Source organism: Sorex araneus, chromosome 9 (genome assembly GCF_027595985.1).
Source record: "Sorex araneus isolate mSorAra2 chromosome 9, mSorAra2.pri, whole genome shotgun sequence".
Lineage (NCBI taxonomy): Eukaryota > Metazoa > Chordata > Mammalia > Eulipotyphla > Soricidae > Sorex > Sorex araneus.
In genome coordinates this window covers 49,621,694-49,693,782 of record NC_073310.1, presented here as the reverse complement: position 1 = coordinate 49,693,782, position 72,089 = coordinate 49,621,694, and the positions used below count along the sequence as shown (strand labels likewise).

Here is a 72,089-nt window from a genome sequence, read left to right as displayed (position 1 = left end):
GAGTCAGGAGTCAGCAACAGAGCATGACTCGCTGTGGCCCCCAAACAAAAGTTGACACAAACAAAAAAACAGAGTTATCTGGGGGGACATGAATACAAGCAGCCAAAACTCCCTTTAGGGTATTATACTCCAAATGGGCAGCTGTATCTTTATAGATCATATCTCTTTAGCAAGAAATCTAGAAACTACTTGAGTGACTTCAAAACATCCAGTGAAGATGCTAAATCACATTAAAATGTTAAAAGAGACTAAGAAACCAATTGCTTTAAAACCCACACTTAGTATAGTGGCACATAACCTGAGGTAACTCAGAACTCCTAACTTCTTGAGTGCAGAAGGATTTGGACACTGTAGCAACCTGCACCCCAACTTTTGTAAGCTCCACCAGAGATAAGTCCCTAAAATATTTATCTATGAAAGTCAACAGAGCTTGTATTCACTGGACCCACAATGAAATAAAAAACATGAAAATAGTTTTAATTTATTTTTTTATTTTTCATTTTTTTGGGCCACAGCCAGTGATGCTCAGGGGTTAATCCTGTCTCTGCACTCAGGAATTACTCCTGGCAGTGCTGAGGGGACTATATGAAATGCCGGGGGTTAAACCCTGGTTGGCTGCGTGCAAGGCAAACATCCTACCCACTGTACCATCTCTCTGGTCCTTACACAGAAAATTCTTAAGCAGCAATTCTCTCACCACCAGGTGCAGAGGCAAAAGACTTGATGCTAGTCTCTCAGTGAAAAAGGTCTATGTATAGATCTTTAAAAAGAAGTTGGTTGTCGAACTGAAGCGGCAATGCAGAGTGTTAGGTGCTTGTCTTGCATGGGACCAAACCAGATTCAATCACTGAAATCCCACAGATGCAGGTCCCCAGAGCACATCCAGAGCCAGGAGTAACCCCGGAGCGATCTTGGTGTGGCTCAAAAAGAAAAGCTAGAACCAGCAAAAAAGAATTTGATTGAGGATCAGATTTCTAAATTAATGCACATCTTAAAAACAACTGAGGTCTCCAGAGACAGGGAAGATCTGTTTGGATATAAGATGAAGCATGGTCAGTCTAGTTAACAATAGCATACTTGGTTTTTTTCTTTTTCAAAATTTTATTTTACAAAACTGCCACAAATTGCAAAGTTGGGTTTTTGACATACAGTATTCCATCACCAGTCCAACCACCAGCGTCTACTTCCCTCCAATGGGTTCCCTCTCCCACCCCAACAATACTGTATCTCCATGTTAAAATTATATTTCTATGTGGAAAAATTTAAAAAGCAAAATTACATAGAGATTAAACATTCTCATAATCACAAAAGAACCGTATTGCGATAGATGCTAACGAAACTGATTTTATTCTTATGTGTGAATAACAGTTTCGCTAGGTTTAAAAGTATTGGCTGTGAATTTTTGTCTTGAGGACTTTGCATATGTCATCCCACTTCTTTCTGTTCTTCACTGTTTGTGAGTGTCAATTTTCTTAAACGATCTGGGAATGCAATGTCAACTTAATTTTTTAAATTATCTTAATGTTTCCCTTTTCCTCCCTCTGCTGATGTGATTATGGTGATTAGAGAGGTGTTCTTTTTTTTTTTTTTTTTGGCTTTTTTGGGTCACACCCAGCAATGCTCAGGGCTGACTCCTGGCTCTGCACTCAGGAATGACTCCTAGCAGTGCTCAGGGGGGACCATATGGGATGCTGGGAATCAAACCCCAGTCGGCCCCGCGCAAGGCAAATGCACAACCCACTGTACTATTGCTCTGGCCCCCAGCCACATGCTCCTGGCTGTGGTATGCAAACATATACTTGGGCTGCTCCACAGGGTCACACTGTATTCACTGGAGTACTTGCACATGTGTTTACTGGCATAGTGGTTGTTAGTTGTGGTGCTCAAACACGTGTTAGTAGAGGGGACATCTGCTCACATGCTTATCCATCTCTCCAGTTGCTGTACTCCTCTGCAATAACAGTCCTTAGCTGAGGTACATACACAAACCTGAGTGCTGTGAAGCCAACAATTGCTTGAGGATCACAGATAGAAGAAATTTCAGACATGAAACGGCAGAGCTGCCAGATAGCACATGATGTGTATGGCAGTACCAGGGATCCAACTCCAGGCTTCTCTCTTGCAAGGACTGAACCATCTCCAGATCACCTTAAGAGATTTATTGATATATAATTCACCTAGCATACAATTCAGTCATTAAAAATTTACAGTCTAGTGGGTTTTGTTATACTCATAGAGCTTTGTTTGCATTACCACATTTGATTTTAGAATTTTTGAATGTGGAAATGGTTGACCTGTGTTAGTTAGCCGCCTGCTTTCCTTTCTTCTTTCATTCCCAGCCATAGGCAACTCTTAGTCTAATATCTATTTCCTTAAAATTGTTGAACTGGATAGTTCACACAAATGGAATTTTATAACATCTGGCCTTTTGTGACTTGCTTCTTTTGCCGTTGTCTAATCTTTAAAACTCCCCTCCTTTTCCCTATATATGAGTATAACATAATTTTAACAAATGCCCTTAAATTTATCTTATTTCATTTTGGTTAGCATATCATTTACTGTGTGAATATTTAAATATATGTAAATGTGATTTATCTAGTGGATAATATGTTTACTGATAATTTTTTAGCAGAATATGATGTCCCTGAGTCACACTTAGAGAATCCATATTCATTTGTACCTCCTAAAATATTCAATATTGGAGCAAGTTTTTATCAAGGCACCCAGCTTCCTCCATTGAATAAAAAAAATAAAACACATGAAGGTAAGTTTAATGTTTCTAGTATAATATTGTAATTTTTAATTACTATGACTTTAGAGAAATAAATTTGGAAATAGCTGTTAACAAAATTACGAAAATAACCAGGGTGATAGCTTAGCGTGGTCACATTGTACGTGCCCTGCATGTGTGTGACCCCGTGTTCAGCCTCCAGCACTGAGTGCTCCTAATTAAGTGCCACTAAATGTATCTTCTGCAACAAGGATAACAGCATATGGCAAGTATGGGAGCGCATAAGTGAGGGCAAACACTAAAGTAATCTCATTTATGAGAATACAGCCTCAAAGCACGAAGTTCTCATGCAGTTCCTGCCACAACTCTCCTTCCTCATCACTACAAAATGGGCACTGCATGTTTGGAGGCCTCAGCCTCCTTTCTTCCTCACTCTTACATATCCTTCACATGACTAAAGCAAGATGATTATTTATGATCTTCTTCTTATATATTTATATAATCTTCTTTTGTCTAAGACCTTGCGAACTTTGAACAGCAAGGCTCAAAATTAGGATATGTGTGAAGGAAAATAAACATCATATTCATTTTTTTCTCATTCTCTTTCCCTTTATTTTCATCGCCACAATTTTCTAGTGCAATGCTAAGTATCTAAAAACTAGCATAGACCCTATTGCTCTAGAGATAGTACATAATTATTACCCTTAGACATTTCCTACGGATATTGACTTTGAAATTTTAAGTCAGATAAGTTTTCTTTGATTTACTATGTTCTCCAGAAGTCCATTTATATATGCTACCAATATATATGTGACCAGTTTGTCATTACAATATGGGATCATTATTATCTCTTACTGTCATATCCATTTGTACTATCCTGTGGATACAGAAATCAGAGTGAAGTAAGTTTGATGAGTAAGATACCTAGGCAAACAAACCTTCTTTAAAATTAAAAATCAATTCTAACGTATCATCTATGTTCAGATAGAGTATCTGCCAAAAGTAGTGAAGCCAATCCTCCTTCTGGCTCTTTTAGACGTATGTAGTTGGCTAGATCCACCTATTACTCTATGTCAACTTCAGTTGTGCTTTTTCATTTATATAGTTCTAGTTTCAATTATAATTTGTATTTCTTATTCTAAACCAAATATTTCTCCTTGATGGAAGAATTGATTATGAGCATTTACGTCCCTAAAGAAACTACCAAGCAGAGAAGAGTACTAACTAACCCATTCTATAATTTTCCCCTTCAAAGTTAGGAAATAGAATGGTAATTTGTGGCTAGAAGACAAATGGTGTATCACAGATATTTGTATTTTCCAACAAGCCACTTTTAAATTCTTTCTAATCCAAAAAAAAGATGGCAAACATATTCTTAGGCAAACTCTTGTCTTAAGGAATGTGCCATATCTAAACAAGAATACATAGCAGAAATTCAGTGCATTAATGTAAGAGAGTCTCTGGCCCGCTCGTCTGGCTGTCGTCCCCGGTGCCTCTTGGAGGGGATGGGCTCCAGCTTCCCTTCCCACCCCAAGCAGAGTTCCCATTGTCGAAGACCTCTGGAGCCTTAGCCACAGCCATGCTCAAGGCCCCTCTCCACACATTCAGACAAGCCTCACGCATGAAGGTACTGGCAGAGGAACCCAGGTGTGTGGGACCCGGGGCAGAGACCTCCAAGCCTGCTCGGATTGGGACTGGGCCTCTTCTGCCCAGATTTCCCATTTTCCAGAAGCTAGGCAGTCACACCCAGGGACTGCCCCTGGAGCTGTGTAATTCCACCAAGGGCCAACATCCAGAGACTTAAAAGCAAGCTCCTGGAAGTGACATCTTATAGCCTACTTCTCCCTCTGGGAGAACGAGCAGGTTGCCGAGAGTTTCCTGCCCAGATGGGAGAGGCTCGAAAACTCCCTGTGGCGTATTCATATGCCAAAACCAGTAACAATGCTGGGTCTCATTCCCCTGACCCTGAAAGAGCATCCAGTGGGGCATCATTGGGAAGGACAAGTAAGGAGAGGCTTCTAAAATCTCAGGGCTAGGACGAATGGAGACGTTACTGAGATTGCTTGAGAAATTTGACGATCAACAGGATGATGATGATGATGATGATGAATGTAAGATTTGACCCACTACCTGATAAAGTGTCATATAAGTGTCCTGCATTGTGCTCCTTTTTAAGCAAATTTTCTTCAAAACACCATATTGGAACTATTTGCACTATTACATTTTTTTAGCAGTGCTCAAAATGCATAACTTAATTATAGCATTTCTGGGCAGCTGTTTCTCCATCTAGCACTTAGATTTTTTTCATTGTGTGCATATAAACATTTTTAAATAAAGATAAGATATATAAAGATAAAACCATATCTGAAATATCTGTTAGTTGCCTGAGTATTTATGTCCAACTGTAAAGTTTGTTCATTGAGGAACAATATAATTAAAAGGCAAACCACAGAAAGGGTGAAATCTTTGCAAGAAATATATGATAAGCAGTTAATACTGACATGTATATATATATATATATACTCTTAAAACTCAACAATTAAATGTAGGTTTTTTTAAAATGAGAAAGTTTTAAAGGGTACTTTTCCAGAGAAGATATACAGAAAGCCAAGATGCTCATGAAGTGTGATCAGTATCACTATTTATCCGTAATATTCCAATTACAACAACATAAGATGATGCTGTTATAGAGAAAAGAAAAAGAAAAAACAGTGTTAGGAAGATCCTGGAGGAATGGAAACTGCATGAACTGCTGATAGGGATGTGAAATGATACAGCTGCAAGGGAAAACTATATGGCAGTTCCTTAAAACATTGAAAATGTAAGATAAATGAAAGTAATAAATAAGACAATGCAGCAAATTTCTATCCACTCCAGATAGAAATCCAATAAAGTTGAAAGCAAAGTTATGATTAGATGGCTGTATCTCCATTGGCTATAGCGCAGAAATACTGCTCATAATTGCCCAAGGAGCAACCCAAGGGTCTAACAGCAGATGACTGGATGAAAAAATGTGGCATGTATTTCTCTGTCTCTATAAAAATGTATAGTAATTTTTAATATTTGTTTTAAAAACCATCTCCAGTGAACCTTGGTTAATTATATCATTGTCTTTATTAGAGATTTGGTATAAAGTTTCATTAATATAATTCCTCCCTCCCAAAGTGGTGTATACATAGAGTAGAATATTATTTGGCCCAAAAAGAAATGCTGAGCCAGGCTGCATGGTTGATCCCAGAAGACACTGGGATGAGTGGAATAAGCTCCAAATCACAAGCTCCATATGCTACACTTACCTGAGGCTCTAATGCTCTCAGAATCACAAAGACACATGAGGACGTGGTTTCCAGAGATGTTGGGAAATAAAGTGAGAATTATTGTATAACAGATAAGAATTTGAGTTATCCAGGATGAAAAATTCTGGATATATGGATAGTGGTGATAGTGGCACAGCAAAGTGATTGAAGTGATTGAATAAGGACCACTAATGCTTAAAATGATTGAAATGCACATTTTAAATGGTTAAAATGGTGAATGTCTGTTATGTACACTTTTCCACTTTTTAAACTTTTAAAAAGTTTGAATTAAAATCAATGTTTATCCTTATTGATAATGATTTTCATTAATAAACATTTTAATACTGGATATTTTTCTCTGTGAATTACCTATTTTCCCTTATATATGCATATATTAATATATTTCAAACCATTAAGCACTTTCCCATAGTACAAACACTTAAATATATATTAGTTTATTGTTTAATGTATAATTCATATTCTAATTGCATTTGTCACAGTAATGCTCTCTGGGTTTTTTTTTCTTGAAAAAGTTAAATTTAGGATTATGCACCGAATTTGTCATTCTTTACTCTCTTTCTCATTTAATGGCGGCGGGTGAGGGGTGGGGAGACACCCGACGTGCTCAGGGCTCACTCCTGGCTCTACCCTCAGGAATCCTTCTGGCAGGCTCGGGGGAGTATATATGATATAAGTCCTATTAATCAACATACATGTGTGTATATGTACATATACATGTATATATATTTCCCTCTAGAAATTGCTTATTATTATTATTATTCTCATTATTATTATTATTGTCATATTATTCTTTAGTCTCTCATTTTTTATGTATTTTAATATATTTTCTGGCTGGAGCTATAGCACAGCGGGTAGGGCGTCTGCCTTGCACATGGCTGACCCAGGTTCGATTCCTCCATCCCTCTCGGAGAGCCCGGCAAGCTACCAAGAGTATCCTGCCGACACGGAAGAGCCTGGCAAGCTACCCCTGGCGTATTCGACATGCCAAAAACAGTAACAACAAGTCTCACAATGGAGACATTACTAATGCCTGCCCGAGCAAATCAATGAGCAACAGGATGACAGTGATACAGTATTATATTTCTTGCATATTTCATTATGTTTGTGTTGGTGTCTAATGTACGTAATACCATGATAGATGTAATGCCTTATGTAGCTCCAGTTTTCTGGAAGTCAGTCATTTAGGAATTGTTTTTTAGATCTTCAAGAAATGTTTTTAATTAAATTAAATGTTTTATAATCCAGTCTTAGTTTCCACCTGTCCAAAGATGAATCCACTAACCTAAAATAAACTTGCTACGATTTCCTTTCTGCTTTATTTTCATTTATTCCTTTTGCAGTTCAAAAATCGGTCTAATTTGAGGTCCAGAGCAATAGCACAGCAGATAGAGCACTTGCATGTGGCCTACCTGGATTCTGTCCCTGCATCCATTATGGTTCCCTGAGCATCACCAGGATTAATTCTGAGTGCAGAGCTCGGTGTGCGCCTCACAAACAACAACACAACAACAAAATTGGTCTAATTTAAAGCTGATTTTTTTTGAAGAATCATTGATCTATTCGTCATAAACATTTCACTTATTTCAAAACTGTGCTATATTGAACTTAAATGTTCTGATTTAAATTTTATTTTTACTGATTCATCACAGGGTAACTATGGTATAATTCTAGTTATCTAGCTTCCTACCTCTCTCTGACTCACTGCAGCCATCTAGCCCTAGCGCCTTTCCCCGCTCCCATTCCCTTTCCCTCTGATACCCATTGTGTATGGAATTCTATATTGGTGCTTCTCAAAGTGCGATGTTTGCATTAGCAATCTTGGTATCACCTGACAATCTGGTAGAAGTGCAAATTCTTGAGTCCTACCCCGACCTACTGAATTAGAAACTCAGGGATTCAAATCCAGTAATTGTCAATTTAGCAAGTCCTCTTGGCGATTCTGCTGCTGCAGGCTTAAATAGGAAGCTACTGCACATTATCCTTCTCTAATTTAAGGGCATCCCTGTATCATTACAATAAAAACATAATTTTATTTCCAGTTATTCATATGATATTGTTTCCCTGTCATAGGTAATAAAAATGTTATGACTTTTCTTTTTTTTTTTTTTAAGAACAACCTGCTACTGCCCCAAAACCTACATTTGGTTTGCATTTTAAGAAGTGACTTCAGAAAAAATAATGAAAACTTTTATAATGAGAGCAATGAAAAATTTTATGAAGAGAGCAAGTTTTCTGAAACAGTATTTATTTGAGTGGTTGGTACTTACTGGACAATTGTGAAAAATACACTAAATGAACAGGGTAGACCCAAATAATTGTGGTATCAAATAGGTGAGTTTGATGTGTTAGACCATATTTTGTAACATTATAATGGCACAAAATCAAAATACTAAGAATTTTTAAAGCATTACTATTGTTAGTCAAATATAAATGATAAAATAATACTTTCAATCGCATTTTCATTGTGTCCTGTATGAGGACAGATAGCATATGAAATTGTCTTAAATGTAATCTGTATTATCACTGACATAGGTGTTTATTGAACATATGTAATACCTTTTGTATTCAAAGTGATGCCAAATTTGTTCAACAAAAATTAGAGCAATTAGGGGCTGGAGGGGGTACAGTGGGTAAGGTGCTTGCAGGAGGCCAACCCAGTTTCAATCCCTGGCACCAGATATGGACACCAAACTCTGCCAAAAGTGACCCCCCCCCCCGTCCTCGGGCATAGATCCAGACTGGGTATATCCCCCAAACAAAATAATAATATTAGAACAATGCACAAATATCTATTTTAATTGCTTGTGTCCAAAATTAAGGAAATTGTATTTCATCAACAATATAAAGTAGAATAAAATTAATGAAGTAATGGGTTATCCCTTATGACATTTTAAAGATACTATTTTCAGGCTGGAGCAACAGTACGGAAGGGAGGGCATTTGCCTTACACGAGGCCTACCTGGGTTCGATCCCCGGCATCCCATATGGTTCCCCAAGTACTGCCAGAAGTAATTCCTGAGTGCAGAGCCAGCAGTAACCCTGAGCTTCGCTGGGTATGACCCCTCCAAAAATAAAAAAAGGCAAAATAAAAAAGATATATTTATTTTATATAGTATATTTTATATGGTAAAATGTATACTTCATATGGTAATAAATCATTAAGCATAAGTAAAATATCAGTTAAAAAATAAATTCTTACTATGCAATTCTTATTAATGTCTGATTATTTATTCCCAATTATTATTTATTTCATAATTTCAATTGTGAAAGATTCCAGAAGTAACATGAAGTGTATCAGTCACTTTGTTGAAGGTTTTGGAGAAAATACTTGCAGAAATGAATAGGATAAACTATTTGCAAGTTGCTAATAATTATATTGTGAGCAAGAAGAATTTTATGCTTCTATCATAGTTCTATTTTCGATATGTTTTCTATCAGTGTAGCAACCTGTCACCAATGCTGGGCATTGGGTCTAGTCTAAAGTAGGTCCAATCAAGCTTTTTTGTGCTCTGCACAGATAATACATCATCTACATGTGAATTTTATGATCAATTAAATGAAGAAAATGTGTCCTAAATCAGTGTGGTAAAGCCTATTTGCAACTAGGATTCACAGGGATGCTTTCTTTCTTTTGCTTGTTTTGGGGGCCACACGCAGATGTACTCAGGGATCTCTCCACTGTGCTCAGGTACCATTCCTGGCAGTGCTTGCGGGACCATACGCAGTGCCTGAGACCCAAATGGGTCGGCTGTGATCAGGGCAAGCACTGTACCCATGTACTATATCTCCAGCCCCATCATCTGATATGCTTTTATTTTTAATTTCTTTTTTCTGTCTTGGGGGCTGTTCTCAGGGCTTACTCCTGGGAAGCACAGGACCCGGGGATCAAACCCAGGTCAGCCACATGTGAGGCAAGTGCCCTACCCACTACGCTGTCTCTCCAGCCCCATCTGGGATGCTTTTAAAATACCCGTCTGTGCCCTCATCCCAGACAAATTCAGCCAAATTGTTTCTAGGTGATTTTAAGTGCAACCAGAATTGAGACCTATAGTGTTCGTTATTTGATAATATAGAAAGAAATCAACTAATATATAAATCTTACAAGTAGCTGTAGCTGAGATTTTTCTTGTAGCTGAGGCAGAGGAAACTCAGTGAACAGATTCAGTCTATAATGGTTCCATTTAAATGTTCCTTCTCCCAGAAGACCCTCTTTTAAGGCAATTATGACTTTTATAGAGCACTCCCTAACAGAGTTTCCAGTGATAATGGAAGTGTTTTATATCTGCACCTGTTATGTGGGAACTACATACAATATGAAGTTCTTAAGCATTTGAAATATGACTAACATAATGGAGAAACTAAACTTAAAAATTTTAATTAGCTTAAATGTAAATAATCATGTAGTTTGTGGACTCCCTTATTGGACAGCACAGCTCAAGATTTATCAGGGGTCCCATAACCAGGATCTGCAAAGGCAGTGAAAAAGTAGATAAAGGATTTCTTTTTCTCTTTTTCTTTCTTTCTTTTTTCCTTTCTTTTTCTTTTTTTCTTTTTTCCCTTCCTTCCTTTCTCTTTCTTTTTTTTCCTTTTTTTATTTTTTTCTTTCTTCCTTTCTCCCTTCCTCTTTATCCTTCCTTCCTCCCTTCCTTCCTTCCTTCCTTCCTTCCTTCCTTCCTTCCTTCCTTCCTTCCTTCCTTCCTTCCTTTCTCTTTCTCCTTCCTTCCTTCCTCTTTCTCCTTCTCTTTCTTTTTCTTTCTTTCTTTCTTTCTTTCTTTCTTTCTTTCTTTCTTTCTTTCTTTCTTTCTTTCTTTCTTTCTTTCTTTCTTTTTCTTTCTTTCTTTCCTTTTTCCTTTCTTTCTTTCTTTCTTTCTTTCTTTCTTTCTTTCTTTCTTTCTTTCTTTCTTTCTTTCTTTCTTTCTTTCTTTCTTTTTTTCTTTCTTTCTCTCTTTCTCTTTCTTCTTTTCTTTTTGGTTAGTTACTGGTACAGTTAAAAGTTTCAATTGCTTGGTTCATTTTCAGAACTCTTCTTTACCTTCTGGAACAAATTTGAAAAATTAAGAATGGAAGCTACTCAAATGGTTAATAGCTCTCTTCTGGTGAAGTTTCAGTAAGGTTCTACTTACTAATCCCTGAAGCTCCTTCTGGTATGGTATAAAAAGAATTAAAGCTATATTGTGTATTATTTTGACATGGTATAAGAATTAAAGTGATATTGTGTATAATTTTGACAATGTCCTGGCTTCTTGTCATTTTATTTGTGAATCTATTCTGTATGTGATATAGAGAAGAGGCATCACCATACATTTCATACACTTTCAGGTAAAGAAATCAAGCTTAGGGGAAAAAAGTCGTACTTTAGATTTTATTCATATTAAAACCGAAAATACAATATGACAGAATAAAGTATAAGGGGTATTATTTATATATGACCTTAGTCTAAAAATGATTTGACTGGGTCTAGATAAGCAGTAAAGATTTTTTAAACTCAGCATATATTTGGTCTGAGAATATTGTTAGTGACTTTCACGTTCAAATGATACTAGTGTTAAGAGAGACATTGGAAAGGGTTAGAGAAAAAACTTGCAAATATTGATTTAGTAGTCCAGAGTCTTTATAGTGTTCCCTCTTTTGGTCCTGAAGTTGATAGATTTTCATTGTCCTCTAATCATATGCCTCCCTTTGAGTGAATATTATTTTGTTTTTAGAAATCTTGTGTCTGCTATTTTTATTTGTTTATTTCTTTTTGGGTCACACCCGGTGATGCACAGGGATTACTCCTGGCTTTGCACTCAAGAATTGTTCCTGGCGGTGCTCAGGTAACCATATGGGATGCTGGAAATCGAACCCGGGTTGGCCGCATGCAAGGCAAACACCCTACCCGTTATACTATCGCTCCAGCCCATTTAAAAATGTCTACTATTTTTAAATGTTGATATTTTGGTGTCATTTCATCATCATACAATCTTATATAGAAGCAAGAAATGAAGTTGGGAGCTTATAGTGGTACTTTTCAATGCTGTAACTGAATGGGGAAATGATACTTATCATTTAATATTTTGCACCTGATAATCGTTTATAAAATTTACATTTTGTTGTTGTTGGTGGTGATGGTAGTGGTTTTTGTTTTGTTTTGGTTTTTGAGCCAGACTTCGTATGCTCAGTGGTTACTCCTGGCTTTGTGCTCAAGAATTACTACTGGTGAGGCTCAGGGACCCTAAGGGATTCTGGGGATTGAACCTAGGTCGGCTGTGTGAAAGGCAAGTGCCCTAGCCTCTGTACTATCCTTCCAGTTCCAGATTTACATTGGTTTTGAAGAGATTGGCAAAGCCAGGCAGGAAACTTGAGGTTCTTGTTCTCTGAGAGAAGCAAATTGACTGACTAAAGTAAAATCATGAACTCTAGAAGCTAGCCCATAGCAACATAGGCAACACCCAGTGAAAACAATCCACAATCAAAATTGAAAATGTCATGGCATTTTTACTTGCTTGTCCCTTTTCTATGGGTGAAAGAGCAGAGTAGAAGTTACTTGCAACATTCTAATGTCTGTGGGCTCCCAAAGAAGCTGGATGATATTCTCTTCCATTCTGAGCTCTAAGTTGAAGACCCCAGAAGTTGAGGGCAGTGGTGGCAGGCACCACAGCACCTGGGTATTGCAAGAGCAAGAGCTGGTAAGTGGATGGAGTGAAACATCTCATTTCCTGTAAGGCCTAGACTCAGAACTTCGCTTTGAGCTGTTTTGTTCAGTGGTTGGAGGGTGGCTGGGGCCGCACCCTCTGAGGATCAGGGTTAACTCCTGGCTGTGCTCCTGGTGGTGCTTAGGGAGTCACATGTGGTGACGGGACTGAATCCAGGTCAGCTGCATCCAAGGCAAACGCCTGACCTACTGTACCATCTCTGCTATCATCGTTTTATAAAAACATGACTGTGAACCATGTTTTAACATGTCCAGTGGTGGTCAGGGGTCACTGGGGGGGGTTCCATGCAGTCCTAGGCCGTAAACCCAGGCCTTCCCACACGCAGTCACACACAGGTCCTTAAACTATCGAGTTGCTCATTAGTCAAATACTTCCTAGGATCCTCCTTTATCAGTTTACTGATTTTAATTTATAGTCACTAAACTTTTGAAAAAAGCATGCATTCTTGTAATAAAAGCTATGATGATAAAAAGTGAACCTATTGATGTTGATTTAATTTACTAAATTTTTGAATCATCTCTTCATCTCCAATTTTCTTAATTTTTAGAATTCTTAATTTTTCCTTAAATACTTGGTTGATTTCTCTACTGAAGCTGTCTGAGCCTAAAATATTAGTGAGGTGGTTTTACCCTTGAAATTTAATAAAAGGTGATTAATTTATGCTTTCTCAATTTTGGTAGCGTTGGGGACATATCATTGAAGAAATTCTGTCCATTACAATATGTTCCAATTGTTACTACATGTCATACTGTTGATATATTCTGCACAATATTTCATCATATATATGGATAATAATACATATTATTATACTACATATTTACTATCTATGGAACCTATGATAACCCCTTTCATTCTTTCCTTTTCAACAGTCTAACTATAAGATCACAGGTTTATTAGTCTTTGAAGAAATTATTTTATTTTCTCATATTTTTGTGTAATTTCACTTCCATTTTTGTTGCTTCTTTTAATGTGATTGTACTGAGTCTACCTTCTTATAAAGGTAGAACTGAGCTCTTTCACTTGAGTAAAATGACAAGCATTCACTTTCACTTGCTTCCTTCCAGGTTAGTAAGTTCTGTAGCATCCCATAAATTTGGTAACATACCACGAGGTGCAATCCTGGAGACACTGCTGCTGTGATCCCTGTCGTGATGTGTGTTTGTGATGCACCACACCCCAGTATGTGGGATCCTCAGCCAGCACCTCAACAAGTGTGTGAGTGCTGGAGCCAAGTATGGGACTTCTGGCAAGAACAGCCTAGTGTGTGACCCCTTGACAATGCAGTAACAAAGGAACAGGAAAGAAAAATGTTTAAAGATTAAAAAGTTTTTATTGTATAAAACAATACACAAGAATCATAATGTGTTTTTTGTTCACTGAATAAGGTAATTCAATGGTCTGGTGCAAGACAGTAATATAGGCAAATCCTGAAGTCCCTTCATTTCAGAGACTAAATGCATAGTTAGGCTTGAATTAGAACTAAATATCCTGAAAACCAACTGAGTAACTGTTGTCAAATGAGAAGAAACAAATGTTATGCACAAAAGACTGAGATATAATCATACCATAAACTTATCTATAAGTTTATAAGTGATCGATTCATTACTTTTATTTATTCTTTACTAGTAAGGTTTTTACTTTGATATTTTCTTGTTATCATTTTCTGCCTCCCCTTTTATTGAGCTTAAATCTTTTCTATATTTTTTCTTTTCTCTTAATGAAAATAAAATAGTTTTTATTGAATGAAACTTACTTAGAAAGATATGGGAGGAGAATGTTTGGGAGGAGAAAGTGGGGAAATGTTTTCAAAGTAGTGTTCAAGGAAGAACACGAGTTTAAGGAGCAAGCTCCTCTACATATTCCTAAAAGACCATTTTAGTAAGGAATTGTTAGCTTTTGCTTTTCTGAAAAGCCCAGCCCTTCAATCTGAATTGAAAGTTGGTCAGTGAGTTCTGTCAGACATCATTCTAAAGATGCAGTAATGAATCAAACACTCAGATTCGGGGGCAAGGGGGTGGCTCAGTAGTAGAGCACTTTGCCTTCCATGTGTGATGCCCTCCGTTTGATTCCTGGCACTGCCAACACAGAACAAACCCGTCCTCCCCCCAGTTCCTATAAGCACAGAGCTATCAAATCTAGGGGCACTGAGAACAAAGTATGTGTGTGGAAAGCTTGAAGATCTGAAAAAAGAACTGGGAGTGTTGAGGCAGTATGATTAAGTCGTTTTTTAAAGGGTTGCTAAGAAGGCAATTAGCTAGCTATTGAAAGAGACATAAGTGTTGATAATAACCCATCAGTAAGTTCATTAATATAACATTGTTATCAGTAAGTCAACAACACTGATTTCTGCACACTGCCTTCTAAACTATTACAAATAATGAATTATCATTTAAATATGTTGAACAATGTTTCCACTAACAATGGATTCTTAGTTAACACTGTCTAATATATGAGTACTTTATAATTACTTTTTTTGTGGTGTTGGTGGTGGTTTGGGGGCACAGCCAACAGTGCTCAGAGCTCACTCCTGAGACCATCTATTGGGGATTAAGCCAGGTCTGCTTCCTACAAGGTGAGAGCCCTGCCGACTGTACACTCTCCCAGCCCTTAGAATGACAGTTGACTAGGACATCAGCCTAAAAAGTAATTTACTTCAGTGAAAGTTAAGTAAAATTAAATACCACTAATAACCTTTTATGGAAATTTTATACTTTTGAAAATTTCCTATCAGATATTAAATAAAATCCAGTGAAGTCTTAGGGAAATCAACGAAGGAAATAAATATCAAAACTGTCATTATTAGTGGATTATTTATTTGTCTCATGTCTCACCCTATTAGTAGTTCTGGTTTAGATGAGGGCTCCTGAAACTTCCATTTACAACCCCTTTTTCCACAAGAAATTTTATGACTTGGATATAAAGATGTATGAAAAGGGTATACAAATCATATCAGTAAAAAATACAGAATTTAAAAAAATTAAAGGTACATGGATCCCATCTCGGGTCACAATCCACAACTTAAGAAGCTAGAGTTTAGCTAACATACTACCCTCACAGTTGCAGAGGCTGAATGAGCTAATCTTGCTCTACTCCAATTGAAAAAAAATGACAACTCAAAAGCCAATTCTATGGAGCCCTCAATTCAAAGAATCCTGAAATATGAGAATAGTCTAACTAGCCAGTGAAGTCTCTTTATAAGGTAAGAAGAATCTTGGGAGTCACTTTTTTTCTTTTTTGGTCTTTGGGACACAGCCAGCAGTGCTCAGAGCTTACTCCTAGTTCTGTGCTAAGGGACCACACCTGGTGGGTACTGGGGACTAAACCTGGATCAGCCAAAGGCTAGACCAGCACCCTGCCCACTGTCCTATCTCTCCAGCTCTACAGAGTCACTGTTTCTGAAGAACTTAGGGTCCAGGTAAGAAATACCCAAGTCTCCAAGAAGAAGGGCCATAAACTATAGGCAAGCAGCCTCTCTTAAGGGTTACATCTCCGGGGGACAACAAAGAAGAAAATGCCAACTCCAGGTTAAAATAAACTTGACCTTAGTGATTTCTTTTTTAAAGATTTATGATTAACTGTTCTTGCAGTTAAAATCTTACATATTTGGGCATCTTTATTGAAAAAATTCACAATTATACACTGAGAAAGCATAAGAAAATTCTGTAACATATCAGGGAATCTTCAAAATATGCCACTACTGATATTTGAAGTGACATATGAACAAAATATGATACTTTGTAAATTTTTTCTAGTAGAAAATCTGAATAAACTGTTAACAGTTTACTTCCAGGAGTCTCCATTTTGGGGGGAAGAGTTTCACTAGATGTCAAAATAAACTGTTTAGAAAAATAAAATACATTTTAATGACAAAGTTCCACAGCTTCAACAACTTTAACTGTAAATCTAGTCATATTTTGAAATTTCCAATTTTAAGTCTAAAAATTATTCAAATGCCGCTGACGCTTACAGTGACCATCAGAAAAAGCCCTCCACAATTCTTCCAGTTTTCAAATAGAAGGATTTCTATAGTTAGATAGCCTGTTTGAAAAATTATTATAAAATCTAAAAATTTACCACATTTCATTTCTCAAGGACACAGTGTCAGGAAAACAAACTATACATAGAAAATATTTTGTTCTTATAGTATTGAAAAAAAACATAAAAGCCAGCTTTTAGAGCAGAATATGTAGTTCAATTCAGTTAATTTTATCTACTAAGGCATGTAAATGAGTCATAGAAACTTAGGACTAATGAGTAACAGGAAATAGAAAATGAAGGATTAGGATTCAATACATGCACAAGATCATTTTTCTCAAAGAACTTACAAACTAGTTGAAATGTTTACCTTAACTAAAGGGTAGTTATTCTAAACTAGGAAAGATACTTAAATGAAATAAATCAAATGGATACTGATTTTTAAAACTGTAAAGAGGCACTGTAAATGTAAGAAAATGGTAAAGTAAAAACTTATCCTCTTCCACAAATCAACCTGATATTTGTTATATGTTCTAAAAGAGCATACATTTCTTTTAACAAGCTTTATGTATTTTTATAGATTGTATATAAGTATCGTAAATATAGACAGTAACATAAAATCCAATAAAATCCACATGAAAATGAAATTTTATCCAGAAAAAAAAATTCTCTGTACCTTAAATAGAAGTATAGAACTTACAGACGGGCCCAAGTGACAGGACAGGAGGTAGGGCACTTGCCTTGTGTTGGGCTGACCCAGATTCTATCCGTGGCACCGCATATAGTTCCCCGAGTACAGCCAGGAGTGAGCCCTGAGCACCACCAGAGTGGCCTAAAAGCTAAACCAAACCCAAGAAAGTACAGGCTTTGCAGTCTTTGGCTGAAGCTCTAACATGATAGTCACAGAGTTGGTTCTACTTAAAGCACGGAGATCCCTATCTCCTGGCACGTGAATGTGTGAGGGGGTAGAGAAGTAGTGACAAGTCTTTTATTCCGTATCAATTAAAAAATCCAAAGATAATCTGAAAATGCTTTTCAATTCATCCCTCTCTCTATGTCTCGTGTTCCCAGCCTTTTTTTCTTAACAAATATATTTTTCATCAGTTTCTTTAAGCTATAAAAATGTTATGCAAAAAATTAATAATTTTATGCATGAATTGGCAAAATATTATAGAGCAAAAACATACCATTTAAATATTTTAGGTATTTTATTTAATAAATAACTTCAGTAAACAGCATTGTAAAAAGTGAACTATTAAAACTAAAAGGCACTTTAAACAAAAAATGTGGCTAGAAGGAAATAAAATGGGTAAAACAAGCAGTGAGAAGTGGACGGCGGTCTGTTAGGGCACTAGCTGAGAGCACAGTGAGAGCTGCTGGGGAACCACCAGCACCTTCACGTGTCCCTGAAAGGCAAATTTACAGCCAAAACATCAAAGGAATAGCACTAAAAGTCTCACACCCAAACTACAAACAATACATTAAAAGATTAGATAAAGTGATAAAAAAAAAAAGCACCAGGCTTTACATAAAATAAATGAATCAAACACAAAGAAATTCAACCCCAAGGTCCCTAATTCAACAATATTCCACAAATTAAGGCCCTTATATGAATAATGCTGAATCAGAGATATTTTTGCAGTGACTCTTCCAAGGAGTTTACCCAAGGTTTTAACTTTACCTAAGGTTTCAATTTTAAAAGAGAAGGCATAAAAGTTACCAAGATTAAGTAAATCTTAACATCTTGACTTTTAATAGTCCAGGAAGAAAAGGTCAAAAAGGCACAATGTGACCTTAGCTGACAAGGATTAACCATCCTGTCTCAAGTCTTTTGTCAGTCCCTGGCATTGATTATAACATTATTTTCAAAACAATAAAAGTCTTTTAAATTATACATATTGTACATTTTCAAAACTCGACAATATTGCCCTAAAGCTACCTAACTGTGACTATGAAAATTACTACTCTTCCTTCAGTGTTGAGAAATTTGCACAGGTATTGCTCATTTTCCCTCATACTTCGGATTGACGACAGTTGTCACGGCACTCTTGTAGATAGGATTTTCACCCTAAAAACAGAAAAAAGGAAAAAGTGAGAAGAATCAGTAGATACTCTGCTAACACCATGTTAATGGCTTATGAGAACAATACTCAGTCATGCTTGGAAGTCATTTCCACTTTGTCTACATAAGTATCACACTCAAAAAACTGTAGAAGCTTTTTTAAGATAAAGGTTTACAAAGACAGAAATATGAAAGCTTTTCCAAGGCAAGTCTAAAGGTGTCCCCGGGATGTGGTATTATTTCATTCCTGAGAACTGCTTCCTCTTGAGGCTTGGTTTAACAACATCCCCCACAGCAGAGAATGTCAAATTAGCTTGTTTCTGAATTCCTATCTCAAGGAAGACACAGTTCTTCTCCCAGCTGCCTGATGCTTAACTCTTGATTGTGGATGAGGCTGTCTGTTAAATTATGGGGAATCCTTGGTTTTGATCTGAGAGAGCTTTGCTTCTGTTCATCTGAAAGCGCCAGAGTAAGGCTGGCGTGGCACTCACTCAGGGCACTGTGCCGCATGCCTCATTAGTCATTATATTGCCAAACAGGCTTAGAAAGGAAGCAAAAGAAACTTCTATTAATCATGAAATAATTATTTTTAAATATTGTGGCAAATGTTTTTTTATTGCAATGTTATACTCATCAGTACTTAATTAGTACTTAATTCGAATTCAGCTGAAAAAAGAAATCTTTCAAAGATCCAAAAATATACTGAGTGTGGTACACTGAGCAGGAAAGTTATGTGAAAACCCACACTGCTCTTTCCTTTAAAACTATTTTACTAAGAGATATACTTAAGTATCTGTTACAACATTTTTTTTTCTCTTCATAAAGCAAAAGTCAATTTGCAAGTTAAAAATACAACCAAATAATACTGTTTCAAAAGACATTATAGTAAGTACACATCAAATACAATTTTATTAACAGCACTAGTTTTTAGGAAGAAATTAAGACTTTGAAATGTTAGTTTTATGTCTCACCGAAGCAGAATTTATGATTCAAATATAAATATATGTATATATGTAGGAAACAAATATTACCTGCTTTTACATTTTATTCATATTTAACATTATATTTTGATCTAGTTTTTATTGTTGCAATTTCTGCCTCTTTGGAAGGTAGTTTGGTGGATGACAGACATGATAATTTTAAAAAGTACAAGATAGAATTGTATCTTATAGGGATGAGAAAAAAAGACTGGAGGTATGTTTACAATAAACTATAAAATTCTGAAAAGTAAATAGAAACATATGTAAAGCTAACCTATGTAAAGTCTAAAGTGTATGGAAAATGGTACATTTGGGAAGGAATATATATCATTTGAAAGTTTTAAAGGTCATATAGTTGAATGTAATGTTTTGAGGCATAGGGAGGGGAAGGAAACAAAAAGATGAAAGCAGTGCCAAATGAGAGAGGTATGCATGTCACCCAAAAGAGATCCAGATTCACCCTGCAGATATGAAATCATAAAGGGGACATGGGGCACCTAGAACCTGGATCCGAAGGAATATCCAATAAGCCTCCATGAGTCCAGCTCAGCAGTGAAACTGATACCAGAGATACAACAGCCGTATTCTCACCCCCTTCCCATTCCACCCCTCAAAAATACATCAGGAACATGGGAGAACTCGAGACTCCAGAGAGATGGTGGTAAAAATAACATTCAAGGGGCTGGAGTGATAGCACAGCGGGTAGGGCGTTTGCCTTGCACGCAGCCGACCCGGGTTCAATTCCCAGCATCCCATATGGTCCCCTGAGCAATGCCAGGGGTGATTCCTGAGTGCAAAGCCAGGAGTAACTCTGTGCATCGCCGGGTGTGACCCAAAAAGCAAAAATAAATAAATAAAATAACATTCAAATTCTAAGCTCTATTCCACTTAGAGTGAAATGAGACATTGTACAGAAAACAGTGACCCCAGCAAAGATATTTTTAACAAGATTATGGTTCAAGTAACTTACACATTTCATTTCTATCTTAGTATCTACATATAATGCTAGTACTTCCCATCCTTTCAAATATACTGGGAAAGTAAGTATGTGTGTTCCTTTAAAGTTACACTGTGTCCCTTTAAAGTTACATGTAACATATATCTTTAATACGTAGTGATATATGGGAGATACCAAAAAGAATCAGAAAGCAAAGAAAAATCAAAGGAATAATTGAGTCCAAAGTACAATTTATATGGCAGCACTTACCTTCGGAGAACCAAAGTTTGCATTTCATTTAAACAAATACTTTTATTTATCATTTCAAAGTTCAGCCAAATAATAGTTTAACATGCAAGGTTAGAGCAAAAATTAAACAATTTGCATTAGGCATCATTTCCAAAAATGGTACACTAAAAGACTCCAGATTAGTTTCCACCACTCAGAATGCAAACCATCCCATCTCAACCAAAAGCAAAACCTAGTAAAACCAGAGGACAGGCTCAGCTTGAGAAAGAATGTCCTCTGCACTCAAGACACTTGCACTGACACGGCAATGGCCGTGGTTATAAAACAGTCTAATGCACAACGGTGGGTGGTCAGAACTTCACATTTAAATTTGCAAAGAGGCAGGGGAGGTCTGTCCAAGCAGTTTTTTCCGATGCACATAAGCAATTCCGGAGTTGATCATTTAAAAAAATGTACCTCTACAATAAGCCCATCATACAGAGAGAAACAGCACCTGCTCTTCTTCCAAAACACGTTAAAGACAGAATTCACTGGCAAGCCTCAGCTCCTTCTCAGAAAAGTCTATCAGGAATAATCCCAAAACTTGTTTTCATTACTGGTGCTTGTTAATTATTTTCTAATTTTAAAGAATCTCAAATCTGTTGGTCACTCATTTGCCTGGATTCCACTAATGAGCAATGGAACATTTACCAAACTTTTGCTTCTAACATATCTACAATAGGGTTATATTTTATTTTGGCTGACAAAGTAACATTTTATCTAAAACAGTAGAAGCATCAGGCTTTGTTATTCATCATTAATGAAGCCCTTAAAAGTACAATGGTAAAAATTTCATCTTTTAGTAGACATAGTAAAATTTTCCTCATGAGAAATTGTCAATGTTAACTGATATACCAGTAAAGAAAAAATAACACCAACAAATCTTTTTTCTTCTAAAAATTACTTCCTACGAAGTATTAGTAAAGAGACAGAAAAAGAGTATCCAGTGTTTGAAAAGGCATCAGTCCGCTGTCTGTAATCTGGCAATAATTTCCTGCCCCTGACAGAAGTTGCCATTTAGAAAGTCTAAAAAATACCAGAAATAAAAGGAGTCCAAAAAATAACGACTTCTAATGTTATTAGCTACTTCCTGTAGCTCATAAAAGTATCAACATATTTATTTTAGAAATCTTTTTGCAAACTGCTTTGTATAGATTCCCAGTGAGTAAAATAAGCATAGAATTTTGGATTCTATGCAGTAAAGTGATTTCCCCATTACAAAGTTTGTCCAAAGCAGGAGTGTCGCTCTGGGGTGTAACAAATGTCAAACACCTAGAATGCTCTAAAAGAAAGTACTTCTGGAAACTTTCAAACTAGTAACATTCTGCTGTAGCAGATGTAAAGTCCAAGAACCCCTCGTGCCCAAATACTGTGCTTGAAATCTCAGCTCCTGCCACATGACACCTACCCCTCGGGTGCCTCCATTTTCTTCTATGTAAAATAATAATGTAATAAGGAAAGGAAGTTCTGCTTCATGAGTTTGGAGAATTTTAACCAAAATCAACTTATTTAATCGAGTTTTAGGGGCTTATATGAGTGTACTAAAATACATTAGAAGTTTCTCATGAAAACTAAGGTATAAGGAAAAATCCTGTCCACTACTAATAAAACTAAATTTTGTGATCCAGGTAAAAACATACACAAAAATAATGTATCTCTCTTAAAGAATGGAGACTACAAGCCTTATTATAATGAGAAGATTTTCAAGTAAGGTCTTCTTTAAACCTGTAATAAGACTTTTTTAAGTCATAATCTATTTTTTTAAGTTTAATTTTAAATTTAAAAACCATTTAAGAATCATTTAAAATCACTTAACATATGAGAAAAATGCACATAGTCTTCTGGTGGATTTTTTGTCTGTTTGGGGGCCACACCCGGCAGTGCTCAGGGCTTACTCCTGGCTCTGCACTCCTGGTGGCTTGGGGCGGACCATATGGGATACAGGGGATTGAACCCGGGTTGGCTGTGCTCAAGGCGAGCATCCTACCCGCTGTAGTATCACTCTAAGACTGGCCCCCCAGTCTTCTGGCTTTCAGTAGAGTTCTAAGTTGTTGCAATCGAGAAGCAAAGGACCTCAAAACAGTCCCAGAATCAATAACAACATTATAATTGTGTATTATACACAAGCTAGCTGACTTTTTTTTTGTAAGGAAGATATCACAATGGACTGGAGCAATAGTTGCTGTGGCAAGTAGGGCGTTTGCCCTGCACGCGGCCGACTGGGGTTCGATTCCTCCGTCCCTCTCAGAGAGCTACCCAGAGTATCCTGCCTGCAGGGCAGAGCCTGGCAAACTCCCCTGGCATATTCGATATGCCAAAAACAGTGACAAGTCTCACAATGGAGATGTTACTGGTGCTTGCTTGAGCAAACTGATGTAGCATGATAGTGCTACAGTGCTACAGTAAAGATATCACAATTATTTTTCACTATTTTACCCTAAAATTCAATTATAGTATGTCTCATTACATAGAGAAATGCCAACTAAAACATAGCATTACCATGAGAATTACAAATTCATGGCTGTAATTCATTAGTCAAAAACAACAGCACCATGTGTTAGTACTGATTCCTTTTAACAATATAAATAAATAAAGCTCCAGGAAGTGAGTGAAAAGACTGAGATTTGACTCTGAATCTTCCTAATCACAGATTCTTGTTTTACTACAATACAGCTGCTGCTTCTACACTAGAAAGCTTATTTTATAGCCTTTCTAAACAATTCTAAATTAATACATGAAAAGAAGAGCCATGTAAATAAAGCCAGACTTTAGGGAAATTGCGATAGTGATCAAGGACACACAGTGCAGTAAAAAGAAAAAAAAATGGAGTAAAGTTTACATGCAAAGGCAGAAAGTGAAAGAAAATACGAACGGCAATTTAGAGACGAGCTTTACGTCCATAGTTTGGATTCTTGAAATTATTAATAGGACTCTTGTAAATCGGATTTTCTTGCTAAAGTAAAAGAAATAATTTCTAGTGATTTTTGTCAGAAAAATTAAACAAGCACATACATAGTGTTTAAACACCAAAAAATTTTTTTCTAACTATTTTACTAATTGTACTCTTCTGATATTAATTTTAACACCCAAAGAGAATATAGTAAAATGCTAATGACAAAAATGTCATCTACAATTTTAAAATATCACTTATTTCTAGTACAAAAAGATGACTATTAGAGGGCCATAATTTTATCATCCAACCCAATGAATCTCTATTTCAAAATAACAAATTTAAGCAGACTAGCACTAACGTAAAGCATTTTATTGGATCATAATTTGCAGAGATTGAAATATGCCGTAAGTACAGAACTCCAGAGATTTTCAATGTACATTCATACATCAAAATCACACCACTCCAGACCCAGTAAATCACTTATTTCTGCCCTATAGTTCTACATTTTACAGAGTACTGAATAATAGAAGCAAACAGTATGTGCCCTTTTGAGTTTGGCTGCTCTCTACTTATTGAAAGAATTCTGATTGAAGAAAGAAGAGAGAAACTTTCCAATGAAGAGCTTGCCAAACATAGAACCTTATTTAGAATTACACCTTATACAAGATGGGGGAAGAAAGCAGAGCAGATATAAGATAAATATTATAAACAAATTTGAACACACAATATCCAAAAGATACATTCTTTTAATGCTATCTAGGACATACTTATGATTTTTTTACAAAAAAAACTTCAATGCAAGTTCTTTGAAAAGTAAACTGGCAATAAAATATTTAAGGAATTCAATGATCAGTTTTGAAGTGAATAAATAAGTCTTAAAAGTGTTCTATTTACTTTATGAACTACCTTACTATTTGAAGTTTTGCAACTTACCGTGTCCCATTTGGCATTCATTTTTTCCTTTTCAAATTTGGCAAATTCCCTTCTGTCGTGAATGATCATTAAAAGCTTCCATATCAACAGCAATGCAAGGCCAATGAGAACAATTCCAGCGACCACACCAGCTACAATTGGAATGATGTCTGGTCCAGTGGGACACTCTAAAGAAAGATGAATGAACACACTACGGATTAAAATGTGCAGAAATCAAAACTACAAAGAACTGCACAGTATCTTAGAAAAACACACAGTAGGGGCTGGTGCAATAGTACAGTACAAAGGGCGTTTACATGTGGCTGACCTGGGTTCAATCCACAGCATCCCATATGGTTCCCTGAGCACCAGCAGAATGATTCCTGAGTGCAAAACCAGGAGTAAACCCTGAGCATTGCTGGATGTGGCCCCCAAACAAAACCAAACAAAAACCCCATAGTTCCATCACATCAACAAAAGTAAAGATAAAAACCATATGATCATATCAATAGATGCAGAGAAAGCATTTGACAAGATCCAGCACCCATTCATGATAAAAACTCTCACCAAAATGGGTTTTGGAGGAACTTTTCTCAAGATAGTCAAAGCCATCTACCACGAACCGAGGGCAAGCATTATCATCAATGGAGAAAAACTAAGGGCTTTTCCTCTAAGATCGGGGACAAGACAAGGATGCCCACTCTCACCACTTCTCTTTAATATAGTATTGGAAGTATTAACAATAGCCATCAGGCAAGAAAAAGATATTAAGGGGATTCAGATCGGAAAGGAAGAAATCAAGCTCTCACTATTCGCAGACGATATGATGCTATACCTAGAGAAACCTAAAAGCTCTAGTAAGAAACTCTTAGAAACAATTGACCTGTACAGTAAAGTCGCAGGCTATAAAATCAATACCCAAAAATCCATGGCCTTCCTATATGCAAACAATGAGACAGAGGAAAGGGACATGCAAAAAGCAATCCCATTCAAAATTGTGCCCCAGAAAATCAAATATCTTGGAATCAGCTTAACTAAAGAAGTAAAGGACCTCTACAAAGAAAACTATATAACTCTACTCCATGAAATAAAAGAGGACATGAGGAAATGGAAACATATCCCCTGCTCATGGATAGGGAGAATAAACATTGTCAAAATGGCAATACTCCCAAAAGCATTATACAGATTTAACGCGATCCCTATAGGGATACCCATGGCATTCTTCAAAGAAGCGGAGCAAGCAATCCTGAAATTTATATGGAACAATAAACGCCCACGGATAGCTAAAACAATTCTTGGGAAAAAGATGATGGGAGGCATCACCCTCCCCAACCTTAAACTCTACTACAAAGCGGTAACAATTAAAACAGCATGGTACTGGAACAAAGGCAGAGCTGCAGACCAATGGAACAGGGTAGAATATCCCCACACACAACCTCAAATGTATGATCATCTAATCTTTGATAAAGGAGCAAGAGATGTGAAGTGGAGCAAGGAAAGTCTCTTTAACAAATGGTGCTGGCACAACTGGACAATCACATGCAAAAAAATGGGCTTAGAACTCGACCTGACACCATGCACAAAAGTCAGATCAAAATGGATTAAAGACCTCAACATCAGACCACAAACCATAAGGTACATTGAAGACAAGGTCGGCAAAACTCTCCAGGATATTGAAGATAAAGGTATCTTCAAAGATGACACGGAACTAAGCAATCTAGTGAAAACAGAGATCAACAAATGGGACTACATTAAACTAAAAAGCTTCTGCACCGCAAAAGATACAGTGACCAGAATACAAAGACTATCTACAGAATGGGAAAGGATATTTACACAATACCCATCAGATAAGGGGTTGATATCAAGGGTATATAAAGCACTGGTTGAACTCTACAAGAAGAAAACATCCAACCCCATCAAAAAATGGGGCGAAGAAATGAACAGAAACTTTACCAAGGAAGAGATACGAATGGCCAAAAGGCACATGAAAAAGTGCTCTACATCACTAGTCGTCAGAGAGATGCAGATCAAAACAACCATGAGATACCACCTCACACCACAGAGACTAGCACACATCCAAAAGAACAAAAGCAACCGCTGTTGGAGAGGATGTGGGCAGAAAGGGACCCTTCTACACTGCTGGTGGGAATGCCAGCTAGTTCAGCCCTTTTGGAAAACAGTATGGACGATTCTCAAAAAACTAGAGGTTGAGCTCCCATTTGACCCAGCAATACCACTGCTGGGAATATATCCCAGAAAAGCCAAAAAGTATAGTCGAAGTGACATATGCACGTATATGTTCACCGCAGCACTGTTTACAACAGCCAGAATCTGGAAAAAACCCGAGTGCCCTAGAACAGATGACTGGTTGAAGAAACTCTGGTACATCTATACAATGGAATACTATGCAGCTGTTAGAAAAAATGAGGTCATGACGTTTGCATATAAGTGGATCAACATGGAAAGTATCATGCTAAGTGAAATGAGTCAGAAAGAGAGAGACAGACATAGAAAGATTGCACTCATCTGTGGAATATAGAATAATAGACTATAAGACTAACGCCCAAGAATAGTAGAAATAAGTACCAGGAGAATGTTTCCATGGCTTGGAGGCTGGTCTCTCATTCTGGGTAACTCAGGGAAGGGACCACCAAGTAAAATGTGGTTGGAGGTCATGTGGGGGAAGGGTGAGGCGGGTGGAATACAGACTAGAGACTGAACACAATGGCCACTCAACACCTCTATTGCAAACCACAACACCTAATCAGAGAGAGAAAACAAAAGGGAATTCCCTGCCATAGTGGCAGGGTGGGGTGGAGGGAGACGGGTCTGGGGAGGGGGGGAGGGATGTTGGGTTTACGGGTGGTGGAGAATGGGCACTGGTGAAGGGATGGGTTATTGAACTTTGTATGGGGGAAGCATGTGCACAAAGATGTATGGATCTGTAACTGTACCCTCACGATGACTCTCTTATTAAAAATAAACTAATAAAAAAAAAAACCCATAGCATTAAAAATCAAGATATATGAACATTTACTCCAAAGAATCCAGAACAACTTAGGGAGTTCAAAAGGTCAGAGGATACATGATCAGTTACCAATATAACTTTTTGGTTCCAGTTATAAAACTGAAAAATATACCTTTAAAGACAGCATCAATAATCATGAAGTACTTATATATAAATCTAATAAAATGTGCACAAGATTTATACACTGAAAATTATCGAAACGTGATGAAAGAAATCAAAGACCAGAACAAATGTAGAACTATTTCACATTTACTTATTGGCAGACCACTATTGTGAAAATGTCAGTTCCCCCTCAGTTTGACTTATAAACTCGGTTCAATCCCAACCAAAATCTCGGAGGATTGTTATAGGTGACAGCCAAGTTAGATCTAAAATTTACCAGCAAGACAGAAACACAATAAAATGTCTTAAAAATACTTGGGGAAATGAATAAAGCCAGAAACCCAACATTATCATATTTCAAGAGCAGCCATGAAGCAATAGTAACGGCGGCGTGGAATGTGTAAAAACAAAGACATAGAGACGGTCATTTAAATCTCTTTTCACCATGGTGCTGTCACTACTGAACACTTGGTGCTGTCACTACTGAACACTTGGGTGCAAAAAACTGAAACTCATTTTTTTTTCAGACACTATTGATAAAAATGAAATCTACATCAAAATGTAAATGTAGGGGCTGGAGTGATAGCACAGCGGGGAGGGCGTTTGCCTTGCACGCGGTCGACCCGGGTTCGAATCCCAGCATCCCATATGGTCCCCTGAGCACCGCCAGGGGTGATTCCTGAGTGCATGAGCCAGGAATGACCCCTGTGCATTGCCGGGTGTGACCCAAAAAGCAAAAAAAAAAAAAAAAAAATGTAAATGTAAAACTTCTAGATGTGTTGCCCAAAGTGAAGGCCACTGTCCCCTCCTGTCCAGGAGATGAGGCTTCTGGAATGATCCAGGGGTGACAGTAGTAACTTCAGGAGCAAGTGGGAAGCACTGTCTATTCCTTAAAAAGGCAGATTCTCAGGGGTGCGCTGAATTTTTTCAAAAGGAGTGGGAAAGAGTAGGAAGCGCTGGAAGAAGCCCCAAGGAGGCCCTGCGAGACTGCACAAAAATCTGAGGGCAGTTTTGCCCGGAGGAGGCCAAGGGTCTACTGCCACTGGGAGTGACCCCTGAGGACCACCAGGCTTGGTCCCCTTCCCTCCCCCTGCCAACAATAAAAAAACCACACAAGAAAAATAGCGTTGCTTGGGCAAACAATTCTTAGATAAAACAGTAAAAAGAAAGATCCATTAAAAAAAAACTTGATAAATGCAATTTATTAAATTATAAGCTTCTGATCTTCAAAAGCCACTACTGGAAAACTAAAGGACAAGGAGGTAAAGGTTAGGAGACAATCTTTGCAAACTGCATTGGCTTCCGTTTTAAGACAATACAGTTTTTTGGTTTGTTATTTAGGCCACACCTGCTGTGCTTGGAGATGGCTCTTACTGGGACCACATGTGGTGCTAGGGATCAAAACCAGGTCAGCCATGTGCAAGGAAAGCGCCCTATATCTCTCAGCCCAGACAACTGCATCTAATCTCAACTTCCACCCATAAAACTTAAAACTTGCTTTCTCTTTTCCGTATTTCTTAAAATTTTGTTTCGAGAGACTTAAAAATACCTCAACAGAAGATGAGGGGGTGGAGGAATGGGGTGGGCTGAAAGACAGTCCAGCAGGTAGAGAGCTCTTGCCTTGCATGTGGCTGACCCGGGTTTGATCATCGGCATCCCATATAGTCCCCCAAGCACCACCAGGATTGATCCACGAGTGCTTCAGCATTGCCGGGTGTGGCCCCCAACCCTCTGCAAATAAACCTCAACAGGGGCTAGACAAATAGTAGAGTGGGTAGATTGCTTGCCTTGCATGCATCTGACCAGATTTGATTCCTGGCACCCTATACGGTTCCCCCAATCCCACCAACAGTGATCCTGAGCATAGCAGGGTGTAGTCCCCAAACCAAATAAATAAAAATACCTCAACTTGAACCTAAAATGATCCAATTAAAGGTTATTAAGATTGTTCAGAACATTAGAGAAGCTAGCAATAGACCTAAATAGGAGAAATAAGACATAAGAGAAAAATGAAATGAATTGTGACATGATCGGATTTCTACCTGGAGTCTCCACAACATGAACAATGGCCTCGTTGTTCCCATTCACCGAGTATGTGAAATAGAACCAGCAGTCGTCCACATCCTTCTCCTTACAGTGGGAGAGGGGGTCAAACTGGCCAGGCTGAGGCAATTTGTCTCGATTTTCCACCTTGGTAATGTTAAAATGTGAGCACTCTTGTGCACATGTGTCTTTCTTTTCTCCTTTATTGAAGGCTCTGCACTGGACACATTCCCTGTCAAAATGCAAATTAGATTGAAATGTAGTCTTTCAGGTAAAATTCTCTTCGTAAACATTATTTTTGTGCTAATGCTTAAACCATGAGACGCAGGTTTGCATATTAACTGAACATGGAGGCTGCAAAAAATCTGGCAACAGCTCAAGGTTTTGGAACACATGGCCAAAAATTAATTCAAAATCAAATATAAAGTGAATCTCAGGTGTTTCTAGCACCACAAGGTCATGCTGCATCTAGTGTCTTTGTGACTCAGAACACATAATGTAAGCTTTCCACAGTACACATCATCAAGCCACTTAACACCAATGAACGTTACTGAACAATACCAATAAATGTTACTGAAATACCATAGCTCAGACTCGATTATTACAGTATGGACTGCTGTGGTTTTACTGTGTATACAAAGTTTTCTGCTCTTACAGAAACAAAGTAGTTTAATTAGGGAAAATAAAGATACACATCATATCAGAAATGCAAATTTACTTTTACTAACAGTAAAACTGAACGTATACCAAAGAATTCTTTTCAAATAAATTTATGATTTATTATTAAACATACTTGATTTGTATACTTACCTATCTATATTCCCAGAGTTGTATGAAAATTTCTTGGGCAAAAAGCTATCACTAGGGTGCTGGAGCAATAGCACAGCGGGTAGGCCTTGCACGCGGCCGGCCCGGGTTCTATTCCCAGCATCCCATATGGTTCCCTGAGCACCACCAGGAGTAATTCCTGAGTGCATGAGCCAGGAGTAACCCCTGTGCAACGCTCGTTGTGACCCCAAAAGCAAAAAACAAACAAACAAAAAAAAGTTATCACTAGTGGAACAAATTTGAGAAGCCCTGTGCTAGACTCAAAATCTGACCAAATCAAGAGATAAGAAAGAAAATTTGAATAGAAAGGCTGGCAGCATTTCTGAGGGCAAAACAAAATATAAAACTACAAGTCAGCACACAGGTGGTGGAAGATTGTAAGCCTGAAACTACAATTAACTTTATGTAAATCACTGTGCCTTAATAAAAAAAATGAAATATATACTTTAAAAAAACTGCGTAAGATGCATGATGGCCAGATCCACTTTGTGGACACAGGAATTGAGGTCTGCTAAGACTGAGGCTTTAACTGGTGCCAGAGATGGGTGGAGAAGCTCTGTCAGAGCAATGGACCCATGTAGGTAGGAACCCACATGGGGAAAGCGTGGGAACAACCCTATAAAACCAACTCTGCAAAGACTGGGTGCCCACCATTCTTGGGGGTGGCCCACATCTCCATGCAAGATGTGTACTCTCAGCTCTCACTCCATCTAGAGGGAGAAGTCCACATTCTCTCTCCAATGCATTATTCTCTTTCCTTCCTCATAATCTCTAAATGAAACTTCTGCTTCATAAAAACAATGCCAGTCCTCCAAATGAAATCACAGGTTATACTTTAAATTAAAAATGTGAAAGAGGAAAAAAACTAGCTCTATCAGACAGTATCTAAGTATTTTTAATGGGTATTAAGTAACATAAAACCAAAATAATTCAAACACTACTGCTGGTTCAATACTATTTTTTCTTTTTCTTTTTTTTATACTATTTTTTCAAGGAGTTAAAATCCTTCTATTTTTCTTTGAGTGACCAAGCAACTGGTAGTGTAATTTAATGAGGTAACCGCAAGGACTCAATTACATAGCAAATGCAAATAATAAACAGAACCACTTTCCTATGACACAATTCATTTTCCTGTGACAAACACAAGCTGTAGAGAAAGATTTTTTAAAACAGACTAGGCTTGGGGCTGGAGCGACAGCACAGCGGGTAGGGTGTTTGCTTTGCACGCGGCCAACCCGGGTTCGATTCCCAGCATCCCATATGGTGCCCTGAGCATCACCAGGGTAATTCCTGAGTTCAGAGCCAGGAGTGACCCCTGTGCCTCGCCGGATGTGACCCAAAAAGCAAAAAACAGACTGGACTGCAGTGTACTTTACAGTGTGCGCAACATTGGCACTGCTATGGTAATAAGACACAGAGTTAAGTCGACAGTAAATAACTGTTTCAAGGCGTCAGGAAATACTTACTTATGCTCAGCACAGACACCAAGGCAGGTCTGACACATCTCACATGTTGGTCCTTGAAACTTTGGGTCTGTACATTTACAGGCGCCACACTCACAGATGCCTCGGCCATTGCAGATCTGTCCATTTGTGGCCATGCATGAAGTAGTATCCAAAGAACAGTCACACGCACTGCCAGTGTAGTTGGGGTTGCATTCACACACCCGACACTTGCAAACACCATTCCCTGCAATGAAGTGTATTGTGTCTCAATGCAATGGTGAGAACAAGATCGCAGCATTGACTTGAATGAAAATAAGCAGTAAAGTGGCAGGAAATACATCAAAGGATCAGCTGATCCTTAACACGGCCCTTTTTTCTCTTTACTCACTGAGAATACACAACATTGTTTATTGTTGGGCCATGCTTTTGAAATCAGTTCTTACCTCCACATATTAAGCCATTGGACCTATCACAGTTGAAATTATCACACTCGCAGAATTTGCCAGAATAAATTTCATTCGTATTATCCCTCTTCCGACAAACACACTGTCCACAGACACACTCTCCATTGTTACTACAGATTTCTGAACTGTTTTCTTTCCTGCAGTAAGCGTCCATATCTTCACTGTTCACTTCATCGGTGCTACATTCACAGTGTCTGCCAACACGTCCCTCGTCGCACCTAAAGGAAGAGGCCAAGATTTCAATCACATAAAATAAAACAATTTTTAGCAAGTCAAGCTATGAGAAAAATTAAAAATTAAAAAAAAAAAGATGAGGAGAGGAAATGAAGATTAGAAACAGGGTCTTTAATCTACAATTATTTAATATAGGAATCTTCATGCCACTGATAAGCAAAAGTGAACATATGTGCGCAAACACACACACACACACACACACATGTACACACACAAAGTTCATATGGAAGAGAGGCAAGGGTCTGGGAAAAATTCTTTAGTAACAAAGATATTTTTATTTTATTTTAATTTTTATTTTGCTTTTTGGGTCACACTTGGCGATGCTCAGGGGTTACTCCTGGCTCTGCACTCAGGAATTATTCCTGGTGTTCAGGGGACCACATGGGATGCTGGAAATTGAACCTGGATCGGCTGTGTGCAAGGTAAATGCACTACCTGCTGTGCTATTGCTCCAGCCCCCAAAGATTTTTTTAATCAAGAGTAAAAATATGATTTGATAATAAACATGTCAACAAAATATTTTTAACCTTTGGATAAGCTTATTTTAAAAGAATAAACTTTTAACGTATATTTTCTATGCCTTCAAATGATATGCTATTACACAATTATGAGTAAACTATCTCTAAATGCACAGAATAGTATACACCTGTTAGAGAAAAGTACCAAAAACTCCCCCTAGAAAGCTGAAAATAAAACATGATCATATCAACTGAAAATGTAAATAAGCTACTATTTAAAAAAAAATATGTGGGGCTAGATTGACAGCACTTGCACGCGGCCAACCTGGGTTCAATTCCCAGCATTCCACATGGTCCACCAAGCACCACCAGGAGTTAACTCCTGAGTGCAAAGCCAGGAGTAACTCCTGAGCATTGCTGGATGTGACCCACAAAGCAAAAAAAAAAAAAAAAAAAAGTATCTTATGGCACAGTCTGTTCAAGAATACTCTATTTTCCATTCTTCACGTATGTGTGGTGTGTGTGATAATTTTTAATTGAACAAAATTTGCTTTCAAAGATCATGCAGGGATAGAGAGAGAGATAGATACATAAAGACAAGCAAGCGAGACACATGATCGAGGGAGAACCCTGGCTTGAAGAGTGAGCCTGTATTCAGTTTGCTTGCTATTAAGGGGCCGGAGAGACAGTACAGTAGGCATGATGCTTGCCTTGCATGCAGATGACTTGGGTTTGATCCCTAGCACTCCAGAGGGTCCCCAGAGCCCACCAAGAATGATCCTGGAGCGCAGAGCCAGAAGCAAGCCCTAAGCACTACTGGATGTGAGCCAAAAATCAACACCCCTCCCCACAAAAAAATTAATTAAAAAGAGTTGCCTCAAAAAAAAAAAAAGCCAAGAAACTTTAATGTACAGAACAGTTTTAAAGGAGGAAAGGGAAGAACTATCAACTATAATATTATGAAATTAATCTTGTGGTGGGCAACAATGATTGAATTTTGTCCAAATAGGAATGAAAGAAATAGTTCATTTGTTTCAAGTAGAATAGACCTTCTGACTATTCAAACACTGCTTCCGAGCCCGCACGGCCCTCGCCGCAAGCTTACCTGCAAGCTCCACACTCAAAAGTTCCATTTCCGTCGTGACACTTTGGACTGTGAGGGATGCCTTCCTTTTCACACTCACAATTACAGATGAAGTGAAGAATAATCTCTACCTCTTCAGTGAAGCCCAGAGGCTTAATTTTAATTGTTTCAGGATTCTTACTTGGGCATTTATCTGAAGTTATGTTTATTTCAAATTGAACCTAGAAGGCAAAAGTAGCAAGTTAACAAAGCAATTTCAATCTATTGGAAATATCTGAAAAAAAAAAAAGTTACTCATTCATTGTTTCTGCAATTATGACACCAGTAATTGTTTTCTTTTCTAGAGAAAATATTTCTACAACATACCTCATCTCCAATGGAAATATTTGAGCATTTCCTCCCATTTTCCCCAGTTCCATTCACCCCATTCTTGCAGTACGACTTGTAACTAATTTTCACTCCTTCTGGCAACTTGCTGTTCTCCAGAATGACCTCTGAGGAAAGAGACTACAAGAAGGAATAATTAGACCTAGAGACGGCAAACAAAATGCTACTTACTACAGGACAAATCTACAAAGGAAAACATGGTGGTAAGAAAAAAAATCACATATAAAATATGTGAAGCCAAATCTGACCAAGAAAGCCCAGAACTCAGAAAAGTAGGCTCAACTTAGTAAGAACCAGATCTTCAAAATAATGACTTACAGATATTTGGTTTAGTTATGAGTCAAAATACTAATAGTCACATACAGAAACCTGGTATTATGAAGTCTAAGAATTCACAACAAGCATTTTCTTTCAAAATTGGTAATGCACTACTGTCTCTCTTCTGGCCTTTCTATTTCCCACTAAGGAAAATGAATCACTACATAATCCAGGAACAAATCTGATTAGGAGTCATTGTCACTTTGGCCAATTAAACAAATCAGAAATCTATGAAGGATTCATGTCAGTGCTTTATCAAAAATAACAGAACTCATAATAGTAAGTGGAAAATGCTGCAGTAACTAACTTTCTCTCATAGAATGACATGATAGGAGTTTTAAAAGATATAATATTCTTTAAGACAGAAAAGTCATTGAGCAACTACAATTTTGAAAATATTCCTAATCTCTTTTAGATTAAAATGGTTACAAGCCAATGTTTAATGAGTATCACTAAAAGGTGTTCTGAATTAAGTACTAGAAAGAGGAAAGAACTCTTCATTAATTTTTAATTCAGGTTCCTGCTGTGTGTTAGTAAGTCTTTTATAAATCTTTCTAAAATAAGTCTTCTTACTTACAGGTACCTCTAAAGAACAGAACAGTAGAGCTTCTAAATATATAAGACAAAAATAGGCAAAAAAGCCTTTCAAAGGGCATGTCTTGGGATGAGGGGTGGGGGTCAGGCACAAGCCTGGCATATTCAAAGTGAGAATTTGGTCCCAGTAGAGAGGGAATCCCCGGCATCACCTGGCATGACCCTTGTCCTCACAACAATCAATGAAAGAGGAAAAACTTAAAAAATGCTTTTCCATCCAAGTAGATGAAACCTATATATAAGATAGTGGGAGGAAGAAAAGGAAAACTAAAGGAATTCTATATATCTAAACGTAAATGATGTGTCATATCTGCTTTCCATCAAGGAAAGTTACTGCTTAAATTGATTCAAACAGATTTACTCAAAACTTTTCCCCATGTGCCTTTCTCATATTTATTTTAGGTTATACAAATAACTATGCTTTTGTATCAGGTTGAGTTACCCAACAGATACATGAAATTTAAGTATAATGTTGTCCATTGGACTTGCTAAATATTATCATATGTAGAGCGATAGCACAATGGTTGGGCTTTCGCCTTTCACTTGGCCAACCCGTGTTCAATTCCTCCACCCCTCTCAGAGAGCCCAGCAAGCTACCCGTGCGTATTGGATATGCCAAAAACAGTAACAATAAGTCTCTCAATGAGAGACATTACTGGTGCTCGCTCGAACAAATCGATGAGCAACGAGATGACAGTGACAGTGAACATTTACTTTATTACTCCATAGGAAATTTTACTTTATGGACACAAAGTATTCTCAACAGAGTATTGTTCAAGACAGATCTTACTTAAAATATACTTACATTGTATGCATCAATGATCAACTGAATGACATTGCTAGAATTTGCAGATAATGTTCCTACTGCTGATTTAGGGATCAAATTTTTCAATTCCTGCAATTGAAAAGATAAAGCATATAAAAAATTCAACAACTAGCACTTCTTAGCATCTAATATTTATTTTCAAATACCAATTTCCTATATGTTTCCTAAATAACTTAAGAAGTCTTACTTGAAAGAAATATTTAGTTACATTTTCCCACATTTTAATTCAGATATAAGATTTACCTGTAGAAAATTTTTGCTTTTATCTCACACAAATTTACCTTGTAAACAGGCTGAAATTCCTCAGTGACTGCAAAAATCGTCTGAATGTTATTTTCACTAAGCTTTTGGACAAGGTGAGCGATGGAAGGGTAATCCTGAGAAATTAAATAACAAAATTCAGTATATGTTAATATTCAGTCTATTTTAATACTTTTTAAAAGAAAGTAGTGATTTGCATTGTAATTCTCCCACATAAGACTACTTAAGATTTGTAATACTTGGGGCTGGAGCGATAGTATAGCAGGTAGGGCATTTCCCTTGCACGCAGCTGACCCAGGTTCAATTCCTGGCATCTCATATGGTCCCCCAAGCACAATCAGGAGTAATTCCTGAGTGCAGAGCTGCGAATAATCCCTAAGCATCGCTGGGTATGTATGACCCCAACACCAAAAAAAGATTTGTAATACTTAAAAAACAAATAATCCCATCCAAAAAATGGGGAGAATAGCTGAACAGGTATTTGTCAAGGCCTGTAGGTATAAAAAAAAGTGCTACTCATCACTTTGGAAAGTGATGGAAATGGAAACAAAATGACATGAGACATCACTTCATACCATAAGACTGGTATACATTAAATGAATAGGAAGAAACAGTGCTAGTTAAGTATGTGAGGAAAAGGTACCCTCAGCTACTGTTAGTGGGAACGTCATCTGGTTCACCCTCTATGGAAAACAGTATGGGGAATTCTCAGAACGTATTCTGTTTCCCAATGACTGACTCAGAAATTCCACCTAGCATCATACCAAAGAATCAAAAAAAGGTATTTTTAAAAGATATTTAGAACTTCTATGTTCAGGGGCCGGAGTGATAGTACAACAGATAAGGCACTTGGCTTGCATGCAACCGACCTGGGTTCAATCCCCAGTGATCCATATGGTTTCCTGAGTCCTCCAGGAGTGATTCCTGAGTGCCGAAGTGATTCAGGAGCAAGCCGTGTACACTGTCGAGTGTGGCTCAACACCTCCCACCACCACTCCAACACCACCAAAAAGAAAAAAAAAAACCCAACCAACCCAACAGCTCCTGTGATCATTGTAGCACTATTATTCATGATGGCCAAGAAAGATCCAGAAGCAACCCAAGTGCTCAACAACAGATGAGTGTATAAAGAAACTGTGGTACATGTACACAATATACACAATGGAGCATTATTCAGCTATGAGAAAAATTTTAAAAATATAATTTGCCACTACGTGGATAGAGTTAGAGGGCATCAGACTGAGTGAAGGTGTCAGGAGAGGGACAAACACAGAAGAGAATGATCTCTCTCGGATGTAGAACATTAGAAAAAAAAAAACAGTAAGAGAATAACAAATGGTCAATGGCAATAGACCCTGAAAGCTGGCCAGCAAAACAGCTTGCTTGGGTCTCAGAGAGATGTAGAAAGGGACGATAGTTGAGGAATACTGACCCTGATGTTGAAAAAATGCATGCCTGAGTATTTATTATTAAAAGTACAGCAAATCGGGGCCAGAGCGATAGCACAGCGGGTAGGGCGTTTGCCTTGCATGCGGCCAACCCGGGTGCGATCCCCGGCATCCCATATGGTCCCCCAAGTACTGCCAGGAGTAATTCCTGAGTGCAAAGCCAGGAGTAACCCCTGAGCATTGCTGGGTGTGACCCAAAAAGCAAAAAAAAAAAAAAAACAGTACAGCAAATCACAGTACCGTGTGTGTGTGTGTGTGTGTGTGTGTGTGTGTGTGTGTGTGTGTGTAATTTCTTGCAATAACAAAGTCACTGATGTGGGTGATGTGTACATACAGATTTCTAATCCTCTTCCCTTTGTTAAAAAATTCCATAATAAAAAGTTTCAAATTAAGAGTAATTATGTAATATTATGCATCAGATCAATAAAATTATTTCAAGAACTGCCAGGAAATAAAGGTTGTATTAAGAAAAAAACAAGTTTCACCAAGGTTTAGATTTATAGAACTTGAATAATTTTCCAATTTTTATTTTCAATAGAAACAAGTTGTATCAATTACTTAACCATAGACAAGTCATGAGTATAAAATTATGTGATTGTGGTTTAGAATATATGAGAGAGAAAGGGGTGGGAGCAAAGTGTGGAGTGGGCCAAAGGTCTGCAGTTTTTATCTGCAAAATAAAGGGTAAGAGGTTCTGTGTCTGGAGCAATAGCACAGCGGGTAGGGCATTTGCCTTGTACTCGGCCAACTCGGGTTCGATTCCCAGCATCCTATATGGTCCCCTGAGCACTGCCAGGGGTGATTCCTGAGCGCAGAGCCAGGAGTAACCCTGTGCATTGCCGGGTGTGACCCAAAAAGCAAAAAAAAATTAAAAAAGAAAGGTAATAAGTTCTTCTGTGGGGAGTACCGTGTGGTAACATACATTTCAAAACGTGTGAACCTGTACTCTAAAATATACAGCTGCAAGCCAAGTAACATAGCTTAAAAAATTAATTAAAAAGAACAGCAATATAAGAATAAAAGACACACTTGGTCCCCAAAGAAATGACAAGTTTCCTACCAAATGGACATATGCATGAGAGGAGATAATGCTGTGGCAAGGAACCAAAGTGCGTGAGTAGCCCCTTTGCTGTTTTGAAACCCTGTCTACACAGAAGGAAGGGAGCATAATGCCGCAGCCTGAAGAACAGCAGTACTAGCTTTCCTGGACTTAGGTTAGAACCCTTAATTTCCGAAATAACAAAACCCCAAGCCCTGAAAAAAACAGTCAGTGACTCAAAACACTGTGTTTCCAATTCACACTTGAAGACTCAGTGTGATCACACATTCACAAAGCAAAGGATCCAGTACTTACATAGTAATGACTCATCGTATACACATCATTTTCGAGGTGACACTGACCATCATTTGGCAAAACAATGCCACCGAGCTTTCCGTCTCCGGCAAAATGAAAGCCAGCATCTGTGGAGAACACTAGCAGCCGGGTGACATTCCGCCAGCCAATCAAGGACTTGAAAAGAGAAGAATTTCAATTTTTAAATAACATCAAAATTCAGTGCCAATCGTTTCATCTTCACATATGGTCCCTGAGCCTGGCCAGGAGTGACCCATGACACAGAGCCAGGAGTAGCAATGGACAATTCTTACATTATGACTACTCTGTTGAGAACTAAAAAGAAGCAATGATAATAATGCAGTAGCTTCAAGTTTGTTAAGTGCTCTTCAGCACTTCCCATACTATAATATGTCAGCTTCACAGAAGCTCCGTGAAGTATAAAAGAATGGGACTGGAGCAACAGTCCTGAGTACCACTGGGTATAGCTCAGAAACAAAGCAAAGTATGAAATAACCCTCTAGAATGGCTAAGTAAATGCTCCGAATTGGTGGTAAATGGAAAATTTGATGCCATGCTGTAACAATCTAAAGAAATTATCTTAACCACACTGCCTCATGGATTATCATAGGTATCAGTTAGCACCTTACAAAAATTGGCTGGAAAATAACTGATAGGAAGCACCTAAAACTAAGGAAGTCTGTTAGGGAACAGAGGTACAGCAGGAGAAGTGAGGGTAGAATAGGACACGTTTCATGCTTAGGACAATCTTTTAGTTATATCAAGATGTTTCTAGTTTCAACTTCAGGGATATCATTAGGGTCATGTTCAAATTCTTCCTCGGTAAATGCTTCATAAACCCTAACCACTGATACAAAACGAATGAGGCTGCTAATAAGGAAGATGTTGCAACGGAAGTGAAAAGTATTGACTTCAAAAATCAAGTTTCTATATTGCTTGGAAATTAAGACTTAAAAGAAAGTTATTTCTTTTTGAATTGTCAAGAACAAAAATGTCTCAATGACAGACATAGAAAGATTGCACTCATCTATGGTATATAGAATAACAGAGTGGGAGACTAACACCCAAGAACTGTAGAAATAAGTACCAGGAGGTTGACTCCATGGCTTCGAGGCTGGCCTCACGTTCCGGGGAAAGGTCAACTCAGAGAAGCGATCACCAACTACATTGTAGTCGAAGGCCATGTGGGGGAAGGGAGTTGCGGGCTGAATGAGGGCTAGAGACTGAGCACAGCGGCCACTCAACACCTTTATTGCAAACCACAACAGCTAATTAGAGAGAGAAAACAGAAGGGAATGCCTTGCCACAGTGGCAGGGTGGGGTGGGGGGGAGATGGGATTGGGGAGGGTGGGAGGGACACTGGGTTTACGGGTGGTGGAGAATGGGCACTGGTGAAGGGATGGGTTCCCAAACTTTGTATGAGGGAAGTATAAGCACAAAAGTGTATAAATCTGTAACTGTACCCTCACGGTGATTCTCTAATTAAAAAAAAAAAAAAAATGTCTCAATGAGCAAAACAAAACGGGTCAAAAAACAATGGTGGATGAGAAGCTGTTTGTGTGTGAAAACCTTCTGACATTCTCAGTGATACTTCAGAAAACCTCAATTACATTTCTACCACAAAGTCAGAAAGTTAGAACACTTGGGCCTCTTTTAAAAACTGAGAACACAAGCTTGAACACATAAAGCCAAACTAGTCTACTGTCACACACGGAGCATTCTGGTCCTTAAAACCCTGTGTAACGGGCTAGGGTGCTAGTACAGCCACTACAGCATTTGCATTGTACACAGGTTTGCATTGACCCTGTTTTGGTCCCTGTACCACATAGGATGCCCTGAGCTCTTCTGCCAGGGTAATCCCTGAGCACAGAACCAGAGTAAGCCCTGAGCAATGCCGGGTGTGGCCCAAAATCAAAACAAACGCAGTATAAGTGAATGAATGGTCTGATTTAAATGGGGATAATAATAGATATGATTTTATAAAATACTTGTAGTTACAAGGAATCTAAGAGACTAAATTACATACTACTCTGAAATAATTAACTAGGACATGGTAATTAAGGTAAAAATTTCCATTAACTTACGCTTCAAGTTCACACAAATGTTATTTTAAAAAATAAATGCACTTACTCCGCAAACCGCAACTTGCATAATTGCATCAAAGCCTCCTTCTGGGGAATCCAAATTTCCAGATATGCGCTGTTTACCAACAAGCTCATTAAATACTTCTCCTTTATCGGTAAGACTAAGCACATTTTTGTAGCTAAATGGGCTGGTGCAGTTCTGTTCACTTGTGCAAGGGTTCCTGAGCTTGGCTGGTGTTGTACTGATATAAGGCATCACAGTTTTCTCTACAAATGACCCAAACCCTGTAAAGGAAAAATGCAAACAAGAGAGATGATGCATGGATATATGGATGCATGGATAAATCAACTTGTATTTTTAAAAAGTGCTAATTACCACATGGAAGTGAATCTCTCCTGTATCACAGTCATCCCGTTGCTCATCGATTTGCTCGAGCAGGCACCAGAAATGTCTCCATTGAGACTTGTTGTTACTGCTTTTGGCATATCGAATACGCAATGGGTAGCTTGCCAGGCTCTGCCGTGAGGGCAGGATACTCTCAGTAGCTTGCTGGGCTCTCCGAGAGGGGCAGAGGAACCGAATCCAGGTCGGCCACGTGCAAGTCGAACGCCCTACCCACTGTGCTATCGCTCTCCTAAATAATGTTATACTGCAAGTTCATATTAATTAGTAATAAAGTAAAATCTGAGTACTCAGGGTACTCAACATGTTTGTAAAAATTAAAAAAAAGTGCGTAGGGGCTGGAGAGATACTATAGCAGGTAAGACACTTGGGTAGCCTGTGTCAAAACCTTGGTATCCCATAGCCTGCCAGGAATAAGCCCCGAGCACTGCCAAGTGAGACCCATAAGCAAAAAAAAAAAAAGAAGAACAAATTTCTGTAAAAAAAAGAGCATGTATTTCACTATCTTGGTGGCATAGCATGTGTCAAACAGGATGGTAGCATGCAGGAATAGAGGAACCAGGAGGCAGATATGTATTATCGGACATGTGACAGTGGTCAGGCCTTAGGGCACTTACTCCTTGCAGAAAGGGGGAAAAAATAGGGGCCAGAGCAACAGTACAGCAGCTAGGGCATTTGCTTGCAGGGGGTCAACTAAATTTGATCTCTGCATCCCATATGGTCCCTTGAGCACCGCCAGGAATAATTCCTCTGAGCAGTGCTGGGTGTGGCCCCCAAAAAATAACATAAAAAAGGGTAAAAAAAAAAAATCTGATGAGCTGCAGTGACAGTACAGGGGGTAGGGAGCCTGTCTTGCACAGAACCAACCTAGGCTTGATCCCGAGCACCATATACTGTCCCCATTACACCACCAGGAATGATCTGTGAGCACAAAGCCAGCACTAAGTCCTGAGCACCCTAGGTATGGCCCCCAAACTAAAAAAAAAAAAAAAAGAAAAGAAACAAAAATCACTGTATCAATGTCATCATTGTCATCCTGTTGATCATCGATTTGCTTGAGTGGGCACCAGTCACATCTCCATTCATCCTAGCCCGGAGACTTTAGCAGCCTCTTTACTCATTCTTCCCAGCGGTGTGGCATTGGAGGCTCTTTCAGGGTCAGGGGAATGAGACCCACCATTGTTACTATATTTGGCATACTGAATACGACACGGGGAGCTTGCCAGCATCTGCCACGTGGGCAGGGTGTTCACCACATCTTGCCAGGTTCTCCCATAGGAAGAACTAGGCTATAAGACGTTGCGCGGCCACATTTGTGGCCGTGCATTTCTGGGAGCTTTGTTTTATAGTCATAAGAAAAATAGTCCCAGAAAAACTGGCCCGTTTATCAAAAGTATGTAGTAAAAAAACAAAATCTATCAAGAATTACACAAAGTGGAGCCAGAACAATAGTACAGTGAATAGAACCTTGACTTGGACAAGGACCCCAGTTCGACCCCAGTTCGATCCCAGCACCCCATATGGTTTCCCGAGCCCTGGCAAGCATGATCCCTGAGCACAGCTGAGTGTGGCCCACAAAACAAAAAAAGAAAAAAAGAAAAAGAATTCTGTGAATGAAAATGATTGGTTTCCTCAATATTCCTACCGATCCGAAAGTCTGAAGTGATCCTCCTCATTTCATTCATCAGATCTGTTCCAAGACTTTTCACATTCTCCAAATCATCTTTCATAGAGTACGAGAGGTCCATCAGGTAGTAGAGATCAATAGGATAGTCTTCAGCTCTCTTGAATTTTAATTTGAATGTCTGAGGCTCCCCTAATTCAAGAAAGATTAGAAAATGAAGTTGCCTTGCAATCAAAAGCTAGAAAAAACAAATAAACCGCATTCACAAAGTGAACCCTTATCACCTAAATCCTTATCTTCATTTCCACAGAAGCCTACTCATTCCAGAAGGTTAACTCCTAGGTGTGAACACATGTTCTGTTCAACAAATATTTAAAATGCTACACCCTATAAGAAGGATCATGAGAGGGGCCATGTGCAAGGCCTCTGGGAACAGATGGGAATGAAAGAGGGGAGCAAAATGGTGTTGTTATTTAGATGCAGTTACCACAGATTCCTATAAAAATCTTAATATTATGGGCTGGCATGTAGGGAGCTTGTCTTCCAAGAGATGGAGTTGGGTTTGATTTCCCATATGGTCCCCCAGCACTGCCAGGAGTGATCCCTGAGTGCAGAGCCAGGAGTAAGTCCTGAGCACAGTCTGGGATGGCCCATAAACAAAACAAGTGAAGAAAAAAGTAATACTTGAATAATAGTAAGCAAAGCACTGTTGTAGTACTGTCGTCCCATTGTTCATCGATTTGCTTGAGCAGGCACCAGTAACGTCTCCATTACTGTTGGAGATTTGTTGTGAGATTTGTTGTTACTGTTTTTGGCATCTTAAATACGCCACAGGTAGCTTGACAGGCTCTGCTGTGAGGGCGAGCTATTCTTAGTAGTTTGCCAGGCTCTCCGAGAGGGGCGGAGGAATGTTCAATTCCGGGTCAGCCACGTGTAAGGCAAACGTCCTACCCACTGTGCTATTGTTCCAGTCCAGTAAGCAAAGAAAAAGAAAAAAAGTAAACTACTCTTTATAACCTGTGGTCTATACCCCGAGGCTGGACACGTTTATTTTTGAAACATATTAAATCTAATACTGTAAGTATCTTTAAAAGACTACTTCAGAGATGATGCAAAATTTATTGATTTAAGTATGTATGTCTTAGAAATTATATATGTCTGATAAAAAGATTATGATGATGTGGTATACATATATGCAATGGAATACTATGCAGTTCCATGGAACGACAAAATCATGCAATCTGCTGCAGCATGGTTGAAAATGGAAGATATGTAGAGTGAAGCAAGCCAGAGGAGGAAGACAGAGACAGGATGAGCTCATGTATCTGTGGAATATGGAATACTGGATGAGGAAATGTACTGCAGTTAAAGGAGGATGCTTAGATCATCCTCAACCACAGTGTTTTAGAGAGGGACAGAAGGAAAGCAATCAAGGGGGGGAAGAAGAGTCCAAGAAGTAATGGGTGACCAGGCATCAGGGCTTCAGTTATACCAGTGTTATAAGTGACGGGGATAGCCGTATACTCTGAACTCAGATCCAACAGAACTGAAAACATGAGATCTCAGCGGCAGACGCTGAAACTTTGTAATGTGCCTATCAAGTTGACAGGTGGGGATGGAGTGGGGGTTGGGATGGGGAGGGAATCTGGGAAAACTGGGGGAGGGAAGTTGACACTGGTGGAGGGACTGGTGTTGAATTAGTGTATGCCTAAAACACCAACTACCAGTAACTGTAAATCATAGCTCCTGAGTAAAATTTAATAAACAAATACAAATTTACATTTTAAAAAATCTTAAAGAAAATAATGTATGTCTTAAATTTTTTCCCTTGTAATTTAACATATTCCACAGTTCTTTCTGTGTGCCAATAAGTCAAAATAAACCTTCACCCAGTATTAAGAGGGATCTCCTCAGGAACAAGGGCACAGTGAGGTTCCCGTACCTGACCGTAACTGCAAGACCAGCTGCTGCGGTTGTATCTGAGTGATGTCTTCTGGGAGGAGCTTCTCTGCTGTGCCTTTGCTGCGGTTGGTCACATTTTTGTTTTTCTTGATCTTTTTGGAGCCTCTGGGATTTTCTATGTCATCTGGGTGGCAACCCTTCTTTTTTAAGGCTTCTAAGTCATCACATCGTGCAGAAGTGGGCATTCCTTCTTGCAAAAATGTCTAGACAACATACAAAATACACACATTTTAAAGCCTAATGGTCAGTTTTTAAGTATAATTGAACACATTAACTTGAATTATAAAAATTGACACATCTATTCAAGGAAATTTATTTCTGGTTTTAAACAAAATGCTACCCTTCAAACCCTAAGTTCTTGCTTCAAAACAAAAAAACATTTCCTGGAAAGTAGTATTTTTATTACTAACATGTTATTAGAATTATTAATGACTTTAGCATTATTTATGACTGACCAAAGTGCATATTTTAATAGTCACACCCTGAAATTCAGAGAGTGAAAATTCAGAGTGTGGAACCAAAAGAAACTTCTTCTTAGTCCAAATAAAACTGAACAGTAAAATCATTTATTCAGTATGGTTAATAAACACAAATAAGAAACATATGACAACTATTTTCTGTAGGTAAGTCTGAAGTGATATAGTTATTTTCCATCACAAGAATATTTAGAGAGAATGTATTGTCCTAGAAGCATCTCAATTAGTAACGGTATTTTAAAAAAGAAAACTGGGGTTGGAGAGATAGTTCAGTGCATAAGGAGTATGCCTTGCATGCAGCTGACATGAGTTCAATTCCTGGCACCCTGAATGGTCCCGAGTCCCATCAGGAGTGATTCCTGAGTTCAGAGATAGGAGAAAGCCCTGAGCACTGCTGGGTGAGGCCCCAAAGCCAAAAACTATATCTATTTCAGTAAAAGTTTTCATGAAATGTGAGAGTAAAAGGGAAATACATTTGCATGGGATGTGTATTTATGTGTGTAAGTTTATAGCATTTTATGATGTGTACATATAACCAAATACTACAAAAGATTCATATCTATACCTAAACTTTATATTTAGCTGGACATGAAAACTATTATTATCTTATTCTGGCGATAGTACAGTGGGTAAGGCCGTTTGCCCTGCACGCGGCCGACCCGGGTTCTATTCCTCCGTTCCTCTCAGAGAGTCCAGCAAGCTACTGAGAGTATCCCGCCCGCACAGCAGAGCCTGGCAAGCTATCCGGGGCATATTCGATATGCCAAAAACATTAACAAGTCTCTTTTTTGTTGAAATATTGAATGTAATCAAAGTAAAGTGAAAGTAAAGTGAAATTTACCAGTTACACAGGCGGGGTGGGGGGCTGGGGAGGTGGGGGTGTGTGGGGAGGTATACTGTGATTCTTGGTGGTGGAATATGTGCACTGGTGAAGGGATGGGTGTTCGAGCATTGTATAACTAACTGAGACTTAAAACTGAAAGCTTTGTAACTTACCACTTTCAATAAAAGAATAATTTTTTTAAAAAAAGAAAAAAATAGGTTTTTTAATAAATGTTTGCAATCTGGAAAAAAAAACAGTAACAAGTCTCACAATGGAGACGTTACTGGTTCCCAATTGAGCAAATAGATGAACAACGGTATGACAGTGCTACAGTGCAATCATTTATTTATTTACTTGGTTTTGGGGCTACATCCAGTGGTTTTCTGTGCTCAGGGATTACTCCTGGTGGGCTCAGGGGACCCATGGGGTGCTGGAGCTCGAACCAGGGTCAATTACATGTAAAGTAATGGTGCTGTCCATAGTACTATCTAATTATTGTTAACATTTTTGCATAAAGTGTACTACTTTTGGGCGTTATCAAACTTACAATATTACCAAAGGAGAGGAGCCTTATGCATTTTGCATTTTCAAACACTAATCTAAGAAAATTTAAGATCATAACACCCATATAAAATTTCACAGAACATTTCAAAACAGCCTTTATTAATACTTTGTTACAAAATCATCATGCCCTGTTTCCTCAGGCCCAAAATGGGTTAATAACCTTTAAAAAAGTTGCACAAAATGACTGCACTCCATTTTGGAAAAAAAAAAGCGTAAAATCTGTGACAATTATACAATAAAGTATGGTATTGTATTAAACTCAAGGGCTAAATTATTCAAAGTATAATTTGGCTAGGAATTGGGAGTTCCCAATTCCAGATCAATCATAACTCTTAAAATGGCTCTTGTTAACAGCAATTATTAATTATTTAGAACTTTCTGAGGAAAGCTACTTTCAGTTCAAGCCTGATTATTTTATCAGCAGGGTTATAAAACAGGGTTTAATCATGCTCATTTTCCAGATAAGAAAATGAAAAGTTGAGAAAAAAAAAGGAAGAAAACCAAGAGGTTCAGTTAAACAAACTTTTCAGATAAACTCACTCACCCATATTACTCTATCCTTCCCTTTATTCTCAATTTCATTCTGGAATATCATTTGGAGGTGAACAGACATAAGAAAAATTTTCAAACAGTGATACAAAAACCTTTGAAACCTCTGTGAAATACTTAGTATTTGACCAGTTAAGCTTACAAAATAGGCACATGAAATGCAGGCTCAACTGCCTGGATAAAAACAAATAAATTTGACCTGACATTAACTACTTATCCTGAATATATTATGTGCCTTCAATCTGACTTATCTTTTCTTCCTGACATTCATTTATTCAACATTTAGTAAGCTATATAGAAGGTAGCATGGTAAGCAATTAATTACAGGTGAAAAATGTGAATAAAAAATTTTAAATCCTAACCTTTATCAGGATGAAAATCAAGTCTAGTTCAAATTATAATTAGGAAGATTAGTTTACTTTCTTCTATCAAAAAAAAGAAAAAATCTAGAACAGTCCAACTAAATGACAAGGGGTTATTGGTGGGAGGTTCGCTATCAAGAGAAATACGAGATGGCCACAATGTTTACTGATCTCTTGTAAATTTTCTAGTACTTATACTAAAAAAATATTAATTTTAATGGCATATGGAAACATTATTAATGATTTTGTCACTGTCCTTGAAGTTCGGGTTTACAGCAGTTTATAATTTGGACCACTCATATTTCAAGTAGTCCAAATTGGTCAAAAGTTACAGTGCTTCTATCTCCATACCAAATGCGTAAATCTTAAGACCTGGTTTTCAACCTTGTTATGTCTCCTAAGGTTCATCAGATGGAACCTGTCTGCACACCAGTCTATGGACTGGCAGTTAACCGTTGTGGTAGGCCGGTGACTTTCAACTTTTTATACCTACAGACTGGCACTGGTCTACTGATTAATGATTAAAGAAACATTGCTTTATACCATCACATAGTAACACAGAGTTGATGTCTGAAAATTCAAGTCCGGAACTTCCCATGGATACATTAGGCAACACTAAATTATTATGGAATACATGGAAAGGATTTGAGTAATCTTACTTACTGAATTTGTACACCATCCACAATTTGGCCCTGCTTGTATACAATCACCGCATGATTTGGCATTTGCTTTTAAACACTTATTTTCATCTGCCATGAAAGAGAAACAATAAAGTGTTATAATGAAACTTTCAAGAGAAAAGCATGGGAAATACTGGGAAAATAATAAGAAAATCAGAACAATAATGCAATACATAAGGTTGTTAGAAATGAATATGATAACCTAGTCAGCATGCTGATTCAGATCTACCCCCAAAGATACGCAAAAGCAATGTAATTTTTTGAGCACTTTGGCACAAAGAATAATAAAAAGACAGTCATTTATCCTGTTTTCTATTGCAGACTGGTACACTGGTGTCATTAACCTCTATGTTCGTTCATTTCTTGAATCTCTACATTCAGTTTTTTCAAAGGCATGATTTCAGAATCTTCATACTGAATGGTCCTAATTGCCGAGACTTTCACAACTGGGTAAAACATCAGTTTGTGTTCACACCCTCACACGCCCACAAGCATATTCAGGAACTTTCCTGTAATTCTTAGCGCACTGGCTAAGAGGAACATCCACCATACTCATACAACCCATCATTCCATTTTCATAAGCTCTGTTCAGAGCACATCACACTCTGTGAACTTTCTGACGGAACAGTATCCCTCTCATGTGGAAGCACTAATAGGAACTGTCCCCAGCATATACTTTTTTTAATTAAAAACAGAGCTGGAGAGGTAGTACAGCCAAAAAGGCGCTTGCCTTGCATGTGGCTGAACTGGATTCAAACCCAGCACAACCCGGTTCCCTCACCACCGCTAGGAATGATCCCTGAACACAGCCAGGTACTGTGCAAAAACAAGCTGTAACCCTAACACATGCTCCCTTACAGATAAAACTGGAAAACAAATAACAAGCAATGAGAACTAAAATAATCACCTATTCACCAGTATTATCTGTACCCTACACATGCACATGCATCTATTGTGATAGCCGCTGATTCTTTCTTTATCATGTTAAAAATTATATATATAGTGTTTGAGTATTAACATTTTTATGATTCAATAAACTAATTCCTATCTGGGAGCAATATTCAAATGGATATTTCCACAAGTATAGTGATACCGTCTCACTATCCCTCAACCATACTACCTTTCAAATATGAAAATGGTTTTTATTCATTTCACAGGTATAAATTAGAATATGGTTTGTTAGCTATTGAGGACTTTACTTATTCATATATTTACTGATCATTTCTTTTATAGTTTTGTAACACGTTTTGCAAATATTTCTACTGTCATGTTCATCTGCTTTGTTCTCGGTTTTCTGTTTGGTTTTGGGGGCTACACGCAGCAGTGATCGGGGGTCCTCCTGGTCCTGTGATCAGGGGTTGTTCCCAGCTGTGTTCAAGGGCTCAAACTCAGGCCTCCCCCATAGAAGCAAGTGCTCAGCCTACTAACCGTCTCTCCCGCCTCAACTGTTCCTACTCTAGTTCAACATATTGGTAAAATTAAACCTATGCTTCATTTTTCATCTTGCATATGTTGCTGACATACAGATGTTTTTGGTTCTGGGTTTTCTGGGTTTTTTTTATGTTGTGGTTGGTTTAGTGAAATTCAAACTTAAAAATCATTTCCTTTATATTTGCTTTCTCATTTTTTATATAGTCAGTTCTTCCTATCCTGAGATAACAAATTGTTTGTTGTAGCGCATTTTTTTTTAATATTTGAATAGATTATACATCTATTTCCAGATGTGGCTATATATTCCTCATAGGAAGGTTAACAGATCTTCAGCTTTATTTTTCATTCCTGTTCCAGATAAAGCCAATACTTTTGCTAGATCTTTGGATCAAAGATATTCAAAAATATCTCTAAAAAGTTCATTGTTCCTGAATTCTTTTTCTTTTTTTTGGGGGGGGGGGGGTAAGTAGAAGGATGAGATTGGGTCACACCCAGTCACCCTCAAGGCTTACTCCTGGCTCTGAACTCAGGGATCACTCCTGGCAGGGCTAGGGGACTACACGGGGTGCCGGGAATTGACTCAGGTAAGCCACCTGCAAACACCCACTGTACCAGCTTTCCAGCCCGTGGATTCATTTCCAAAACAGTAATGGACAATTCCCAATCCATCAGCTTTAACATACTTACTCTGTTTTATTCTAAGTATACAATAGGCTTTTTACTTTCTCTCTGCTCACTCACACATTTCTTCTCAGAAGACTTTTCTATAGTCTATTCCATTATCATGTGATCATTTTCCTAGCCTTGGGGACTACCATCACTCATCACTCAGGGTAGCAGAGCTGAGGTGAAACAATGAAGGGCCCTGCAGGCTACCATAAACACCTTCCTTTTACTTGGTGCCATGAGCCCAGGTTTTCTAGGAACCTAACTGGCCAAAAAGCTATGCAAAATGGCTGCAAATAAACTTTCCCTCCCTCTTACCAGTTTGGCCAAGTACACAGCAAACTGAACTGCTCAGTCCAATCCAGATGATCAGTTGCAAATTCATCTGAAATATAGAAGGTTTACTACATTAATAATAGGCATTTGCCTTACACGTGGCCGACCCGGGTTCGATTCCTCTGTCCCTCTCAGAGAGCCTGGCAAGCTACCGAGAGTATCCCGCCTGCATGGCAGAGCCTGGCAAGCCAAAAACAGTAACAAGTCTCACAATGGAGACGTTACTGGTGCCCGCTCAAGCAAATCGATGAACAATCAATGCGATGACAGTGCTACAATGCTACATTAATAACAAAAGTAAATACAAGAAAACAGATTAATCACAAACATTGTCATCCACCTTTTGATTTTACATACACAATAGCGTGCAGGCCTGTTCCTCAAGCCCTCCCTGCAGGCCTTTCTGCTCGCTAGTCCCTCCCTTTCACTACACTATTAAAACAACTTCTAGGCCAAAGCCCCAAAAATCCATTCTTGACTTTCACAAAATCAAATATATTTTGACACTTAACATCGTTCTAAAAATTAAAGTCAAGAATTCCCTAATACCATAAAACTTATTAGCAGTCTTTGTCCCAGCGTCTCTCACTTCCTGGGCTCCCACAGCATAATCAGGGATTCCAATGGTGCCATTCCCTTGATTACTACTTTCCCATCGTGTGTGTGTGTGTGTGTGTGTGTGTGTGTGTGTGTGTGTGTGTGTGTGTCTCGTGGGGGCACACTCAGGGAGCCATTCAGTCCAAGTATTAGAACCAGGATCTCCAACAACCAAGATATAGCCTCTGTCACTGGAACCACACAGCCCTCCAACGGTTTTCTCCCCATGCTAAGACCAATATCCTATACAATCCCCACACTTAAATTTCTAATCTGATTCTATAATTTTGAGTTCAAGTTGTTTAAAGAAAATCAACTTTTATGCATGGAATTAGGAAAATATTCAAATAAATTCCCTAAAGGGTCTAGATCTACAGCCAAACCAAAAAAAAAAAGCAGGGGTGGGGGGATAAGGGGAAGGTAACTTGAGTGTCTTACAGAATTGCTAACTAGAATGAATATTTATTTATGAATATTAAGCTTAGTCATTAAGTATATGACTTTTCTGTGAGTAAGTTTTCATAAATATCTACCAGGGTTAGTCAAAGATGGCTAAAGTCGCAGGTCACCGACCCTATCACTTAATTACTCACTGCTCTGGGACAGGCTGCCGGTCCACTGCTGTATAAACACCTACCCCACTCAACAAAGATACGGAATATGAAGCTATAAAAGGTAAACTAGAAAATATCTTAAAGGTAATTAATTCAACAAAACCTACTACAAATGGCTAAGAGAAAACAGACAGATGTGTAAGCTTGGATTATTCAGCGGTAAATAACTTAACTACTTGTATCGAAAACCATAAAAAAGCTTCAACCATCTGACTAGCATTCTGGGAATTCCTAAAGAAATAATTAAAAACATAAAAAGTGACACATTCATTAAATCTAGCAAAATACACACATACTCTATTCAGTAATAGAGAAATGCTAATTTCATCAACCTGATTATTATAGTCATAAAACAAAATGCAGTAATTTCAGAAGACTTATAGAAAAATTTCTAAATGCAAAGTATACATTAAGTTGACAGGTATGTAAACATCAATAACATATAAGCATTAAGGTAAACAGAGATTTGGAGATAAAAATTTATATTCAAGTACAGCAACAATTATGGGTTTGTATTATTATTTCCTTTTTGATTTCTTAAGAAAAACAATTATGGCAGGGTAATTGTGTGGATTTCTTTTTATTTCCTGGAAAATTTTCTTTGATAAAAGTAATTATTCTTAAAATCTTCATCTTCAAGAACTTCCCTTGTAGGACACTATTTCCATAGAACCTGAGAATACATTTTCAGTTGTGCTCAGACCATCTATGAGATAACTGCATTTCCTCTGCTATTAATGCTGGTTTTAGTGTCTGTTGAATTCCCTGAGAAAAAGCAGTCAGAATAACTTGCACAGGAGTCTACTTTGCAACTTCATACCACTTCTACAGCCTATAGTTTCAGCTTACCTAATATCATCTTGTGACCATGTCCAAGAAACTAACAAAAGTTGAGTTTAACTGGGTGCAAAATGTCCAACAGTTCATAGTTTAAGGCCTGCCTAAAGCGTATAAATGTATACCATGTAGACAATAATTCTAAGCAATTTAAATAATATCAATTCCAAAGTGCTGATTAAAAGAACTGGAACAAGACTCCTAGGGAAATGCATGACTATGGTGAGTCGCAGCAGTTTCTAGACAAAAATAACAGAACAGGGGCTGGAGCAATAGTACAGCAGGGAGGTTGTTTGCCTTGCATGCAGCCGACCTGGGTTCAATCCCTGGCATCCTATATGGTTCCCTGAGTACTGCCAGGAGTAATTCCTGAGTGCAGAGCCAGGAGTAGTAACCCCTGAGCATTGCTGGGTGTGACCCAAAAAGAAATAACAAAACAGAACAAGTATTTGTTCTAAATATGGTCTGATGGCAGATGTTTCTTCAGGATTCTAGTAAGGACTGTCTTTAGAAGCCTCTTAAGAGAATCACTTCTGAGCTGGTTACCAGATTAATAACAGAAAACATTTCTTTAGGCTACACATCTCTACAAAATCAAACCCACTTTCCTCTACCCTGACTAAGCAAAGATCAGCTTTGGAAGCCCCCCTGCTCTTCAAGAACAGCACCAAATGCTCAAGAAAGGGAAACCAAGGTGTCAGTGTTGAACAGCTGAGAGAGCAAGGGTAACCGCTGAGAACGGGTTCAAGGACAAATGACAACTTCCTAGCACCCTGACAGGAAACAGACAAGCCACAGGAAATGGAAGGCAACAGCAATTAAGCATGTGCATGAGCCATAAAGAAACCCAGAGACCACAGTGAGCTACAATCGAGCAGCAAAGAGCTGGGCAGTAACAAGGGGTGACAGACGCCGCACAACCTCATATCTCTTCATCCTCAGCAATGGAAAACAGACTAGCAAATGCTTCCTTTTGAGAACTCCAAACAATAATAGTGAGTTTTCTGTTGAAATATTGAATGTAATCAAAGTAAAGAGAAAGTAAAGTGAAATTTATCAGCTACACAGGCAAGGTGGGGGATTGGGGGTGGGGGAAGGTATACTCTGTTTCTTGGTGGTGGAATATGTGCACTGGTGAAGGGATGGGTGTTCGAGCATTGTATAATTGAGACTTAAACCTGAAAGCTTTGTAACTTTCCACATGGTGATTCAATAAAAAAATAAATAAATAAAAAACAAAAATCCATATAATGAATAATTAAAAAAAGGGGTGACAGAGAAGACTCAACAGGCCCCCTCACACTGCGGAGAGTCTCAGGAGGAACTGGAGGCTCCCGAGTGAGGAAGGGCACATGAACACTTCCTTGGAGTGCATTTCTCAAAGTGAGGTCCGGGAAGTAATTCTCTCAGATACACCTGAATGCCCACCCTTGATCGAAAACCCAATCCCGAAGATACAGCCTGTACTCAGATGATTCTTTCGCTGAGAGCATGTATCTGAAGGAGTTTTGACCAACAGGAGTCCACAATTTTTTTTTTAAATGAGGGGACAACTGGGAAAGATATTTCCCAGATATTTGCCCTAATTCTAGCTTGTCTCCTCTTCTTCACTGTAAAATGTCTAGAAGCAGAGGCCCACACTGGCCTCCATTTCAAAATGTTTGACTCCTTTCTCAATTGGCTTTAGCGGGGATCCTCTCCCCACCGAGCATATGAAACTGCTGAGGCACAAGAAAACGCTGAAGGCCTCTGACGTACCACTTTCACTCCTTTACCCATTCATTCAGAAACTGCGTGAATACTTAGTGAAATACCCACAGGATTCACGCAGAGCAACAAACGGTACATTCTACTGCTCTACAGGCTCTCTCTAGGCCTTGGCTTTTCAGGCCTTCTCTACCTCTCTCAAAGCTTTCTCACGGTCAGCTGTGAAAGGTTTGTGTTCTATCTTCAGCCACAAAGATTACTGTCCCAGAGAGTCAGCTCAAAATAGAAAACACAATTACAAGATGACATGATGGTCTCTATGACCAACACATGCACAGAACAAAAGGCACAGAGAGCGCAAATCTGCCTAAGCAGTTCCAGGGAGAGGGTGATGCTTTCGCACTGAGGAGACGTAAGAAATGGGGAAGCAGACAGAAATATTCCAAGGCTTACACATGCAGGCCACAAAGTACAAAACCATCTTTCCAATCTTCTAAACAGCCTCAACTGATGACACCCCCTTGGCCAGCCCGCCCCACATCCCCAGTGGTACTGATTCAATTTTTTTTTATGGGGAAAGGCTAGAAAATTTGTATTTATGCATTATTTGTAGGTAAGTCTGGCCAGAGGTTTAAGTGATTATTTTATCCCTAGAACTTTCTGTAAAAAATATATATTATGCCAAAATTCTGAACTATGGAGACCTCCGAGACTCTTCAGGTACTTGAGTATTCCTGAGATTTAGATGAAAGTTAAAAGCAGGAAGAATGAGATTACAGAGAGCCTTAAGTGCCTAAGAACGAAGATTGGTCCATAGAGTAGGAAACTGCAAATCTTACAGCAGCATAGTAACATGACAACATGCATTCGTAAGGCAGAGAATTTGAGGGGCAGCCAATGGGGAGCAGGACGGGAGCTACAAATACGAAGGTAACTGCCAAGGGAAAGGTAAGCGATGACAAAAGGCGGAATTAACGGAGTAGTGGACAAGACGGCAGCAAACAAGTGACTTACAAGGTGGCACCTGTAATGTGGGGTCTGAGCAACACTGAGAGAAAAGAGGCCAGAGAAATCACTCCCAATAGAGAGGACAGAGAGGGAAACAAACTCAGGGGGAAAGACACCCCTGGTTTTGAAATGTGGGGTGCAAACTGCCTCCATGGAACCTAGGGAAGATTCTGAATGGGAATTTAGACCCCTGGGTCTAACGGGGGTTAGAAACGCACATACAGCAGGCAGGTGAAAGATGAAAATCACTGAGGTGGTGTAGAGGGATGAGTACTTGGGGGGCCATGATCTGGCCAGGCAGTGCCGCCCAGCTGTGACCCCGGAAGGCTAGCTTCCTTTGCTCCGGCGGGGCAGAAGGTAAGAAACTGAGGGAGATCACACAGCCAGCATCAGATTTTTCTTTATTTTTTTAAACGAAATTTGAATTACAGAACAAAGGAGGTGGGTTAGCGAGTAAAGAAATCAGGGCGATGAAAAGCACCACAAAGCAGCACTGAGGCTCAGCAGACAACGGACACCTGGCTTCACAACAGCACACCGGTAACGCACACCCCGCACAAGGCAAACTGTTGCTACCCTTCCTTCCTCTTGATGGCTCCTAAGTTCCGGGGAGGCAGAGGCTGGGTGTGTGTACTCTGTTGTGGCACCACCAGAATGCTGGCACAAAGTCACTCTCAGAAATGTTCGCTAAACAAGGCGGGGGAGACAGCTCAAGTGGCTACAGCCCCGGACTCCGTCCCGGGCACCACATGGTCCCCTAACACTGCTGGCAGCTGCCCTCGAGCACCCAGCCTGGAGCGGCCATGAACAAGCACTACCAGTGTGGCACACAAGCAGAAACAACTGTTTGGGGCCGGGGAGACAGCACAGCGAACAGGGCATTTGCCGTGCACGCAGCAACACAGGTGCATTCCCTGACACCAAACACGGTCCCCTGAGCACAGAGCAAGCAAGGAGCAAGCCCTCAGCACCGCCAGGTGTGGCCCCCAAACAAAGCAAAACACCTGTTCACAAAGTTAGACTCAACTCTATGCCAGTTTCCTCCAAAATTACTCAGAAGCTGAAGAAAAGTAGTTTTTAATAATTAATGTGCACAGCGATGCTAAAGAGAAAAGATACTGCAGCTACCCCCAGGGTGACTATTCCTCATTAATTCTGGAATATGTAAGAAGCCTCAGGGCAGGGAGCACATGCTGTGTATCCCATCGGCCCTGGCTCAATTCCCAGCACCACATGGTCCCTGAGCACTGGGTCAGGAGTAAGTGCCAGTGTGCCCCTGAGCGCTGCCAGTGTGCCCCTCCCCCAGAAAAAAAAACTTTTAAGTCAATTTCAACTGCGATACGAAATGCCTCATGTTCCCGGCTCTTTTATGAAACCAAAGTAATTTGCATTCACACACAAATCCAAAGATAGGCCAGCAACTGACTCAGACGATGGATGACCATAAGCAAAGAGAATGGGGCTGAACAGTAAGAATCAAGAAAAGGAGAAAAGGTCAGTTCCGGGTGGATGCCGGAGGGTTTGAGCTGGCTGAGAAGCTCTGAGAATTATACGGAAACTCTGTCCAGAGGAAGACTGTTCCACAGAGAAAGAAATGTGCTTGTGTGTCAACACTAGCCCCACAGTCAAGCTCAGACAACACCAACTCTCTCCTTACACTCCCAGGAACTACGTCCTCCTGACCCCAGGCTGTTACCTCACACCCCACCAACAGAGAAAGTGCCTGGCTTGAAAATATGAGGAACTTGAGGAAAGAAACACAGAAGTGAGTCCCTACTCTTCCCATCAGCAATGGCTGGAATCAGGGAGATCAAGAAGATGCGACAGGGTTGGAGCGATAGCACAGAGGGTAGGGCTTTTGCCTTGCACGCAGCCGACCCAGGTTCAATTCCCAGCATCCCATATGGTCCCCTGAGCACCGCCAGGGGTAATTCCTGAGTGCAGAGCCAGGAGTGACCCCTGTGCATCACTGGCTGTGGCCCAAAAAGAAAAAAAAAAAAAAAAGACAAGATAAATACTTAAAAGCCAGGGAATTGGAAAAAAACAAAACATATAATGCAAAGGATCAGAAGGATTATTAGCATAAACACACCTGAGGCCCCGATGATGACATAAACTGGGGGAGGGAGATACTTTAAGGCCAACACATAAGTACATATTGAAACAAATGAAAATAATCTCTGTTTAAAAGGTTTAGTACTTAAGACATGTAGCTCTGACACATCCATCACAGATGCATATCCTGCCATATGAACCACTCCTAGCAGTTTTTTCTTTGTGGCCTCTCTAACACAGTTACCTTAATACTTAAGAAACAAAGATAACTTGGAGATTTCTGAAGCTCCCTGAAGCAGCAAGCACAGCCAAGACAGGTGATGTGCTGCGCCTTTTACAGGACTGGGCACATCCTATGTCTCCAGAAGGGCTCAGTCCAAATTTCTCATCAGCCAATTAATTTCTAATTACACGGTGATACTGACAAGTTCTTCTGTGCCTCAGTTTCCTCATCTTGCAAACAGAGATGGCAGTACTTAAGCCTTCTTAGGTTATGTGAAGTTTAAATATCTGGCACACTGAAAACTTACTAAGCATTACTTACTACTTGTTAGTATTATTCGTACATACTGTATCTGAAATACTGTACCTGAAACTCAATACTGTATCTGAAACTCAATGAAAAACTGCATTTTGAAAAAGCACCTATGTTCGAAAGTTTTGCTTCTTTCCAGTCATAATTTTGACTGGGAAACTGGACAGTCCATGAGAGGGGAAATATAAGACAACGAAATAAAGCATAAGGTGTTAGGTCTAGAAAGAACACTACAGAAAATGAGGTTAATGTAGATTATTATAGCTATTTAGAAATCTATTTTGATACAATAGTCACCAGGTATATGTGAATAACATGCAAGTATTATTATTTCAGGTCTCACATCTGAAACTTAAGGACAGTTTCATTAACTGTGCTTTCTAATAGTGTTCTAACAATTTTTATGTAAAGTAAAAGCAACAAAATCTCAGTGATTTGGGGGCCAGAGTGATAGTACAGCGGGTAGGGCATCTGCCTTGCACACAGCCAGCCCTAGTTCGACAACCCATATGGTCCCGAGCCCACCAGCAGTGATTCCTGCGTGCAGAGCCAGAAGTAACCTCCGAGCACTGAAAAATGCGGCCCCAAAACAAAAAACAAACAAACAAACAAATCCCTCAATGATTAGGAAAACCTGTGTGACACAAAATACAGGTATTTCTAAATGTTTCTACCACAGACTACCCTTTAAAGGTTTGCGGGAGCGGGAAAACAACCACCCTGTAAAACCCAAGGAAGAGAGAATGACTGAGAGCCTTCTGTCACGGGGAGCAGACCCGGACAAGCCAAGTGGTATCTTATTAGCAGAAACCTGACTAGTGATGCAGTTTGATTTCATTCAATGCTCCCTGGAGAAAATGCTTAAAAGGAATCTCTGGTTTTCATTTGGGAGCCAGAATAGGTATAGAGCAGCCCAAGGAATATTCCATGACATGGACCAATTTAAGGGAACCATCTCGCTTTTATCTCAACATCTTCAAATGACCAAAATAATTATGATAAAGCAAGTAACAGTTAACTAAGTAACTCCCCCACATAATGTGACCTGCCTGGACTGCTATCTTTATTTGACAGATGAAGAAATCAAGCCTATTTATTCCAAAGTCACATAGGCAGGCTTGAAATCAAAGCAGCTGAATCCAGAAGCGATGACTTGCCTTTAAACTATAATAGTTTGAGGGCTGACTTAGTCACTATTTTAAAAGAAAGAAAATCTTTCTCATGTTAGAACTGACTCAGAGCATAAAAATGGAGAAAATGGGCAGAAAAACAGCCCAGTGGAAGAACATGTGCCTTGCACATGTGAACCACTGAGTTCTATCCCCTGTATGTAAGTACACACACACACACACACACACACACACACACACACACACACACACACACACACACACACACACACACACAGGTACGACTTAGAATAGTCTACGAGTTCATTTCTTGGGCCTCCAACCTGAATGGAGTATTGGAGACCAACAAAAGTTATTTTAATTGCCAAATTAACAAAACTTGTCAAATTGACAAAACCCACAAATTTTGTGAGGTTCTTAACACCATCTTCTGTTTTACATAAGAAATCAGAATTCATTCTTTGAACAATGAATGTAAACACCTCTCCCCAAACACTCCCATTTTAGTGATTAACAATTACAAACATGTGCAATTGTTCCCACTGTCAAAAACTGTACATGATTCTTATTCATCGCTACTGTAATTTCATCTTCATACTTTATTTTTAATATCGCTGTAAACTCATCTTCACACATATGTAAGATTTTATGCTCTGTTCACTTTTATTGTTTTTGGACCACACCTGTTTGTGTTCACAACTTACCTGTTGGGGTTCACAGGGCAAGGCAAGTGCCCTAGCCCCTATACTACCTCTCTGGCCCCTGTTTATACTTTAAAAAAAAAAACCACTGATTACAGGATTGAGGTGCTTGCCTTCCACTGGACTGACCCCAGGTCAATCCCAAGCACCTCAAAGGATCATCTGAGCAATGCCAAGAGCGATCCCTGAGCCCAGAGTCAGGAGTAAGTCGTGAACACTGCCAGATTTGGGGGCACAAAATCCCCCAACCCAAAATAAAAGCACCATTTAGGCAGGCTTGCCTAAATATTTTTAACAATATCACAAAATAATGTGACATTTTCTTTTATAATTATAGATTAAAAAATCTTCAGAAACATTATATAAACACTATGCTTGCAAAACATTAAACAACTACATGTTACATAAAAATTACTTTAAAATGTGAGTTACAGGTCAGGGCTGTGGTTCAAGTGGTAGAGAGCATGACACACATGTGTGAAATCCCAGCACCATAAGGGGGAAGAAGTGAGACTGGATCACGGTTTTGGGAGGGGACTTGGGGGTTTTTTGTCGGGGGAGGGGGAAACTCCCAAGTTCTTCTCAGGAAGACCAGCATCCCTTCCCGTGATTCTTATGGAACCTGGTCAGAGTCTCAATGCAAGGGCCTGAAAATGTGGTTTTTGGAGGACCAGGTGATGCAGGGGACTGACCTGATTGGGGCTGGCTGCATGCATGTAAACCCCTGTCCTGTTTCTTTGGTTCCTTATTTTAAAACTCGGTGCCCATAGGTCAATTTACATAAAAAGGAACATCACCCAAGATTTCGTACTATAAAATCTTTGCACAGGGCATATTTTTATGCACTAGATGAATTAAATTCAAATCAACAAACAATTAATTTCTATTAAAGTGCCAGACAAATAAGCAGGTAGATTCAAAGCCCACGTTTTCAACATAGGAAAGTTTCTAGGAAGAACTAAGGTTCTCACCACTCAATTACTGAGTTCAGGGATCACTCCCGGAGGGGGATGGGGTACCACATGTGGTACGAGAGTTCAAACAAGGGTCACATGAAGTGCCTTGTGTCCTGAACTTTCTCTCCAGCCCTAAAATCATTTCAAATACCTAATTAAAGTATGTCCTAAGTCTCTTCTAAAATTAATGCAGGATTTTGTATCCGCTCTTAAAGGGGGAAACAAAAATAGAGCAATTACAGATTGGTATTTAAAAATCAATGTAGTGCAGAAAAAACACAGGGAGCCAAACTGAAAGCATCAGAGACAAACCTGCACTTCTGTTACACAGGGAGCTCCCAGTAGCACCAACTGTCTGCTCTCGGTGCCATGGAGGGCAGGGATAAACTCGCCCAGGGCAAGAGCACTGTTCCCTTTAGCGAAAGAGCAGCTGAAACTCAGTATGACTCCCTTTGCCTTGCAGAAGAGGTCTGTGATGGTGAGGAGGTCGGGCTCCAAGGCCAAAAGACTAAGTTAAATAATGATGGAAACAGCAGAAAGAATAAAGGAAAAAGAAAAAAAAAAGCAAAAAAGCCAGGATATTCCAAGGCATAGATGCAACTAATATTTCATTTGAAATTCTTTTCTACCCACTATGAACAAACACAACAGTCTGAAAACCTTAAATTCACCACCCCCATCCAGAAGGAAAAAAGAGCCTTTTAATGAGCAGTTGGCTTCTTTTGCTAATGAAGCTAATGAGCTACAACACGGCTAAGGGCTCACAAAATTACTGAAACCTGCGGACACATGACAGTTAAGACAAATTACAGAATAACCAAAACCATAATTCATTACTAGTAAAATTCTCCCCACCCTCTCCCAGAAAATGAAAATATGGAAGTGAAATCAACATTACCCCAGAACCTCAAATCCACAAGTGCAAAGGCAAGATAAAGAATGAACAGGCTGTAGGTCAGAAAAAAAAAAAACCACCTCAAAAGGAGAGGTGAAGGGTATGGAACATAACTAGGACAAACCACTAGAGGGTAGGTCATGAAAGAAAGTGGAAAATCATTTCTGAAAATATGAGAAACTCAAGATAGGCATTACATTCTTCAAGGTACTTTTTTTAAAATCCCAAATACATATTATCTTACAGACAGACATCAAAAACAGACTGCAAAACCAGAGAGCACTGTACAGTAAGAAAGGAAATTTAAGTTTATATCCTCCACAGAACTCATGAACACAAGAAATGGGAACACAACAGAAGAACAGGCTTGTGAGTTCTTGTGAGAAAAACAAAAACCAGAATCCAAGTCCATTAAAAACATGATGGAACAGAGTCAGCAAGCATGACTGGTCACTGGCTGCACTCCCCCAAAAGGAAAAGCTTTAGTGTAAAACGGAAAATAAACAAACATGAAATGAATTCACTAATAAGGGAGCACCAAAGAAACTCAACTACAGCAAAGGGAGGGACTTTAAATTGAAATAGAAAAACGTAAAATACAAACCCAAAAAAGAGTAAACAACACAATTAAGCGGTAGTATTTAGAACTGATCCTTCAAAGCAAGCATGAAAAGTTGCCTGAACTTAATTCCTCCCAGTTCCTTCCACTCAAAAGACAACATCAAGAAAGGGATGGGCCAGGGACACAGCTCAGGCACTAAAGCACATGTGCTACATGTGCAAGGCCCTGAGTTTGATTCCCAATTTATGCAGTTCCCAGAGCACTCACTGTGTGGGTCCCACAATAAACTAAATAGCCAGTAACCGGGATTTTCCAGTTCAACCTAATGAGCAGTTTCTTCTTTATACCTGCCATGTCTAAAACTTAGAGTCTTTCCTTGTGAAGAGGAAAGAATAAACTACCAACTACTTGGTTGAGAAATTTTATGCCATGACAAGTTTATAAAAGTATTAAAGATAGGACTGCCAGGTGACTCTTGAGCAGTCAGTAAGTGCCCCTGGGACCAGCCAACCCCAATATCAAGAAAGAGAAATCCAACTAACTATAGGTTCCAAGGAAAGAAGTCAATCACTCTTTCATTTTACTCAGCGGGAAACTTGTAATACTACTACCCTAGAACTACTGCCGAGATTAAAATATAATTGTGAATGTGAAAACTCTTAGCAACAAATACCAGTGTAGTAAGTACAGGCCAGTTTATCTGACTTCTGAGTTTTCTTCTTGCTCTCCAATGCACTTGGTCATAAGTGTCTGCATTGAAGAACCTAAGCAACTAACGGACTGAGAACCTACGACTCTCTACGACTCTTTACTAACCATACCTGCATGCCCGACAGTGGTTTTGCTATGCTTTCCTAGTGCACCATGGTAGTAAAAGGTTTTTTTCACACTTCAATCTCCAGTAACCAAACATGATTCACCAACTCTTTTGAAAAACACGGAAATCTTACTATGAAATAAGTAAATCACAAAATATTTCTTAGTAACTATTTCTAAGTTTGGTGAGATATTTTCTTGGATCTCTTCTGGTGGTAGGGATTTTCGCTGTTTCTTCATGTTGTTATGGGCTTTACTATCCGGTGTTCGCCTTAGCTTGGGAGGGGCCTCAAGTGAAGATGTGGGGCTATGCTCTTTTTACAAAGGACTTTTTATGTGCAACTTGATGTGTTCACTAACAGTTTTTGTGAAATTAGGATAGGCTAGGTTACTTGACTATTAACATATAGTGACTAAGATGACCAGGGAATTGTTCAGAGGAGTGGGTTTTATCAATTGTGGCCAAAGGACAATGCATGGAATGGAAAAAAAACTGCGGCTGCTCCGGAAAGAAGCCACGCCCACATTGAGGCCACGCCCCTAAGATGAGGACACGCCCCTAACCAGCAGAGTGGGGATTGGTCAGGAACAGACAGCGGCGGCGGAAAGGTGCCAGGCGGAGGCTTCAGGGCAAGCCCCAGACCGCGGCGGGCAGGGGGCGGGGAGGGGGCTTCTCCGCGCTGAGGACTATTTCTAAGTTTGGATATGAAAGCTTATTTACATATTCAATCAATAACATTATACTGAAATATGACTTCCATTCATCAAATGGAGTATTTCAATAAAATTTTCATGTAAATAATTTCCTCATCAGTCCACTGAAACTTCTTCCCCTGTAACAAGCGCTAATTATTCTCTACCCTTCTAACTTATTTTCAACTTCTCCAGTCCTTCATCTTTTTTTTTACCTTTTCCAGCTCTTCATTGCTCACAATACACAGAAATAACTCTTCATAATTCCCGAACATGATCTTGCTAGTGTCTGACATAATAAATGACAAATCTTCAGTGACGCACAATATTTGAGAATGCTCCCAAACAGTGTTCAGGCTTGGAATTACTTCCAAAGATTTCTGTCTGGCAATGTGAACCCAATAATTCAGGGGCCCAACAGTTATGGGGCCACCAGAGGCAGCTGGGCAGTACTCAGGGGCCCTGGAGTGCCTGAGGTGGGACTCCGGGTATATTTGCTCCAGCCCGTTAAGCTCATCTTCCTGTCTCCAACACCATACTATTTTAATTCAAGCTAATTGTATTTTTTAATTGTATTTGCAATCTAATTGTATTTCTGTCGCTAAAGTTCAGACTAAAGTTGCAGTTCCTTCACATTTTCTTCATTTACACAATACTTAATAAGGAATTAATCGGGTCAACAACATTTGCCAAGTTACACTGGATTCTGCTTTCTAAGCAAACTCTATGTCACCACCTGTCATATCTATGATGCTCAAAGTGTATACCACACCTTTTCTGTAATCTTCCAAAACTACTAAGCCAATGATGATCTTTTTTTCAGAATCCATTATAGAGTACTATCTGGCAATTCACGTGAAATATTTTTTGATATCCGTTGCCCTGAATAAAACTTTTACAAGATATTTCACTGAAAAGCAAAATCAGTCAAAACACTTTGGGAGGTTCCAGAGGCAGGGACTGGAGCCATACCCAGCAGTGCCGTGGGCTTACTTCGTTGGTTCTGTGTTCAGGGATCACTCCTGGCAGGGATCAGGGGGCCATAAGGAATGCTGGACTTCAAACCCAGGTCTTCCGCATGCAAGACAAGCACCCTACCTTACCATACTAACTCTCCAGCCCACACTTCTTGATCTGTACCCAGTCAGCTTACCATTTTTCAGGTAACTGGTACGCAAGACACTGAGAAAGATGCATTATACAACAAAAAAACACATCCTGTCAAGGAGCTCAGGATTTAGTTCATCAGCTCTGCCAAGTTCTCTTAACGGAATAATTTGGCACACGACCACAATACGGGCAAATTCACGGAAGAATGAGCAACACTCCAGGGCACCTGGGAGGAGCAACAGACCCTTTCAACTCTGAGCTGACACAATGAGAACTGAGATGACTCTGAAGCATAGACGCAGAAAACACTGGAAGTTGTCCCACAAAGACCACAGAGCAGAACCTGAACTGAAACCCAGCTTTCCCACTTCAATTATGCCCTCTGCCCTTTGAGTTTCACTCCAAACACAACTTCAGAAAAAAATTTTTAAAAACCAACATATGATTCTTATAACTGTCATTTAAAGGAATCTGAAATTCAGAGGAAAAAAATGGTGAGGGAAACTGCTTTTCCATTGCTCTTCCTCACCCACTCCTTGTTAACTCTCTGGATTTTTCTCATCTGCAGTTAATATCGTCAACTAACACAGAGTACTAGTCTATATCTCTAGACCCCATTCTCTGAGTCCCCATTCTGTGTATTCAACTGCATTCTTGACATTTTTGCGTGTACCCCCTGGCTGCCTCAAAAAACAAAACAAAAACAAAAGGCATTAAAAATTCAACATTGCTCCTTCTGCCAATCAACCAGCACCACCTTGTGGCTATACTGCCCCTGACCAGGGGAACCACCTAACTGGAAATGTTTGCCACTATAGGTCTCTTATCTCAGATACCAAATTCCATCAATTCTCCAAAGCTCTAAGTCTTGCACACCCACCCAAACTATCCCCTTTACCAAAGACCCACAAACCTTACAGACCACTCACCAATGCTACTAAAAAAAAAATTTTGTACAAACATGTAATCAAAACCTATGCAAACTTACAAATTAATACATATGCTATAAAAATGTAAATCATAAAAATTACCTAGATTATATTTAAAATATGCATAACAGTAAGTCTAACATTTTCTTCATAAACTTCAGTGAGTCACTGTTTTATCACTCCCTGGTTCCAGAAACTGTACTTTGGAGTCTATGAGTTGTTCTTATAAGAAATATGTGCATGCAAGTGTATACGTGCATTTATATGGATACTGTACTTTTTACTCATACACTTTCCACACTCTCATAAGGTGGTATACATGTTTAGTGCACTGCTAAACAAGTTAACCTTATCTTCTAAAGCCACAAATCAAAAATAAAGATTAAAGATAGTTAAACTTTAAAGGTAAAGTTTAAACTCAGATTCTTAAAACAATTCACAGTATACTACTTTATAAATAAAACGTGGCTACATGGGTTTCATAACTAGTTATCTTTTAAAAAGATTAACTATTTCTAAGATACAGCTTGGTTCCTTTAGGACATGGAGCTCCTTAAAAAATTCTCACTCTTTTCCTCCACTGACTGAAATATTCTAAAGCCAATGATGTTCTGGAGTTTACGCACTGCTACATTTCAGGATCCTGAAAACACTTCTCTTCCCTACCTTTACCTCTAAACCCAGCCATCCTGTCCCACAACTACTATGTCTGGAACATAAAAGGAAAAGGACCCCCCTCCCCCCACAAAGGTCCCAATAGACAAACTAGTATAAGAAATACATTGTTTGTACAATATAATTGTCTAGGACTCAGCCAACAGATCCCAACTCTTCTGTGCAGAGTAGGAAAATCTCTGAAATTTAAGAGTCCACATAAGTCCTCTCAGAAATAGCCTGTTGCACACAGAGGAATTTAGATTCCTGTGTTTGTGGCACACAGTGAAGTGCTCAGGACTCAGTCCTGGCTCTGGCTCAGGCATCACTCCCAGAGGGCTTGGGAGACTGTATGGGATGCCAGGGTCTCAACGCAGGTTAGCTGCCTGCAAGGCAAAGGCCTTCCCCACAGTACTAATCCTGCGAAATTTAGATTCTTGAAACTCGAAAGTCCCAATACTCTTAGCAGTTTCCTTCTTTCTAGCAGTCTAGTTAGAAAGGAAACCAACACAGACTATTGAAGGAAAGGTATCTTCTTTAGATACAGAGTATCACACCAGTCCCCTACTGTAAGTCACACAGGTAAGAAGCCAAACAATTCAAATATTAAATGACAAGTAGTCTCTGAAAATTAAGACGCCAACTATTTGATACAGTAGCCAGGGGTGTAGCCCAGTTATTGAACCTGAAGGAGAAACCGAGAAGTCCTCGTAAACACACACCCAAAGACAACAAAAAGCGTTGTGCAAACATCAACAAAAAGTGCAAATCATTAGAAAATCTTAAATGTGTAGATGTGTGAAAGCAACGTGATAATTTGGAGTTTACTCGCTTTCTGGTTTATGAAAGTACTAACCATATGCCTGGTCTTTTTAAATAGCATTCTAGTAACATCTTTCATCTCACACTGAATTTTAGGATAAGAAGGAAGGCTTTCTCCTCAAATGCCTGTTACCAAAATAATCAATTTGCCCCATGTTTTCAATTTATCACTTCATCTTAGCCTGTCACTCATTTGATTCAGACCAATGAAATAGTTATTTTTTAAAAGAGTATTATAGTTGGCATCTTCAGTAAGCCCTGACCCCTCTGGTTCTGATGTGCATGCAAGTCAGGACAGGGAAGCACCAACTGTAACAGCAGTCTATTTACAATCTGCTATTAAGACTACCTGCAACGCCAGGAAAACGCTTAAACAAGACTCACAGCAGTTATTTCTGTAACATCAAAACAGCGATAGAAAATGAAATCCAATAACCCCTAATATTAATGTGGAGGGCAGGCTTAATGTCAATTACATTCCAGAGATTTTTTTAGGGGCCAGAGAAAGAGAGAGAGAGAGAGAGAGAGAGAGAGAGAGAGAGAGAGAGAGAGAGAGAGAGAGAGAGAGAGAGAGAGAGAGAGAGAGAGAGAGAGAGAGAGAGAGAGAGAGAGAGAGAGGGTTAGCTGTGGTAAGACTTGCTTTGCCCGTAGCCAGCCAGGGTTCAATCCCAGGCTCCCCACAGGGTCCTGGAGTCCCACCAGAAGTGATCCCTGAGCACAGAGCCAGGAGTAAGTCCTGAGCACCGCAACATGGGACCCAAAAACCAAAACATAAGTAGCACTGTAGCACTGTCCTGTTGTTCTTCGATTTGCTGGAGCGGGCACCAGTAACTTCTCCATTGTGAGACGTCTTACTGTTTTTGGCATATCAAACATGCCCCAATAAAATATTTTTATTACAATAAAGTTACAATAAAATTCTGAAAGAGTTCGTTGAACATCTACTCTCTGCTGTGCTCCACATTTGACTTTCACAACTATACCATATGAAACTTCCATAAGCACAGAAGATCACCTCTACTCCACACATAGGCTCTGAGACCAGGCCCCAGAGGGTCTCCACTTACTACTAGATAATAAAAAGCAAATTATGCTTCCTGTGCCTCAGTTTCTTCATTGGTAAACCAAGGAGGGGGAAAAAAAGTGTACAGCCTTCCCTGGACCAATTCCAGTATTAAAGGAGAAAACATCCCGCCCCTAAAACAAAACAAAAAAACGGGTAACTAGATTTTAAGCCTAGTATTTGTGCCCACCGACTAGAAGAGGCCACGGACGCCTACACAGCATATGGTTTACTAGTGGCCTTAAGAACAAGAACGAGAACAAATTTTTTGACCCCCCTACCCCCGATCCAAGTCGATTTCCATAAAAGCTGAGGACTCTTCCCAAACTGGTGAAGGGTGAGGCGGGAGACCAGGGCCGGGAGTCCCCCGCGGAGGGGCCCGGAGGGCGGGGCAGGGGGGCCGACCCCGGGCCCGGGTCTGTCCGCGTCCCAGGGGCGCGGCTGCCTCCAGCCCCGCAGCCGCTGGCGGCGCTGCTGCCGCCGGGCGAGCCGACACTCCAGCGCGGCTTTTAGAAATATTCAGTGGGAAAACAGGCCCCGGTGCCAACACTGCGCCTTCTTCTCCCAGCGGCTCGCGGCCGCCAGCCTCGGGAGCGGGGGCGGGGGGCCCACCCACAAGCCATCCAGGCCCCGGGACAGCCCCACCGGGCCACGGGGCGCAGCAAACTGGGACGCAAGTTTCTGCAAAGTTGGAGGGGTCGGGGGGGGGACCCGTTCGCACGCAGGAGACCCAGAGCGGCCGAGAGACGGGAGAAGGGGGACAAGGGAAAGAGGAGAAAACCAGACAAAGAGACTCCGGGAGCTTCCTGGCCCTTCCCAAGTCCTGCCGGGCCCGGGGAGTCCCCCCTCCTGCCCGCCCAGGCGGCGTCCTCCAGCCGCTGTCTCGCCTGCCCGCTCCGTGGCCGCGGGATCGAAATCCCGGGCTGGCGCTGGACGGGGGCGCGGGGCCGCGACCGCCCGGGGACGGCAGGTGCCAGGGCGCCCCGCGTCCCCGCCACTGCCAGCCCGCGGCGTGCCAGCGGGCGGGCGGGCCGGGCAGCGCGCAGGGCACGCGGCGGGGGCGGCCGCGAGCGCGGGCGGGCCCGGCCGGACACGGCGGCCAGGAGGCTGCGCCCCGCGCGCCCGCCCCGGCCCACCCGGCCCGGCGCCCCGCACCCAGGTCCCGGCCCGCCCGCGGACTCCCCGGGGCCGCCCCGCCCGGCCTTCCCCGACCTCCCCGAGGCCGCTACCTTGTCCCGAGGGCGCTGGCGCGCGCAGCCGAGTCCGCAGCTCTGCGGCGAGCGCAGGCCTCGGCGATCTGGGGCGAGGCCCGCGGCGGCTCCTCCCCGAGGGCGGGGCGCGGGGACGGGGCCGCCTCCCCGCAGGAAGCCGGCCGGGCCGCGCCGCCTCCTCGGGCCGCCGCCGCCGCCCTTTCCCTCCGGAAACGCATTCCTGCCGGGCCGCGTCAGCCCGCCGGCCCGGGAGGCGGGGAGCGGGCAGGAAGCGCGCGGCCGGGGCGAAGCGGGGGGCCTGCGGCGCCCCGAGGCCTTGCGCAAGCCCCGGCGAGCGGCGGGGCCGGCCCACCGGGAAGACGCCCCTGGGGGGCGCTTTCCCCACGCCTGCCCTCTTGGGCCCCGGGGCGCCCCGCTCCCCGCCGAGCCCCCGCAGACCCCGGCAGGTCGCAGAGTTTTGTTGGGACCCCCCAAAGCGACTTCCTGGGACTGGAGACCCAAGGCGCTCGCCTGGCACGAGGCTGACCCGAGTTCGATTCCACGAGGCACCCCATTGGGTCCCCCACCCCGATCCTCCCGCCGGGAGTGCTCCCTGCGCACCGCCGGGTGTGGCCCCGAAACGAACCAGAAAACTGTCTTCCTTTTAGAAGAGAATTGGCTCTAAAGCCTTTGTTTTTGTTTTCCTAAAGTGATGAGGTGCATGAACTTGGGTCTAGGAGAAAGGCGAAGCCCTCGCCAACGTGGAGATGAAGACAGTGTAAGGGAAGAAATGCAAGTTAGGGAGTGGCTTCGGCTAATTAACCTGCAGGAAAAGGGAAAGTTCCTGCTGAGAGTGCGGCTCCAGCTCACTTTCTGCAGTAGCAGGCGACCAAGGGATCTGAGGGAGGATCGGTTCAAAGACAAGGGAAGAGGTGGAGAGATAGAACACCGGGGAGGGCGCTTGCAGCCCCAAAGAGCCTCTGAGCCCACCAGGACTGATCCCTGAGCGCAGGCCGATCAGACCGGGGAGTGAACCCTGACCACCGGCTGTGGCCCCTTGTCTCCCCCAGACTTCCCACGCCCCCCCCCCCAAATAAACCCTAGGATCATTCTAAGCATGCTCAGGCAAGTAGCACTGCACTGTAGCACTGTCCTCTGGTTGTTTATCAATTTGCTTCAGCGGGCACCAGTAACGTCTCAATTGTGAGACTTCTTGTTACTGTTTTTAGCATATCGAATACCCAGGGGTAGCTTGCCAGGCTCTGCCATGCAGGTGGGACACTCTTGGTAGCTTGCCAGGCTCTCCGAGAGAGCCGGAGGAATTGAACCCTAGTCGGCCACAAACAAGGCAAACGCCCTACCCACTGTGCTATCGCTCAGGCCCTGGAGCATTCAGTGAGAAGAAACCCCCAACCACATGATACTGAAACCCAGATATGGAAAATGAGCTGCTCCAAGCTGCCTCCACTAGACCCCGAGAACCCAGCCCACTGGTGGGAAAAGGGCGCGTGTCAGATCAGAGGATTCCTTGGCCTGTGTTTCACTTGAGGGAAATTAGAAACTGCCATGCCCTTCTGGCTCTTAGTCTTAA

The 72,089-nt window shown here is 40.0% G+C and overlaps 1 protein-coding gene across 1 annotated transcript; it reads right to left on the bottom strand.

Moving 5' to 3' along the window:
- Window positions 1–14,053: 14,053 nt before the first annotated feature.
- Window positions 14,054–70,652, bottom strand: ITGB1 (integrin subunit beta 1). The gene is made up of 16 exons (XM_055147037.1): window positions 70,538–70,652; window positions 51,607–51,673; window positions 49,175–49,260; window positions 45,718–45,940; window positions 43,797–43,967; window positions 41,795–42,033; window positions 39,665–39,820; window positions 36,883–36,978; window positions 36,581–36,670; window positions 34,843–34,983; window positions 34,498–34,697; window positions 32,680–32,918; window positions 32,258–32,480; window positions 29,963–30,195; window positions 24,812–24,978; window positions 14,054–18,786 (listed from the first exon to the last, which is right to left on the bottom strand). Exons 2-16 carry the CDS (start codon window positions 51,671–51,673, stop codon window positions 18,721–18,723), a joined length of 2,397 nt encoding a protein of 798 aa, XP_055003012.1. The 5' UTR covers window positions 70,538–70,652; the 3' UTR covers window positions 14,054–18,720.
- Between the last annotated feature and the right edge of the window lie 1,437 nt (window positions 70,653–72,089).

What these genes read in the sequence shown, in the direction of transcription:
- ITGB1 (XM_055147037.1), bottom strand. Translation starts at nt 51,673, where the DNA reads ATGAATTTGCAACTGATCATCTGGATTGGACTGAGCAGTTCAGTTTGC. An exon ending in AATTTCAGCCTGTTTACAAG is followed by an intron (nt 36,671 to 36,882) that starts GTAAATTTGTGT and finishes TTTCAATTGCAG; the next exon opens with GAATTGAAAAATTTGATCCC. An exon ending in TCATGTTGTGGAGACTCCAG is followed by an intron (nt 24,979 to 29,962) that starts GTAGAAATCCGA and finishes ATCTTTCTTTAG; the next exon opens with AGTGTCCCACTGGACCAGAC.